The sequence below is a fragment of the Rhinichthys klamathensis genome, unplaced genomic scaffold (genome assembly GCF_029890125.1).
Source record: "Rhinichthys klamathensis goyatoka isolate OS25496 unplaced genomic scaffold, OSU_Roscu_1.1 h1tg000035l_1, whole genome shotgun sequence".
NCBI lineage: Eukaryota > Metazoa > Chordata > Actinopteri > Cypriniformes > Leuciscidae > Rhinichthys > Rhinichthys klamathensis.
This window is the reverse complement of record NW_026606583.1, coordinates 6082488-6154576: the sequence shown is the minus strand read 5'-3', so window position 1 is coordinate 6154576 and position 72089 is coordinate 6082488. Positions and strand designations below refer to the sequence as shown.

General features: G+C 37.5%; 4 protein-coding genes across 4 annotated transcripts in view; 1 reads left to right on the top strand and 3 right to left on the bottom strand.

Annotated features, from left to right (window-relative positions):
* The window catches only part of mmp25b (matrix metallopeptidase 25b), a 29471-nt gene extending 18864 nt beyond the window's left edge, over positions 1-10607 (top strand). The window contains exon 10 of the mRNA XM_056246019.1: positions 10238-10607. Within this exon, the coding sequence (XP_056101994.1) occupies positions 10238-10488 (251 nt within the window). The 3' untranslated portion in view covers positions 10489-10607. The remainder of the gene's footprint in view (positions 1-10237) is intronic.
* Positions 10608-18499: 7892 nt separating this feature from the next.
* Positions 18500-22190, bottom strand: LOC130080590 (carbonic anhydrase 4-like). Its single transcript, XM_056246018.1, has 9 exons — positions 22101-22190; positions 21872-21938; positions 21751-21777; positions 21424-21594; positions 20995-21146; positions 20844-20924; positions 20695-20767; positions 20445-20608; positions 18500-18923 (listed from the first exon to the last, which is right to left on the bottom strand). The coding sequence occupies exons 1-9, from the start codon at positions 22101-22103 to the stop codon at positions 18591-18593; spliced, it is 1071 nt and encodes a 356-aa protein (XP_056101993.1). The 5' UTR covers positions 22104-22190; the 3' UTR covers positions 18500-18590.
* Positions 22191-24790: 2600 nt separating this feature from the next.
* LOC130080432 (carbonic anhydrase 4-like) lies at positions 24791-27191 on the bottom strand. Its single transcript, XM_056245780.1, has 8 exons — positions 27101-27191; positions 26628-26654; positions 26350-26520; positions 26097-26248; positions 25954-26022; positions 25811-25883; positions 25526-25689; positions 24791-25033 (listed from the first exon to the last, which is right to left on the bottom strand). The coding sequence occupies exons 1-8, from the start codon at positions 27189-27191 to the stop codon at positions 24791-24793; spliced, it is 990 nt and encodes a 329-aa protein (XP_056101755.1).
* A 1351-nt stretch (positions 27192-28542) lies between these two features.
* LOC130080431 (uncharacterized) lies at positions 28543-69024 on the bottom strand. The gene is made up of 20 exons (XM_056245779.1): positions 68938-69024; positions 68679-68751; positions 68498-68524; positions 68201-68371; positions 66938-67089; positions 66739-66840; positions 66561-66633; positions 65557-65723; positions 65238-65425; positions 45008-46039; positions 43297-43474; positions 33557-33914; positions 33440-33446; positions 32908-33007; positions 32748-32823; positions 31339-31509; positions 29873-30024; positions 29652-29790; positions 28951-29108; positions 28543-28819 (listed from the first exon to the last, which is right to left on the bottom strand). The coding sequence occupies exons 1-20, from the start codon at positions 69007-69009 to the stop codon at positions 28634-28636; spliced, it is 3582 nt and encodes a 1193-aa protein (XP_056101754.1). The 5' UTR covers positions 69010-69024; the 3' UTR covers positions 28543-28633.
* Positions 69025-72089: the final 3065 nt, after the last annotated feature.

Here is a 72089-nt window from a genome sequence, read left to right as displayed (position 1 = left end):
GGTCATACAGATAAGATATAATCTTTTAAAACTGTAAAAGGTTAAAGTAGGCCTACACTCACAGGCTAAAGACAAAACGTTTTCTCGCTCATGTGAGAATCAAACGTTTGGTTATTTCTCAGTAACAAAATTCATAGCCGAGCGGTAGAACTGATGGTTCATCATCAAGATGACACAGGTTCAAATCCCGCACAAACATGGTCTGCTGTATATTTTATATTTATTATTGCAGAGAGATTTGTCTAGCTCTAAAACTCTGTTACACCATACAGTTTTGTTTTATATAGGCTATATATATTTTTTTATTTTTTTATTCCAGGCTCTCACGCCACCCCCCCGATTTCTCACGCTGAAGTGTCAACCCGGTCGGTCAAATTCCTGAAAGATATAGTTTATCTATAGATCTACCTGTTGAGCCACTCGTGATCGACTAGTTATACCGTAAATTAGTTAAAATATCCCGTAATCTATTTAGAGCGAGCGTGCATGCGAGACAGATATTGTGCTCCAAACCGTGCGCGCGCATGGCAGAGAGGTCTGTTCCCTACAACCTAGAGTTTTTAAAAACATGGTTTTAAGTAAAGTGTGATTTGCCAGGGGGGACTGGGATTTCCTTCTGGTCTAAACATCCCTACTTCTGCTGAATTATTTTAATCCCCACACCCCTCCCTCCACAGCTAATCAATGCTATAGGCTACTTCACCAATATCAAATATATAAAATAGAGATATGCAACAGGCACGTTTAAACGAAAAACAATAAAATCAAAACCAGCGTTTCAGTTGTTCATTAGTTCCAGTGGCCTTAATGCATGCACGGCTTTTCAAAATTTCACAAAGCGTGTTGAGATTATTTTGAATGAAATATTGAAGTTTATAATTAAGTGTTTTGGCACACCACGCCGAGTGACCCTATGCATTTTTCTAAAGTCGGGTTTTATTCTGGCATCGTGAGTTAGTGTTCGACAAACGCGGCGGCGCGTTCATTTAGATTAATTTATTTATCTCATTATTACAGCTAAAATAACTTAATAGGCGACTCCGTAATTTTTTGGTCATACAGATAAGAGTAGAGTAGCTTACATCGTTCAAAACTGTAAACTTGTATTCATATTAGGCTAACGACAAAAACAGTATATCTGTCCTCTCTGTCTCCGGGAACTGCGCGTCACAAAAATGAACCGAAAGCCACTTCAGCTCAGTCACGATAAGAAATCGGCTATGTCTAAAGCCTTTAAATGTCTAAATATTTAGGCTAATAAATGTTATCTGATTATGTAGGCTAATCCATATGAAAACGAGAGGTACAGAGGATCTACTCAAACATGCGCTTCCCAATGAGAAAATGACAAGACATGGGTGAAAATCTCGCTCTAATTAAATGTAGGCTAAATCGCCCTGAATTAAAATGTAAAAACATAATAATGTATTTGTCGAAATGTTGCGATATTGTTTCATTTAAGTTCATAATTATTCTATAAATGTTATTTAATTTAGCAGCATTACCACGAAGCACCGTGTTTCGATATTTATTTGAATAATACAAAATAAAATAAAAACTTAATTCACAAATTGCATGCCTGGTTGTAAGGATCCAAAGATCCCTGTAGACTTTAATATTAAGTGACAACAAATTCACAAGCGTTTTTTCAGATTATATTTAGTTTTGCTTGGAAAAAGCTGCCCCAAACCAGTTTTATTTCATCAATTATTGAAATAATGAAATATTTAGTAATAAACTTTTATGACAGAAATATCACTAGGCTACATGTAACTTAAATCATTTAATTCCTTCATTATCAACACTGTCTAGAATGGCGATTTAAGTGTGAATTGCGACTTCTCTTTGTGTTAAGTCAGCCTCAGACTCCGATAGCCTGTGGGGGGTTGGAGGGACAGTTGCTGGACAAAGGTGTTAAAGTCCCTGTAAAGGCAATTTCAAAAAAAATTTCTAAACACATTATAAATGTTAGAAATGTATTGCTAAAACATATTACAAAGACTGTGAACTGTGAAATACTGAATTGTGGAGTTAGACCGTTAAACAGTTTTTCACCATTGATATTTTACGGATTTTCTGGGCGGGGCTAAAACAGGGCTCGATGACGCACTGGAGCCCTTGAGCTCCTGGACACGCCCCTACTTGATGACGCTCTGAGGCCACTGAGGCTGGCCGCTCCTAACAATATTATAGAGCACATTCACATCAGTTTGCCGCTCAATCGCGAGTTACTGTCAGTACTATTATTAGTAACACAGCCTACAGATTGCTAGCTACTAGCTATGCCTTCGTCACGGAAATGCGTACTACCTGGATGCGATCACCGGATCACGTACAAAACAGATCGGTGTCCTTGTTTAAATTTCCGAAAAACGATTACATCAAGAAGAAGTGGATTAATTTTGTGAAGAGCCAACCTTGATGGAGAGCTGAGGATCACCGCCAAAACCCGCCTCTGTAAGTGATCATTTTACACTGGATAGTTTTATAAACTTTCGTCGGAGATAACTGTCTGGGATTCACTGATAATCCGCTGTTACTGGTGAATGGGGCCGAACCGACTCCCGCCTCAGCCTTCATCCTCCCGTCGCGCCGTTCGGCAGTGCGTGCATCCATTCCGGCTGTAGAGTTGAGTGAGGCGAGTCGACGACGGCAGCTTTCCCGCGAGTGGGCGTGGTTTCAGCGCAGCCAGTGGACACGCCCCCAGCGTTTGAGAGCAAGATTACTGCTCATTTTTTCTAGATTTTGATAGCTTATTTTATGTACTTGCTGGCTTTTTTTATCATTCAAATTTGGCTGGGTGACTAATAACACATTTTTCTGTGGTGTGACAAACTCAAAACACATACTTAATTTTGACTTTACAGGGACTGTTCCTCTTTCATATGGAGAGTGTCGGATAGCCAGCCTGATGAGCAGGCAAAATTATTGTAAGGATAAATCTGTGTCCAAATGTAGGCCCCATATCTTATTAAATTATAAATATTGTAGTTTATTTATTGTAGCCTATTTAAAGTTTTTTTTTCACACAAAATTTCAATTGAAGTTATTGTAAGGTGAATTCAACAAGGCATGCTGTGTCTTTGAAGCAACAATTAAAGGTTAAATAATTTTTTCGTGATTTGTATGGCTGACACGCAGCGACATATACAGTATTATCAGCTGTATGATGTGTTTTTACCCTGAAATGATTAATTTCGAGAGAGAGACCCGCGCGCGCAGCGAGGGAGACTAAATAAACTTGTTAAAAAGAGATCCAGCGCGAGAGAGGCAAAGAGAAACGCATGTTTTTAATTTAATTATGTTTCTTTGGACAATTTTCGTTTTGTAGGCCTACTGTTTTAATTGTTTAATTTAGCTGTAATTTCTTTGGCAATACAAATTTAAAATGTCGCAAGAATAAGATTAGCCTAGTGTTTCTTATTTTGCATCGCAAAAGAAATAAACTCTAAACAAGATGCAACCCTGTTTTAAATTAAACAATTTAAACCTTGAAATGTTCGAACTTGGTTTCAAACTTAAGTAATTTTAGTGTTCTTTTACATTACACAATAATTTAGCAGACTAAAGACGAGCTTCTTCATTTTCATTTTCTGATCGGCTGACAATCTTCATCAGTTTTTGTCGTTTGTGCAGCGGCTGCGGTTCTACAGGAATGTAGCAAATTTATGTTGTAATGATAATCAAACAAAACTCTTGACTTTAAATAAGTAAACAGATATAAACAGTTACCTATTTAAGCATCAAGGTGGGAAAATATAAACGTAGGACAACATCGGTTAACAACATCTATGCTACATTGAGATTCGATCTCGGGTCTGTTGAAGCTCCTCGAAGCTCGTGTCGTTGCGTTGATCACTGAGCTATCGTCTGTACGCTGTTAAAGTTGTAAAGCCTCGTTCATGTAGCCTAAATGTTTTTATTGCAATGTTTTATGTTGAAATGTTTTCATTATTTATTCAATTACATTTCAGTAGCCTAATTTCAGTATTGTGATTATGAATTATTTTAACTACGTTTCACTTGTTGAATTCTTCTGCTACCAGCTTTCAATCGCTCTGAATCAGCGCGGTGCGGCAGCAGATTACGCATTAGAGAGAATAAACCGGAATAAACGAACACTTTTCAGAGTCTATGATTGTAGCGCCTCTTAGCGGTAAAAGGCAGCAAATACACCACACATTTTACCGCCGCGGTGGAACAGCTGATGTGGGCGTTGTCATGGCTTGCCTCGACATTTGCGTTTGAATAGCGCGCGTCGTCCGTGGGCGTGTCAGATTAACGCGTAATGAAGTGTAATGAGCTGGGGGAAAAAATACTGACAGCACTCTCTTTTCATACAGATTGCATAAACTGAGAATATTTGTTTTTTATATAAATTACTTCATTTAAAAGAAGAGAATTCAAGCTTCATAAAGAAAAACCTCTCGTGCCTGTGTGACAAGTAATCGCGGAGTTACAGTTAATCTTAGGACGCGTTTCAGAATGGACTTCACTGACAGAGAGAACGCAAAACTCGCATCATGTTTGTTTTTCTTTATTTGGTGAAAAGCACAACACTTTGTTTTTATTGTGAGTATCCACAAAAAAAATAGAAACTTAACAGGATCTAATGATGTACAACACTTATATGTAAGATCAAAATTAACAGAGTAATTTGAGTCTCTTTTGCACTGATAAGGAAAAAAGTGAGCTGGTATCGCCGGCGAGACCGCCGACCCCAGAGAGTTAATGACACAATATCCTCAAAATCAGGAAATAATAGCACCCCAAACTAATACATACAAGACATAAAGTGCTGTCACCATCACACGCACTCATACTAGACACACATATGTTAACTGTTCATTTTCAATGTTCATTTTTCTTTATATTATTGCTAAAAGATTTAAATTTTAAATAAGATTTTAAACTTCCCATTTTCCTGTAGCTTCTACCTAATTTTACATGGTCTCCCAACCAGTTTCAAAGCATGTCTTGTTCATTATTCATTAGAATTTAATGAGGTCAGCTGGGTTGTTTTGTTTCATTATCATTGTTTTGCTTCAGCTTGCTCTAGCAGGCCGATGACAGAAAGACAGACACAGTTACCATCCCTTCCTCCGCTCAAGCAGTCTCTCTCACTATAAATAAATTTCTAAGACTGTAACTTATATAAAATGTAATATTAAATTCGTTACAATAATCTTTGACCATTCACCTTTGTTATCCAGACTTTTCTTAAATCAAAAGCTGTCTTCATCTTTAGCCACCACCATGTCTAACGACCTTCAAGAGTTAAAACTATGTTATAGACATATTAGGTCAAAATCAACACTATGATTTTCCTTGCCCATAAGGCAACCGACATCAAAAAGTTTTATTACTGTCTCCACAACAACTAATGGGAATCACTTCATGGCCCCGACTGAACCCCGAAGGCCCATTCCAGTTAGCTCTTTATCTATAACCTCCATCAGGGTGTTGTCCCCCCTGGCATATTTTCAGACGCTTGTCACAATGAAAAACAAGCCATACAACTAAGGCGGTTTCTGGTGAGTGGTATATGGAGGAGCTTTGTTTCTGGGGCAGACTGCAGTAACTCGTCACCGTTTCATCTCCCCTTAACGGTATAAGGACGCTGCTGGCCTCACAGCTCCTGCTCAACTCTCATACCTGTCTCACATAGCACACCTCCATTCAGGAGATGCCCAATGACTTTACGTGACCCCTCTGCCTTAGGTTGCCCCCTGTCTGGCCAAAGAAGGTCTTACCCGTCATAGAGATGGTCACTCGTGCCCACTGGTAACCGCTTTTTCCCATCACAGAATCTTTGACCGTTTTCTTCAACAAAATCTGTTGTTCTCTGGAGCTTAGGAAAGACACAATCAAGAGTCACCAGGGCCATTCGGACTGCCTAATAGTTGTAACACAGGGAGACAGATTAATAACAACAGTATTTAATCACTTAAACCCATTAACCATCTTAAAAGCAGCAACCTAGCTACTCAGTGGATTTAGATCACAACCGTACATTCAGTGTATATTTCCGTCGGCCCCGCCCCCGTTTCATGGTGGGGACTAAGATCAGACAAAGAAGTTACTGGTCCTAAAATAACCTAATCAAAGATGTCACTACAAACAGCTTATCACTTATGACACCGACTCAGGTAACAGCTTTTAGCTGACATTGACTGAGAGAGAGACATTGAATGAGAGAGGGACTGGTACACTGCACTCTCATGAACGTCTAACTTTATCTACCATCTTTTAACTCTATCCCAGCTTAAGGCATCTTTGCCAGATATTACATACGGTTTCAAATAAACATATTATTTATATTTGTCTTTTGCCCACACATCAGGAAATTTAGGCATTACAAATTTCCACTCAGATTGAGTCTGTTGCACTGGCAGTTTCAGCCACAGCACACATCAGATTCAGATAAGCAAACTGTTTCATTACAGCCAATAACAAACTTATCTTTTGAAAGCAAAATATAAGCTTCTAGTTCTTTCATGGTCAACTTTTAAAGCTGTTTGTTTAATCAGCATTTAGCAACTGTTAATCCAGTACTGCTTCTGCTTATTTGTTCTTACATAAAAATAATTATTCTAGTTCTCAATAACGTTTCACATTTCTCAATCTCAATTTTAATTGTCAAGTTCTCAACCATAGTTTAATATTTGACTTAAGTTTTCTCTTGGAGTTTATCAATCTCCAATTAGGATTCACACTAATTTTGACGAGTCAAGCACTCTCTGCTTGTGATACTTTTGCAGTTATGGTAAATCATCTGTGAGATTAGTCTCTCTATATCATCTAAAATCTTTTTAAAATGTTTAATTACAACACAATCATCCTTTTAGTTACTTTGATATATTTTGCAACTCACATTTGTTGGAGTCATTAATTTTACATCAACTTCAATCTTTTGACCTTGTTTTTATCTCTTATTTCTCAGACGAAAAATGTCACTGTCGTCATTTAAACACTGATCTACTTTCAAACCAATATTATTACCAGAAATGTGTTGTCATTTTATCACATTTTTAAACACCTTCTCGGTGGGCATTTACAGTTACGTATTAAATGGTCCTGAGGACCACCATTAAAACACTCTCTGTCATCTGATGAATTTGTTTCAGCCTCAACTACAGCATCACACCCTTGAAGCAGTGTGTGTCCCATTCAGGAATGCAAACAGCGCCACTGATAAGCAGTTCTCTGTATTCTTTTTACAGTCCACCAATGGTGGATTCACTCACAATAGCCCAATCATAATCTTCATCATTATTATTGGCAGAACATCAATTTTCATAAGCTGCATCGAAATGCTCAAAATATTCTAAGTTGTTTTCACAAAGTGCCTGTTTAACTTTAGTCGCTTGTCCAGGGAAATTATCCCAGACCCAGAATTTCTTTCACTTGCTTCTTGTAATCATCGTAAGCAATACGAGGCTAAACATTTTAATTTTTCAGTTTCTTTGTTTGTTTGTAGCCAGTCAAGTTGTTTAAATTTCCAATCAGAATCAAAATCCTGACTACCATTTACTTAATAATTTCTGCTAATTTCTGCAAATTTCTTTGAAGTGAGGGCTTTAGAGCACAGCTGCTTACAGCGTTTGCTTTCCTGTCTCACTATTTGTTTCAAGACTCTTCAGGTTACTGATTAAGTTATTACATTTTTCTGCCATATCTTAATCATGGTTCATACTCACCTAAAATTATTGCAGAAATGGAGGCGGCGATCTTTGAACAACACAGCTTGGCTTCTGCGTGATGAAACTGCAAAGTATACTCTAAAATCACAGTTCCATATACTGGTCCACGCCAATTTGGGTCACAACTTTTTAAATTTTTCTCTCGGAATTGTTCCTGATGCATCCCTGGCAAACAACCCTATTATTGTTAGTATCCCTAACTGCCTGATTCACTTCACTAAGTTCGGGGATCCCCTATCTGAAATGGAAGAGATTGAGCAGGTTTACGGTGCCACTGGACCTCTAGCCCAGGGACGTGCTCTGCTGGGGTGGTGCTACACCAGTAATGCCCAGCGGGGCCCCCACAGAGCACGCTTCGCTTGCGCTGTCTGCTGCCGTTACCCTTAACGACGCTCTCAGCGACTTCTTATACTGTCAGCAGTATAATTAACTTACTCCTTCACTCGCCTCATCGGAGTGAAGCTCTCCCGCTCTCCTTCAAAATCTCTTCCAGTCAGACAGCCCTAACAATTAATAAAAGCTTACTACCTTGTTTGTTGATTTGCCAGGGGTGTCACCGAGAATAATTGCCTGCGCATCCTCCACCATAACTGTAAGGGGTATACAGTCAAAGACCCAGAACCAGATATGAAGAATGAAGACCCGGAGTCAGAATTATAAAAAATTAAAGAAAAGTTTTACTGAAGATAGTTTGCATTTTCATCAGCAGAAGTCAGCTTCAAGACTCACCCAGGAGTTCGTAGGCCGCCTCGCTTACAGTTACAAAGATCACAGCAGTTATACCATTTCCAAGGTCTAAGCTACGTCATTGCTTACAGGTTGAATGATTCTCATTGGCTAAGAAACATTAAGAGCCTAAACAATTTAACACATGTGAGGAGATAGGGGTGCCTATCGCCATTAGTCACGATAGTTGTGGTCCACTCATTAGATTTAGGTCTGTGGTGGCCTCGCAGGTTAGAGAAGGGCGCCGGGGTGTCTGGTCCGAACGTCCAGAACCTATGTCATACGCACACACACAAATAACAGACACTAGCAAATAACAGCTCCCATCAAGGCTGAAGAGAGTCTGAGCTCCTTATTATCAGTTAAGTATACCAAAACATAATGCTAAAACATTCACTCGTTTGGGAGAAAAACAGATCACTGGCATTTACTCCGAAGGAAGGAAATACACTGGAAAGAATACATTTTAATACAACAATTAAAGTTTGATAGTAACGCTCAATATAGCTTGACCATATGTCCAGCGAAGAATCATATGTGCCCACGCTGCCTTTAGGACACTCTACTGATACCAGAGAAAGAGACAAACGGCCTTGTGGGTTACGTGGCCTTCGTGTCCTGCGTGTACTACGTGCAATCTCAAAGTAAGATTGGAATGCACCTAAAAGAAACTGGTTACTTACATCACATGCATTTAAGAAAATATAATTTCACAAGCACAAAGAATATAAAAATTATTATGTGATAATGAATATATTTGATTAATGATTTTTTATAAAGGAAGTATATAACCATTCAAAAGGATATATGATTATAGATGTATTTGAAGAGGCAAGGGATTTTGACCAACCCTTCACTTTAAAATGGTGGAGTAAAAGATATCGTTTTATTTTAAAGTGAAACTATAAAATGAGACCCTTGGAGTAAGCTGCCCTCTCAGAATTGGCACAGAATTTTTTACATTTTATATTAATTCACGGGGTTATTATTCAATAATTTATTGAGTTACATTTCAAACATCACTAATCATTTACATATATAGGCTAATTGAGTGAAATCATTCAAATTGAATTTATAATGTTGCTATTATGAAATATCTTCAATTAATAATATATGGGCAATTAAATATGTATTCATATGCCTGCATATAAATCATAGAATAAAATTACCTTTTAGATTAATAACTTTTACTGAGAAACTAAACTGGCAAAAAACACATTTTTAAATAGATTAGATGATGATTTGGTGTTTAACATTAATGACCATTTAAAATATACCAGTATATAAATATTAATAAAAATGATATCAAAAGTAATTTAAGCATTCCGTAAAAGATTACCCTCGTTAGGTGGCCATATTACCCCGGTAGTAATTTTACATTTGAGTAATGAGAAATAAATTAGCAAATGTTTCCTTTTATTTCCCGTAATAACATGATGCATGTGCTATATCTAAATGTAATAATTTAAAAGTAAATGCACCTTGTTCATCTTCCCCCATCTTTCCCTACCTACTACCAGAACTACAAAACTACTGTATTATATCCCACAATGCAATTGATCTTCCATGTCCAGTGTAACAAATGAACCAGAATTATTATCAACCATCAATTTTATCATTATCGTCTTCACTCATTATTTGATTGAAAAAAGCCACAATTGGATTAAAAAAAAATATTGTCCATAATCTTGGACACATTTTTATTTACTTTTACAATGTATTATGGGATTGTCCTCTCCCTGAATGTTTCATAGAAGGCAACTTTTTCCCATCATGCCTGTGATCCCTCTTCTTGCTTTGCCTCTCAGGAGATACCTATTTCTTCAAGAACAACTCGTACTGGGTGCTGAAGAGCGGAGAGTTGGACCAAGACAGTGTCAGTCTCGGATCGACCGCAGTTGATTGGATGAAGTGTCCAGAGCCAACTCCAACCAAACCTCCAGACAACCCACGGCAAAAAGGAGACTGTTACTGTGGCATCAACGGAGCCGTACAGATGAGTGCTTCATCGTGGTTACTGTCAGCCATAGTCCTGCTTTATCCAGGTGTCTTTGTATAGGCCTCGACTCGCAATAACTCATCAGCCTTATTTTACATGGACTGTCTCAAAGCACTTAAAGTGATATCAAATATCCAAATATTACTTAAAGGGATAGTTCACTTTGAAATTAATTTTTGGTATGTTTTAGCTTACCTTAACGGCATCCAAGATGTAGGTGTCTTTGTTTCCGCAGTAGTTTCAATTTTGATATTTTTAGGTCAAACCGTTCTTGTCTGTCAGTCATATAATGCAGGTCTAAAGAGCATGCACAGAGAAGTCCAAATTAAACATGATTTAATGACTCGTAAATGTAAGTACACATTGATGGCCTAAGACACGAAACGAGCGGTTTGTGTGAGAAAATGAACAGTATTTATATCGTTTTTACCTCTTGTAACGCACAGACCGAAGCGCCGGCGCCCTCAGATCACTTGGACGTGGCTGTGGTTACAAGAGGTAAAAACGATATAAATACTGTTCGTTTTCTCACACAAACCGCTCGTTTCGTGTCTTAGGCCATCAATGTATGGAGGGATTGTTGGGTCAGATTGAAAACTAAAAGTCTAAAACTAAAAGTCTTAAACGAAAACCAAAAGTCTAAGTTTGAAACTAAAAGTCTAAGTCGAAAACTAAAAGTCTAAGTCGAAAATGAATTTGGTATTTAGGATAGGGCATTTGGTATTTAGGATTGGGCATTTGGTATTTAGGATAGGGCATTTGGTATTTAGGATTGGGCATTTGGTATTTAGGATAGGGCATTTGGTATTTAGGATAGGGCACTTCCTAAATACCAACTTAGACTTTTAGTTTCAAACTTAGACTTTTGGTTTTCGTTTAAGACTTTTAGTTTTAGACTTTTAGTTTTCAATCTGACCCAACAATCCCTCCATATCAATGTGTACTTACATTTACGAGTCATTAAATCATGTTTAATTTGGACTTCTCTGTGCATGCTCTTTGAGGTGGTGACCATAGACCTGCATTATATGACTGACAGACAAGAACGGTTTGACCTAAAAATATCAAAATTGAAACTACTGCGGAAACAAAGACACCTACATCTTGGATGCCCTTGAGGTAAGCTAAAACATATCAAAAATAAATTTCAAAGTGAACTATCCCTTTAAGAGCAGATTCACATGGTAAAAGACATGGTTTGATCTATGCAGGTTTAACATACAAATATATTAAAATAGATTATTTTTAAGCTTTTTTTTTTGAAGGTTCAAAGTTGTAATGACATTATTTGAACTATATGAATTCATTATTTATAGCTTTTACTGTTACCCTTTTGCATTGTTCTGTGACTACAGGGTAAAAATATAGAGTACGAGGATTTATCTAAATGAATTCATTTTTATCATGAAGGCAGCGTGAGATATGATGTATGTAGTCCGTATGATCTCCAGCTGCAATGACACGTAGGATCCACTGGTGGGCATTAACACACATCGTGGCAGAGCTTCAATAGGTTAGCTGTGTCATCTAAGCAGGGGTGTCAAGTTCAGTTCCTGGGGCCGGTTGCATAAACCTCTAAGACTAGTCTTACAAGTTAGACGTCAATTTTTTTTCTTTAAGCTTTTTTAAATCAGTTACATAAAATTGTAAATTGGCCTAATTTGATACTGGAAAGTAAGACGGACTGCCCCAGACTAACTGCTAGTGGGTCATACTAGAGCTTAATAAACTGTCTTAACATAATGGCTGTGTTTATGCAACCAGCCCCTGGAGTGTCGCTGTCCTGCAGAGTTTAACTCCAACACTTGTTAAACACACCTGGACCAGCTAATCAAGGTCTTACGGATCACTAGAAACTCCCAGGCTGGGGTTTTGGAGCTAAACTCTGTCGGACAGTGTTGACACATGTGGGGCCTCATTTATAAGACGTATCACACATACACACATTTGAGAAATGATCATAAGATCAAATGTAGGATGGTTTCTACGCAACGTTTTATAAATGAGGCCCCTCATCTACGGCCTTGCTTAAATTCACAGGGCCTGGAGTTTTGCTGGGACATTTTGATAAAAGTATATGAGGCATGATGCTTTTTTTGTCTGGATCTAAATATTTATTAAAACATTCATACAAATGCAATTCGTAAAAGCAATGCAACTGTCCCGATATCACAATGAAAAGAAAAGGCTCATTGATTAAGAATAAAACTCATGAAAATAAGGTATTATTGTATTATTTCTACGAACAACAAAAAACGCATTCACTACTTATTTGAAAAACGTTTGTCTTGCGATGTGCAGAAACACAGAAAATGTGTCATGGTTAATTGAGTTTCTTAAAATATCAAATAATTTTACTTTTTTATGACAAGGAAAGATACTGTAAGTGTGTTTTAAACAAGATGTATCCTTTTTATTTTTTTATCTGGTAGCACAACCCACCTCAATATCTTTAGCAAATTTAAAGAGTCCAGATTTAATTATTGCTAATGACTTAAATGTATGTACTTAATAAAATCATTTTTCAATCCAATTTAGTATTATTGAGAGATAATATTATAGGTTACACTTTCTTTTGATGGTCCCCTTTAGACATTCGGTTGACTAACTAATATTCTAATGAGAGATGACATGCAGGAGTGACGTTACTTATAGTCCACAGAATGTCTAAAGTGAAACCATAGTTTAAATATTTTTTAATTAGTTTTTATTTCTGTATTATCTGCTTTAAATCGAAAGTTTTAGACATTTTATTGTGTGTATTTGTCATTTTTTTTTTTTTTTTTTTTTTTTTTATATAATTAAATCATATTTGTTGTGTGTAAAATATTTATTTCACTTAATGTTAATTTTCTTTCATGTAACAAAGATGTTATGTTTTAGTTTGAGTAAATAACCCTGCTCAGGGCTTGTTCTAAGTATGAAGTTTGACAGGTGAGGGTTTCAGTCATGACGTTCGTCAGCCATTAGTCAATAGAACTGGAATGTTATTGTTTGACTTACACCTTTAGGCAAAATTTAGTATAATTTTTGTCAAAATGTTTGCATGCACAAAATAATTGGGTTTCAAAATAATACCAAAGCATCTAAAAAAAAAAACAAGACATGGCAAAGACAAGGTGAAGCACTGACATGATGAGATTAAAAATGGCTGTTTACCATTCTAGACATGTTTTTATCATAAAGTCAGAAATACCAGCTGACTGAAACTGTGTGTGTGTGTCTGTTTTCACTTTAATTGTAGTCCTAGGTAATTAGTTGTGCATTTCATTTGTGTTACTTTTTTTTCAACTATGTCTAAACAGTTCTTATTCATTTTTATTTATTAGTTTTGATTTATTTAAATTGTTGCCATGGCAACTATCTGAAATTAAATTATATAGGCTAGTTAAGTAATGACAATGTTTTTATGGTTTTAATTAATTATAATAACCATGGTATTGTCATTATAATTATCAAAATGATTGTCATTATTATATAACAGTATTGAAACTTGTATAACTGCCGTGATAAGATTATTTTTCATTTGAAGGTTGATGGAATTGTAAGTGCCAATATCACATTACTGAATGGCACTCTCTGCTCACAAAGAAAGAGTGATTCGATTAAGTAGATGAAGGAATTCTTTTGAACAATAAACACGATCCACAAAGGACTTGCGACAAAAGGCCAAGTGTAAACTACCTATAGTATACACCCAAATGTATGACACCCTAAAGCATAACAGAACATTTTGTCCTTTTTTATCGCCTTTGAAATGGAACCGGATCCTTTAGTGGTCTGGGTTCAACAATCAGCAAACCTGAAATTCACGCCCCCTGGATTACATTTCAGATATGTTTGAGATAAAGATTGTGTAACAATACACTTCATTTATTGTTGTGAACACTCACTTCTTGAATAAAAGGTTTGATGAATTGAACATCTAATAAACACTTGAAGTAAATCCCATCTTTGTTCTACAATCGAGACCTTTACAGTTTAATTAATAGGCCTCAACTGAAAATTAGCTTAAATTTCAATCAAGGAAATATTGGGACGAAACTTCACACAAAGAAAACCTCTGGGAAACGTGTAAAACAAGCTGTATTGTAATGCAACAGCGTTGTACTGCTCCTGTAAAACCATTTCCAGAACATTTTTTCCTTACACAATCAGCCTTAATGTTTCAGACCTCATGCTGGGCAGAGTTATGTTCTGTGTGTGGAATTTATACTTATCTTATTAACAGTTGGAGTTCATATTCAGGTTTTAGATTATATTTAACAAGTATGTATTCATTTGGCCACACCGGATTAAATGAATCCTCACAAAGAAAGAGTTTGTTCAGAATCCTTGAAAATAGTGACTCAAAAGAATAACTTGTTGAGAGGAGTTGGAAATCATTGAACTCTCATGTGCAACTAGGGAACTAGTGCGCATGTCAGTTAATAAACATTTCAACTTTTTCCATGTCACTCACGAAAAGCAATCACTTAGCTCCTGTAGACTAGTGAAGAAATAATGGGCTACTTTTTCACATCCTTTTTGAAACTGTAAGCTTTGGACCCCATTCATAGTAATTGCATGTCAAAGAGCGACCTGCGCATTATTAAAAGTTCCTTTGCAGAGGTGGAAAATCATGCTTTAGAAGAATGTAGACCTACGAGACCTGTTACCACGGGAACAAATAGTCATAAAAAAGGTTTTGTTTCAGAAGCAGAATGTACAGTATTGGAAGAATGTGGAAAGTCTTAAAGGAAACTTTTTTTTTTTGTGTGGCATGGTCAAATTAATTCATGGGAATTTCGTAGAATGTTGAGACAATGACACAAACTCTTGGGATGAGAATGCATTGCATATTTGTATTGCACTTCTCCCATTCATAGTAATATGAGTCCACTGTCTTTGTAAATTGTGTTTTCTCTCCTCATCTCCCTCTCTCACACACACTATTTTACTTTCACTTTCTTAGTCCAACCAACATTTCATGGTGGGGCTAATGTCAACCCTATCTGAATTAGCCCCGGTGTGGGTCTTAAAGGGAAAGTTCTGCCATTAATTACTCGCCCCCATGTCATTCCAAACCCGTAAGACCTCCATTCACAGCTACTTAATTTACACTTTGAAGGCCCAGAAAGGTAGGAAATACATCGTTAAAATAGTTCATGTGACTACAGTGGTTCAACCTTAATTTTATGAAGTGACGAATACTTTTTGTGCACCAAAAACCCCAAAAATATCACTTCATTCAACATTTGTGAATGGAGCTCCCCCTGAGCTCTCAGATTTCATCAAAAATATCTTCATTTGTGTTCCGAAGATGAACAAAGCTCTTACGGGTTTGGAACGAGATGAGAGTGAGTAATTAATGACATCATTTTCATTTTTGGGTGAAATCTCTTTAAAAGGGGTTGTCCATGGGGTCCATGTCAGCCCTGTATTGGCTAATTCAGCAGACCTACCTCAAGCCCATATGTTGCCCATTGGCCACACAATGAAAAGTATATATTTTTAAATAATTCAAAAAATATATACATTGGAACTTCATGCTATCACGAGAAAGCAAGCAACCCTTACATAACATAAAAACTGCCTAAACATGAGGGTGAGTAATTGACAGAATTTACATTTTTGGGTGAACTAACCCTATAAATGCATTTGCATTTAATAATCCCAACTGACTGTCAATCCACTGGTTGCACATTCAGCATTCTTTGTGGACAGATACAGTATCAGTTGATATTGTGTAACTATGATCACCCTCAAAGGTGGCACTACTGTATTAATACAAATGCATACAAAAGACAATCCCAGGGAACATCACTGATGTCATTGTGTGGAATAAGCAAATTGCCCACATGCCTTTAGAAACGTTTTCCTCTCTTGTAATGAGTTTCGACCTGCAGTAATAATGTGGCCATATGAAACATCAGCTGGCAAAGAAAGTTCATGCAAAGTCCAACCCATTTGAGCCACATGGGAGGGAAATGTAATATTTCAAGTGACCTTTATGTTTAACACCCTCACATCTCATTCCAAATGTTATTTATCCTGACACGATTTGAAAATTGTGTACTAATGCACTATTCTACGCCATTTTTGTAGTATCAACAGTGTGAGAAGTGTATTAACACTAAAAATTCCAAAAAGAAAATGCACAAGGTGCATTTAATTTATGTTAAGATGTAGGACACATGCAAATTAACTTATAAAATTCATATACTAGACTAGAGTACATTGTTCATGTCATTTGGGACGCAGTCTTGAGACATTTTAGAAGATGGGCCATAGTTTTATTGCTCATTAGTTTAAAACATCTGTACAATATTTGAAAAAAAATCAGATAACTAGAAATGTCCTTAAAGGGGCTAAAACGTAAGAATCGCTTTTATTGCCAATGTGTGAACAGCTTGTAACAAAACTTAGAACATGAGACCTTCCCAGGTTGTCTTTAAAAGCCTGTAAACCGATTTTTATGTGAAGTCCTTTTTTTGCAGGGAAAATCAAAAGTATGTTACATTTATGAGCGCACCTTAGAGCCTTTCTTCCATGCAATGACACATGACATGAACGCCTTAATCGTTCGTTTCATGTCATAATTACCATAATTGTTTTTAATTTATTTTTGGTAATTACATGGTGTGAACACAGCATTATACAATATTCATTATGCCAAAAGAGCTAACCTGTAATTTGTCAGTGTCATGCAAAGAAGAGTGATTAATTCAAAATATCCAGATCTGTATAGTAGTTTTAAATATACTTTATCATTTTAATTAGCCTACCTCATCTGTGAACTGTGGGTGTCTTAAACAGTATAGCTGCAAAGAAGTCCCAGCTTTTCCCCTCAAGCAAAGAACTTCGACGCGAGTTAGTATAACAGGGCATTGAATCCCCTTCAGTCTGCTGTATGTAACTCATGTGTGAGTGAGAATGCAAGCAGTAAGTTGCTGGCTGCAATTCACTTAGCCACCAGTCATCAATAATGACTAGGGTTTCAGAAATCTACATACAGCCCCTTTAACAATGTTTTATAAATATACAGATTCACTCACCTTCTCTTAAAACCACCATAACACAACACTTTCTTTACATTTAAGACTGAGACAAGATCACATGTATGCTAGTCTAGTGCTATATCTCCCTTGCACTAATATTATTTTTGAAATGGTTCTAGACCATTATAACATTTACATTCAAAGACAAATCAAAACACAAGATTGATGTGGAATCTGCAGTTAAAATGAATTGACAAAGACAAAATGCACAAATGTAAGATAAATTTGATACAATTAGTAACTTTATTTTTTTTTTCTCCCTCAGTAATATGCATTTTAAAAAAGCAAGGAGTAAAAATCTCAAATGACTGGTTGAATACGGCACTGAAGCGTTTTTACAAACATTCACATATTTTAGGCAATGACACTTTTGTAGAAGGGATTGGGGAAAACAAACAAAAAAACCTTGTTTACTAACCCAATCTCATGAAAAGCATCTCTAAAGCACGCATTGTATAAATTGCACGATAAATACAATGTATGCTATAGAGACGCATTTAATGAGATCAGGCCGGTGTACTACAAACAAATCCAAACTTTATAGTGAAAACCTACAAAATAGCCATGAGTGAACGTCAAAAGAACCAGTTTTACTTTTCTGGGGAGAAAAGTATTAACAGGTTTTTTCCTCCTAAAGCCACGTTTAAATCAATGTAATGTCCTTCACCCTCAGCCTGTTGCCTACATTCACTGCTTTCTTTCCATTTCTAACTCCAAAAGCTGACACTGTAGTCAAATATTAAAATAAGTGCATTTAAAAGTCCAAACACATGCTCAAATGTTTTTCAAAACTGTGCACCAAATCAAACACTGTATAAAACACCACTACAACCAAACGTTCAAGACCTTCAGTGCACAACTTGGGAGAAATCCACATTTCCGTATGAAACCGGTGCAGGAAACAAGCTGAGAGTGAGGAAACTAGCATTTAGCTGAAAAACACTAATCTTTTCACAGCAATATTAAACCTTGACAATAAGAACTATGCATTAAAACAGACAAATTTTACATGGATAATATAAAATGTGCGGGTTTTTTTTTTACATATGTTAAGGAATATAATACCATCAGATCTATTCTAAAGACATCAGTTCAAAAGTACCTTCATTTCGTCGACCGGTTCTAGAACAAAGGTAGGATGCAGTACAGGAGTACGAGACTCAGAAGTGGACGCACCAGAGCCTGGGATGGGTTTGTTGCCGTTGATGTAATTGTTTTTGCAGTTGATGTTGGTTTAGTGGTTGATGTTGGTGTAGTTGGTTTAGTGGTTGATGGTGTAGTTGGTTTAGTGGTTGATGTTGATGTAGGTGGTTTGAGTAGGCCAGAATTTTTGGCGCCTGCTGCCTGTGACATCACAATCCTGCCATTGATGGGCTGAATACTCCGGAAAGTGTTGGTCATTAGAGAAGAATTGGTGGTCTTGTTGATGTAGACGGTCTTCGTGAAGAGATCAATCTAGAAAATACAAAAGCAGTTTAAAAGCTAAAGAAATATGTATCAGGAATTGAACTGAATTGTACGTTAAAAAATGATCCATTTGGACTACAGCTAAATAAACTTAATGTGATGCAGAGTCAGTTATACCAAAGACTATATAACAAGTCTTAAGGCACGCCATGTAAGTTCACCACTAGAGGTCGTTTATACATAAAGCAAGCTTGATGACGCCATGATTTCACGGAATGGGAGTTGTCATCTTCACCTCTACAGTCAGTGGAGAATACCTTTATGTCTATGGAGACTACGATGGGACTCAGGCAGAAATCATATTCATGAATGACCGGAAATATATTAAAGATTATTAATGTTACGAAAGTCGTTGGAGCGGAACAAGGCCGCTGGAGCAATTGCTAATGAGAGACGAGCGCGAGAGACCGCTCGAGAGCAGTGGAGCTTTTATTATCCCACAGACGCCGCTTCCGGTCATGCGTATGTGGGGTAACGCAGCACAGTTTATCGTGTTAGATACATTTGAGTGTGTTGAAAGTTGTCATGATGCTACTCTGTGCGTTCGCTCAGTGGCTATATGAGACACTTGTTGCACACTGCAGTAAGCTAGATCGATATTAGGCATGGTAAATATGGTACTCGCGTTAAATCAAGAAAACGAGATTTAAACATAGAATTGATATGGAAAAACCACACCATCGTTAATATTCGTATCACTGTATATCAAGTGCTGAGGAAGCCTCCGGAGCTGAAATTCAGATATGGTAATAGTTTTTGTTTACGAGACACACTGTAAAGCGGTAGACCAATCACAACAGACTGGGCCATCTGACCAATCAGAGCAGAGAAGTCTGAAAAGGAGGGGCTTAGAGAGACCGAATTTTGGGTGCATTTCCCGAAAGCATTGTTAGCCAATGGTCGCAAGTTCTGTCGTTATCAGTATAGTTCCACGAGTCTGTGTTTCCTGAAACCATAGTCCTAACGAACATTCGCAAACAGCATTGCAAAGTTGTGGTTGGAAATACAGGTCTCGCCCTGTGGTTAGAAGCAGAGTTTCTTGTTTGCATAACCTGTGGATTCAGTACAGTCTATCTTTCATTTAGAATACAATTATCATTTACGTCTAAATTTGTCAAGAGATTTAAAGCACCATTTTTGAAGTGTGCGCATGTGCGTACAGGCTCGTTCTTGCGCATTAGAGCACATGATTGAATCTGGAAATAAAGCAACATAACAGAAAAATGAGAAATAGCCCTCAGATGCCATGTCCTTAATTTATAGCACAACATCTAGCTTTAATTCGATCCCAAACAGATTCATTAGAAGTTATTACTCCATGTGCAGGAGATTAACCAACGGGGTTGAACGACCAATTTGCGAAACAGTCGTGGCTAGCTAGTTGAGTTCTTCGATGATGCATCATACAATGGTAGTTAAACAGAGTTATGTCGTTGTACAGGAAAGTCACCCCTGGATGGAAAATGCAAATCAAAAAGACAAGTCTAAATATTTTGTGTATAGACTTACCAAATCTTTGCTGACTTTGATGGGATCTTTAAAGATGGTCCACACAACACCTTCAGTGCAGTTTGGTGTAGTCATAGAGCCCATATAACGGTAATATTTCGTCCTGTCCACTCCAGGAAGCAGATCATTCATGGAGATATTGTGGGAAATGCGTTCTACATCACCTTAGATGAAATTAATAGGTTTATGAACATTACCAGCATATTTTATACAACCACTTCTTTCCTCATACTCTAGGATCATGCCAAACCTGCATTGGCAATTTTCTTAAGATAAGATGTTAAGTACTTCCAGCTCGTCGGTTTCCCAATGTCATTAGTGGCCTGTGGGTGACATTTCAATTAAACATTCTGTTGAAATAGTTTTTCTCCAAATATGAGAGAGAAAGAGGCAACGTACCTCAATAAAGACACCAAGAACTGCCATTTCTGGATCACCAGACACGCTGCCATTATGCACCGCCTTATTTACGATATGCAACTGAGACACAAGACCGTTCATAAGACCAATAATAAAAACAAAGCTTTATTGTATTACATTATATTCATACCTCCATAGGGTATCGTTTGTCATCCACAGTGTGTTCAGATCCAGGCATGGCGCTGCCGTTACCCCAGTGGAGATGAAAATGCTTGCTGGTAAACAAGCCTGGCAGATCACCTCCTTCCACATGCATTCTCTTGCGATCAAGTGGAACTTTAACTGAAGAGTAAAGCCACAACAAATTGACCAGTGAGATTCTGTTCCAAGCCAGTTTATCTTTTGCACGACACAGCCTTCTAAAAACATGGCGATAAAGTTAAGTTTAACTTTTTAAAAAAACACATCTCTAGAACTTTAGTTTGCCTCAAGTTTTGCTCAATTGTGTTGGAAACGACAAAGCTATAGTTGGCTTTGGGAAACTCACCCCTGAAAAAAAAAGCCTGTATTGCAGAAAACTAGAATAAAACAGTTTAAGACAATAAAGAGATCTACTCACTTGTCTTGCCAGTGTTTATAATCTCAGTCAAGGTCGCTTTGTCATCGTAGCCAGTGAAGTTGAAAGGGGTCAGATTAGCATTAGCTCGGACATTGGCGGATATGATGTTTATTGGAGACTGTTGAGTGCCATTACAGGCTTTACTTGCAATTTTGGACCAAGTGACATCTCCTGAAATGCAAAAATGTAATTTAAACATCCTCACCCTGTTAACAGAAGTATTTTGTTAACTTGCTCAGATTTCACAATCATTTTAAACTTATATCTTTGTTGTAGCTAGGCTTACCCTACATCTTTAAATTTAGGTTAAAGTATGGGGGAACTTACTGCAGGATGGCCTGTTATAACACCACGCTAAAAAAAAAAAGAAAAGCAAAATGGACATTAATGTTTAAAACATGACAATCTACGGTGACATTAATCAGAGGAATGACAAACAAACACTTACACACAGAGGATGATGCAGTGTGCACCATCAGCCACAGACAAGCAAGGCAGGCCATGAAAGCATTCATCTAAAAAACAACAGAAGTAACGCAAACACTCCATTTAATTTTCAGCTAAATGGATTCAAAGCGAAGTTCTTTCCCAGAACAAATCAACACTTAAGCATTACAGATTACACTTGTTATACGTGTTAATTTGTACAATACATTTTTATGAATGCTTTGTCTTACCATTTTAGTCAGTTAAAATAACTTCACCAGTCCTTAAATATTGCACTTGGCTACCTCTCTTCTGATTAAAGCCAATAGTTTCTGTACTGAAACTGCAAAACCCTGTTGGAAAACCACCGTGTATGAAAGCTTTATTCTCAAACACTTTTAAAGTCCTGAAATGTGCAAAGACACGACTATGGACGGGTATCAAAATGATTTAATTGAGACCAGGTGTGATTGAGGTCCATTTGGTTCAGGTGTTTTATGATGTCATCTATTACACTCCACCCCCTGAATGGTAAATTTATGTCCAGTTTCTTTCATCCATGTCAGATGTAGCCTAACAAACTTATGAGTATTCATTTTTATTATAGAAAGGAATGTTAAATGCGTTGTATTAAGTATCCGATCATCATATTTAAGCATAAGTAAATATACTTTTATGGATATTGACTCAAGTAAAGTTAAAGTAGCTTATTTGAAAAACACTAAGGGCACATTTACACAACAACAATGTATTTAAAACGTAACAAATTTTCCTTTGCGTTTTCCCGCGTACAGTTGACAAAAAACGATCCCTTCACATGGATCCACGAAAACGACTAAAAATGCCAGTAGTTGTTACTCCGTAAGGAAACACTACGCCATCGTGTAATCAGCCCCTAAAAGTAAAAGTAACTGATATTGAAACTACATAAGTATTAAAAGTTCAGGTACATTTTATAATGAATGGCACAGGTGATTGTATCAATGAAAGCTGAGTGGTGGGTTGCTGGAGTCTGTTTTATGAAATTAAATATTAACAAACATTAATTGGATTGTGCACAAAAATGAACAAAGTCAATCATTTACACATCATATTTACAAATCTGTTTGAATTCCCTAGAACAAATCTTGGTTATCTTGTTAAATATATTTTATAACATACTTTCGTTGTTAGATAATGCTTCTTAATGATGCTACATCACCCAGATTAATTCACTTTATATTTGAGTAATTTACCATACCAATATGTAATATCTGACAATGATGCCTGATTTGTTTGTTCAGTCAAACTCTGATTAATAAAAATCTGATAAAACCTTAACATGCTGTTTTTTTATTACAGTATTTAACAGGTTTAGAAACTTAATACTCAGCTAAACTTTTCATTAGGATAAAAATGAGTTCAAACACAAATATATACACTGACAAATCGTAACTGATGTTAAGTATTTATAAAAGAAGTGTTTAATATCCCTCACAAAAAAAATAGATGGTATTACCATGGTACTTATATCATGAAACTTTTTGAAAGACTGACACCTAGAACTTGTTTGAAATTAGTGCAAATTCAGCTTTCTTCCATTTTCAATGGAAAGCCTGGCATTTGGATTTAGGGTCTGGTTTGGATTCAGGTACCCTGTCAGCCCATTCTCATCCCAAGACGTCATATGTCTGACGCTTTTGACCATATGTCAACATCCGACGTTTTAGGGTACCCTTTAACGGCAGTATATGACGCTATCTAATCCTAACCCTACCCCAGACCTAAACCTACCCGCAACTGACGCTAAAGGTAAAGCGTCAGATATATGACGCCCCGGGATCGTCATCTAACTGACGTTAAAGGGTACCCTAAAACGTCGGATGTTGACGTATGGTCAAAAGCATCAATCATATGACGTTTTGGGATGAGAATGTGTTGACCCTGTAGGTCTTGAAGATCTAGTCTTGACTCCAAGTACTTACAGAATTAAAGTTAATGCACAAGTCCCAAACTATTACTTAACAGTTATTTACCAGCACAAAGAGACCATCTAATAGACAATATTTCCAGATTCTATAGGCCGTTTTGGCTTCACTCTCAGAAGAGAATCTTCCCACACCACAAAGCATTACAAGGATGAATTTCATAAATGGACCTTATGAGAAGAATGAAACTTGCTACCTGACTGAGAACATGACACACTTTTATTTATTTCTCAAAATAGAACATACATATAAAAAAAAAAAAGAATAAAAAGGTTTATAGATTAGTTGAATAGAATGAAAGGCAGTGTTTTGACAAGGCAGTCACATGTTGATGCAAAAATAAATTACCATTTAAAGATAATACCCAAGCCCTTGTGCATATACTGTACATAAAGGATAAACCAGAGTAAAACTCCAGACCAGTGATTCCTGCAGGAGGAGAACAACTCTGACAAGACAAGAATGTGACAGTCAAAACAAGCACCAGTTACATCTGCTAAATTGAGATCATTTTAAAATCTCACCAGTTCTTGAATTACTCAAACTAAGAACAGAAACTTATGACAAATTGAGAACCACATGTTTAAAAATCAAATTCAATATTAGCTCCGTACACTCAACTACATACATTTAAACTACATTACAACTCTAAAAGCTTAAATGGTTTCATTCTAAAGTGCAATCTTAACAAAATGTCTTAATGGCAATTGTGGAGTAAAATGATATGATGTACATTAGACATGTTTGCAGGAGTATAAAAAAAAAAAAACCCACCCAATTTACACCCATAAAACACTAGCTATTGAGCTTTAGTTGATAAGTAACTTGTTAAATATAGTGTTGGACAGAGACAAATGCATACATTAACTAGGACACCATTTAAATATCTCAAGTTAGTTACTTTTCTTTTTTTACAATTTGTTAAAATATTACTTGAAAATAATTTAAGACACTTCATAACACCCACTTGAATCCTACCAGAATTCATCACTTGAGAAATCAAATGCAGGATAAGGTTCAGGGGTATGACACTCATAAGAGAAGTCTAGAACGTCCACGTATGATGCCGCGTGGGATAGAGGATCAGTAGCTGTGGTACCGGCCACCTGTGACGTTATGATCCTGCCATTGACTGGCTGTACACCCCTGAACGTGTCCACCATTAGGGGAGAGTTGGTCGCCTTGTTGATGTAAACGCTGGTGCTAAATAGGTCAATCTAGAATGGGTGCGTGAGACCAGAAAAATCAAAACCAAGTTCCATAAATAAACTACCCAAAACAGACTTACCTATTTGCCACCAAACCAAAGATATTGAAATATCAAAACATAACTGATAAGAGTGGGAGTGACTTTGTTTGACTCCCCAAAGAACCTTTCTGTGAAGAGTTCTTATGACCCTTTTCTTTACACTCAAAAATAAATGCTTTTGATTGGCATCTGTGGATCCATGAAGAACCTTTTGAGCTTTTATTTTTAAGAGTGTAGATTAAATGTTCTTAATAGAACTGATCAATAAAAGGTTGTTTGGGGAACACAATGGTTATTCTATGACATCACTGTGAAAAACTTAAGGGTTTTGTGAAGAATTTTAATCTGAAGAACCTTTTTAACATTACAAATTAACCATGGATGTTAAAGGCTTTTCATGGACCCATGAACGCCAATAAAAAAAAAAAAAAAAAAAAATATGTTTTAGTCTCAGACTTACCAAATCCTGGCTGACCTTGACCGGGTCTTTAAAGATGGTCCACACAACACCTTCTTTGCAGTTTGGTGTAGTCAAAGACCCAAGATAACGGTAATATTTCATCCTGTCCACTCCAGGAAGCAGATCATCCATAGAGATATATTCAGTGATGCATGCTTTATCACCTGAGAAGCAGAAAGGGCATTAGAAAATATTGTTGTCAGATCTGACAACAGGACATAACTCAAAGAATTTTAGTCATGGAAAAAAAGCAACAAGCATGTACTTGAGAAGCCTGAGACTTGCCTGCATTGGCGATGTTTGCTAGGTAAGATGTCAAGGTCTTCCAGCTCTCTGGTTTACCAGTGTCATCAGTGGCCTGTTTAAAAACAAAAAAAACCCTCAACTAAAACATACAGTCTCAAACCATTTATTGGTAAGAAACATACCTCAATGAAGAAACCAAGAGCAGCCAATATAGTTGACCCATTATGTTCAAACTTATTCACTATGTGCAACTGAAACAGATGGGCAGGACAAATGATGAGTGATAAAGTACAAAAAGTTGTACTAGTCTGTACAATATTCATACCTCCATAGGGTATTGTTTGCCATCCACAGTGTGTTCAGATCCAAGCATGGCGCTGCCGTTACCCCAGTGGAGATGAAAATGCTTACTGGCAAACAAGCCTGGCAGATCACCTCCTTCCACATGCATTCTCTTGCGATCAAGTGTAACTTTAACTGAAGAGTAAAGCCAAATTACCACATGCATATGTTATTTTTATGTCATCTTGACTTGCAGCTCGTTTTATTGTCATCTATGCATTTGAACATGCGCTCACTTGTCTTGCCAGTGTTTTTAATCTCAGTCAAGGTCGCTTTGTCATCGTAGCCAGTGAAGTTGAAAGGGGTCAGATTAGCATTAGCTCGGACATTGGCGGATATGATGTTTATTGGAGACTGTTGAGTGCCATTACAGTCTTTTTCTGCAATTATGGGCCATGCGACGTCACCTGAGATGCAGAAAGCACATTAAAGCAAAACTCACTGACTTATTCTGTGCCAAAAGGAGGAGTTATAGAACAATAACCTATTAAAAAGGATGCAAGAAAAAACTCACTACATGAAGGCTTGTGATAACACCAAGCTGAGAAGAGCCCAAATACAGCAAGATTAACACATTGAATGAGAATTTTTTTTGACAGTAGAAACATAATCGAATGACATGTTTGGAAACCAAGTCACATGACCACATCTTACCCACAGACACTGGTGCGCTGTATGATACAGACAACAAACAAGCTGCAAGGCAGGTCATAAACCAAGCATTCATCTTGAAGGAGAGGAAACGCAAAAGGATAGTGTTACAAACTCTAACTAATTTAAATGTTTTAGATTATTTAGCCAAATATCAAAGATTCAATCATTTGGAAGTTATCCCACACGTATCTTACCATTTTAGAAAATTACATCAAAACCAAGTCCTCTACGTATATTGAACCTGCAAGACCCTACTCCAAAACCCATTATTACACTCAAAGGCTTTAAAAGCAGCAAACAAGCTTAGGGTGACCTCAAATACCAAACACTGACAGCTGTTGCCCTTTACGGTGTCAGGTAGTTCATTAAGGTCAGTTTGGTTCAGGTGAAGCATGTGAATCAGGTCTCCACCCCCAGGAGACATGCAGCTTTGATGAATAGCATGAGTTCCAAAAGCAATTAATGTCAATTCCATGAGTTTTTGATGATTTATATATATATTAAGCAGCAATATATATATATATATATATATATATATATTAGAATGTATTGGATTATTAGACAGGTTTCTGAAGGATCATGTGATACTGAAGACTGGAGTAATGATGCTAAATTTTAGCTTTGCATCACAGAAATAAAAATTACATATGTTCACATAGAAAACATTTTTACAATTATTTTACAATATTACTATTTTTACTGTATTATTGATTATATAAAGGCAGCCTTGGCGAGCAGAAGATTCTTCTTTCAAAAACATTTTAAAAATCATAAATGTTCCAAACTTTTGAACGTGAACACACAAGCATTTTGACTGGTCTTACAGTAATTAATGTTTTAATTTTAATGAGGTCTATCATGCTTTAGAAACTTAAAACATAAATCCTCTTAAATACCACAGAATCAGCTAATGTTGAATATAATTACAGATACTATGCACTTCATATAAAACATTAGCAGTCTATATGATTTCATCTGTTTTAAACTGTTTTGGATAGAAACATAATTGATTACAGCAAACTTCAACCAAGATCAATAAAGATGACACAATGTACAAAAGATATAAATTAATAAAATAAGCTCATACAGTCAAGTTAAGATATATTTATTAAAGCACTGTATACAATACAGATTGTTTCAAAGGAGCATTACAGAGATAAACAGGAAAATACGATCAATGATGCAATCAATACAATTCTGTGTAATTATTCAGCTGAAGCCAGTTCAGTGTTGATTCAGTTTAGTTCAATAACTGTATAATGCTCATTAATTATGATATTAGTTGTAAATTCTGTAAGGAGCACTACAGAAGATAATAGTGTCATTATTCACTTCATCACTTCAATGATTCAGTTCCGTGTCAAATGTTGCAAAATTCATCAATTGTGACCCTGGACCACAAAACCAGTCACAAGTCGCACGGGTATGTTTGTGGCAATAGCCAAAGATACATTGTATGGGTCAAAATTATCGATATGCCAAAAATCATTAGGATTTTAAGTAAAGATCATGTTCCATGAAGATATTTTGTAAATTTCCTAAAACAAATGATTTTTGTGAGTGGATGCAGCAAAATCGCGAACATAAATGGACAACTTTAAAGGAGATTTTCTCAATGTTTAGATTTTTTTGCACCCTCAGATTCCAGATTTTAAAATAGTTGTATCTCGGACAAATATTGTCCTATCCTAACAAACCATACATCAATGATCATCAACCATACAAAGCTTATTTGTTCAGCTTTCAGATGATGTATAAGTCTCAATTAAAAATAAAAAAGACACTTATGACTGGTTTTGTGGTCCAGGGTATCAATTATGAAAAAGTGTAATCAGCTAAAAAGCAGCTCTGCAGAAAACAGTGGTGTTAGAACAAACGTGACAAGAGAAGAACTGTGATGATAGATATAGTGGATGTGGCCGCAGAAGAAGGTGCTGTGGAGCGCTGTGATGTCACAACTCTGCCATTCAAGGGCTGAACTCCTCTGAAGTTGTTGGTCATCAGAACTGGAGGGCTTGCTTTGAAAAAGGTAGTTGTGCTGAAGCGGTTGATCTGTTTGGAGGAATAAATTCAACTGAGTGACTTTTAGGTTTTAACTCAGAATATGTAGAATGTTGCCATCCAATAATAGACGACTACGATTTTTTTATGAATTACTCTACTATAGAGTTGCCTTGACTTACCAAGTCCTGACTGACTTTGATGGGATCCTTGAACACAGTCCAAATCACAACTTCATTGCAGTTGGGTGTGGTAAGAGAGCCTCGGTACCGGTAATATTTAGTCCTGTTCACCCCTTCAAGCAGACTGTCCAGTGGCATGATTGCTGAGGTTGTATTACCTATATACACAAAAACGTCAAGGTGTAAAGAAACTACTTGTCCGTCTTCAGTTTGTTGTTAAATCATATTGAAGATGAAGAGAGAATAACTAAATATAACATGTTTTTAATGGTATGAGGTGCTTTAAAGATAAAGATATTTACAATGTTTAAAGATTCACTCAAAAAAGAAAAACCTGTCATCACTGTCTTTTTGTCCATACAATATACGTCATTGTTGTTTTGGACCTCACTGACTTTCAATGTATGGACAAAAACAGTTGAAACATTCTTCAAAAATATATTATTTTGTGTTCCAATGGGGATGGATAGATTTGGAATGACATGAGGGTCATGAGTAAATTATGACAAAATGTTTGTTTTTCTGTAAGCAATCAATAACACACTATTTCTTTACCTGAATAAGGGATTTTTTTCAACAAGTCTGTTAGGTTACTCCATATATCTGTTTGGTTTTTTGCTGTTCCCTGTTGGTTAAATACAAATATAATACAGTCATTAGCACACAACCAAGCCATACAGTAAATATACTTTAAGGTTTGCGCTTCCCTTTGGATATAATAAATGTGGTCTTGCTCACCTCAATAAAGAAACTGAGAACAGCCAATCCTGTGCTGTCATTAGCAGCTAGAGCAGCTGTCAAATTCCCGTTGTATTTTGAATGGATATTCAGAATTTGCAGCTGAGAAACAGAATTATACATTTAAAGATAATGCATTTGGGATAATTCGGTGCATTTGCACGGAAAATTCATTAATTCATACCTCCATTGGGTATTGTTTGCCATTCACAGTGTGTTCAGAGCCATTCGAGGAGCTGCCGTTACCCCAGTGGAACGTTAATTGTGTGGAATTGTACACACCTGGAAGATCACCTCCTTGCACTGTCATTTTAGCATTGGTCAGGGTGACCACCACTGTGAAGACAATGGACATATTGGGCCCTGTTTACACCTGGTATCAAGATGCGTTTTGGTCAATCGGATCACAAGTGGACCACTCTAAATACAGCGGTAAACGGGGTATAAAGGTTTTGAACTTGTCCACTTTCGATCACTTCTAGAGGTAGTTGAAAACACATTCGAACGGATTGCTTTCGTAGTGTAAACACTCATTTAGTCGAATGCGTTCGAGCAGCCACAAAAGTCCACCTACTCTCCGCCTACCGACCTAATGCGTAAACATTATGGGAAGCGCTCTGGCCAGACGGGATTTAAACTTTGTCGGCTGAACACCCAAGTTGGTTTGAAGATGAAAAACGTACCAAGTTCAATGTTCTCTCATCGTTCCTGATTTCTAACACACACTCACAGCGTTCGGCTGGTCTTGCGGCTGTCAGAGCAGAAATTAAATCTGCTGCTCTCTTTATGGTTTTCAGTCGTCCTCGGGCACGTTCATATGTTAATTGCGTGAGCTTATTTTGTCCATTAGATTGAAAGATCTGAAAAAAATCCTTACATTTACCCGCCCATAGACCCTCTCCTCGAAGAAATCAGGACAGAAGTGGTTGAAATTGGACAAAAGAGACAGATTAAAACACCAGGTGTAAACAGAAATGTGTCTCCCTCGTCTACTTGTGATCTGATCGACCAAAACACATCTTAATACTGACACTTGATCTGCACACTACTACCTATTTTGCAAATTTAAGTTCCCTATGTAGTTTGTAAGTCTCATCGTACAAACAAAAAGAGGAATCAAACTTGTATCCTTCTGTTGTCTAACAATTTATCACAATAGATCTGTGTGCTTGCACATACTTTTGAACTTTTTAAAGTGATACTTCTCATATTATATTCTTCTAAGGACTGTTAACTTTTGTTAGTAGGAGTTCCTCATTTGGAAGCCACTTTGAATAAATCTACTAAATATATGATTTTAGCAACTACAGTATAATTTGTAAAGACAAAAAAATCCTGCGAAAAACAAAATCAAGGTTTTTCTGCACTATGTGCATTGAACAAAAGCAGATAATATCAGCTGCATACCAGGGGCCAGTTGCATAAACTGCTTAGACTAGTCTAACAAGTTAGTAATCTCATCTTTTTTTTCTTTAAGACTTGTTCATAACCTTTTAAAGTCAGTTACATAAAAAAAATGTTTAATACAGAAAAGAAAGACTAACCCTCCCTTGACTAACTGCTGGTGGGTCATGCTAGATCTTAAGACACTGTCTTAACATAATGGCTGTGTTTATGCAACTGGCCACAAGAACTCCCAGTGCTCCTTACCAGAGTCTCCTGTGTTAACCATTGACATTAAGGTGGAGTTGTCATCAAAACCAGTGAAGTTGAATGAGGTCAGGTTAGCATTTTCCAGAACACTTGTAGTATTGATATCAATGGGAGATTGGATGGATCCATTGCAGGATTGTGGAGCAGATTTGGGCCAGGTTGTAACATCTATTACAAATCAGGGGTTTAAAAAACAAGTTTTAAATATAGAAATGTTTACAATAAGATTTATATGAAGTTTTATGCAGATATTAAGTTAGTGGCAAATTTGATAATATAATAAATAAATCACACTTACTGCATGTTGCCTCGTGATAGCACCATGCTGTTTAGGATGAAATGACAGCATTGATAAATATAACAAATGAAACGGCAGAATTTCCGATCAAAAGGTTTCAAGAGCCTTTAGTGCCTACTTTAAGAGGAGTCATAAAAAAGAATACTAGAAATTCATTGAGTAAATGAAGTTGAACTTGAGTTACACTAACCCGCTGAAGACTCGGTGTGGATGGAGGGACACAGAAGAGCAGCAAGGAAAGTTACCAGGAGGACAATCATCTAAATCAAACAAGAAATCATTACAATGGAAATCAATGCTGCAAACAGATTTGAACCTTATTATAAGTGATTTGAATTTGATATGAGAAATTAAATCATTTAGAATAAGGTAGTTAAGGTCTTACTGTACCTCTTCGATTTGGTTCACCAGTCAGTATTCAGAAAACTGATGAATGACTTCATTCTCACCTTAAATACTCTTCGCAGCTCACCTTTAATCCACTCACCTACATTCCGATCAAAAGCATGTGATCACATTGCTAAGTGTTATTCATGCTACTTTCCAGTACATAGCTGTCAGTACTTGAATTATTACATTCTTACCTCTCAGCATCACTCCTCTCAGGTCATGTTTTTGAACCCTCTCATGATTGTGGTTTCCTTTCCAACCTTTAAAATGAGTAAAGCTGTCGACTTCCAAAAGTTGGCAAAATGACCTAAATAAAATGGTTGTAAATAGCACTAGTTTAAGTTGATTTTGATTATATCAACATGTAAACACTTCTGGGTGTCGAATAGCCTTTCATATAAGGTTTTATAAAAACAAGAGTTCATTAGTACTGGAGCAATAACTTCAAACGATAACAGATTTATTGGCACCCCTGGTAAATAAAATCAAAGATGGCTGTAAAAATAAATCTGCAATGTTTATCCTTTTGATCCGCAAAAATCTAACCTTTCATTGAAGTGTAAGGGGTAAACAGTTAAAGACCCAGAACCAGATATGCTGGATGAAGACCCGGAGTCAGAATTATATTAAATGAAAGAAAAGTTTTACTGAAGATAGTTTGCAGTTTCATCAGCAGAAGTCAAGATTCACACGGGAGTTCGTAGGCCGCCCCGCTTACAGTTACAAAGATAGCAGTTATACCCTTCACTAAGGTCTAAGCTACGTCCTTGCTTAAAGTTGCAGTTTCTGATTGCCTAAGAACACATATAGTCTAAGCAAATTTCCACACATGGATAGATAGGAGAGTATATCACCATTAGTCAAGGTAGTTGTCACACGATTCCTAGATTTAGGTCTCCGGTGACCTCGGAGGTCGGAGAAAGGCGTCTTCGGGTCTGTTGTTGCATGCCGAAGTGTCCCATAGCTCCTATACAAGACCTGCAGAACATCCAACACACACACAAAAGCACTAGGGAATCGCAGTTTCTCCAAAGTTGAAGAGCGCCTGACCTAACTATCATCAGGACAAACTAGGTTCAAGGTTCAAGGTTCAAAATTTATTTAGCCATTTCAACAATACAGTTGATAGGAATTTGTCTTGGTAAGCTCTCCCAAACAATTAATTAACAATAGTACACTGACACAACAACACCAGTAATGCACAACAACACAACACATTCCACATATATACCTCACATATACCCCCCAATTACATTAGATACCCAGACTAGAACAGTCCAACTAGTTCATGAAACATGAAACTTAATTCAGACATTCAGCAATCAACGTTATGCCATGTTTAAAAAACGTATGGCTTGGAGATAGGTGCTATCTCTGAAGCGTGATTTCCTGCTGATAATGCTTCTGTACCTCTTCCCTGATGGCAAAAGAGTGAACAGATAGTGTGCTGAATGATAGGGGTCGGAGGTGATGTATCTTGCCTTCCTAATAATTCTGGTGTTGTAGTGTGATGCTAGGTAGGCAGACTGCAGCCAGTGATCTTAGAGGCCCTAAGCACTACTTTCTCAAGCTGTTGCTTATCCTGACTGGTCGAGTTACCGTACCAGGACAGGATAGAGAAGGTCAGCACGCTCTCTATGACGGCTCGGTAGAAATGAGTCATGCCTTCCTGACTAACCCCAAATTTCCTCAACTGACGGAGGAAATAAAGTCTCTGATGGGCTTTATTCACAATGAGACTGATGTTCAGGTCCCATGAGAGGGACTGATGTATGGTGGTACCCAAGAAACAGAAGGAGGGGACCCTCTCAACAACCTGATCATTGATAGAGAGGGGGAGGTACCGAACTGCCTTCTTTCTAAAGTCCACGATCATCTCTTTGGTCTTAAATGTATTGAGGATTAAGTTATTGTCCACGCACCACCGGAGACCTAAATCTAGGAAACTACCAACACATACAGATAATACATTCCCTCCTCAGGAAGAAGTGCAGATACTATTCACTTTAGTTTCTAGAGAAAAGAGGTACAATTCTGTAAATCAGGTGAAGTCACGTATAGTTGGACCCCTGTAACCTTAACTCGTCAGCTAGAAACAGATATATAGACAACACATGTTGAGGGTCACATCAGAATGTACCTAAAAGCAGCTGGTTAACACTCACAGCAAACATGATTAAAAGTTTATTTGAATCACTCAATGAATATAGAAATGATTTATGTAGAAATGCTTATCATTGATTATTAATCACTCATTACATATATACATTGAAGCAGCAGTGGATCCCAATCCACCCCCTTCAGAAGTAAAATAATTGAAAGTAGGGTGTTAATCAAATGATGAAATACATGTTTTTTTCCAAAACACGTTAGCCATAATTATTGGCACCTTTTTATTAAGTACTTTTTGCAACCTCATTTTGCCAAGATTACAGCTCTGAGTCTTCTCCTATAATGCCTGATGAGTTTGGAGAACAACTGACAAGAGATCAGAGACCATTCCTCCATACAGAAGCTCTCCAGATCCTGCAGATTCCCAGATCCATGTTGGCGCTTCTCCTCTTCAGTTCAGCCCACTCATCTTCTATAGGGTTCAGGTCAGGGACTGGGGTGGTCATGGCAGAAGCTTCATTTTGTGCTCATTGACGCATTTTTGCACAGTTTCAAAGTGAAATGTGGTGCTAAAAGCGTGTTTCGTTTTTTGCGGAACAGATGAACGTGAACATGGCAACGTTTTATTACGTTGGAGTTTGTACATATCTCCGCAGTTCTAAATTGAAATGTCCGGTGAGTGGCACTAAAAGCTTAATGCTCCATTTTAAAATAACGTACACCTAGTCTACACTAAACCCTAAACCTACCCGAGAGTGTTAACAAAAGCAAATGTGACATAACAACATAATTTTAACCATGGCATTTTAGCTTGTTTTTGAACTTGTCTTTGAGCTCATTTATCGTGACTCGTCGAACATATGGAGCTGGTTAAGTGATAATTGAAAACTCCAAAATATATTAGTTAACAAATAATGCACTATGGTAAAAAGTGTTTTGAGGTATTAGCCTGATTGTACAGGGAGCCGCGTGAAAACAAGTCTTTATTAATCCATAATCTGCCCCTGTAATCATAATTGTGTATGAAAACCATTAAAAGTGCTTGCTGTTTTCACTGAAAAAAATTTGGAGTAGGATTTACTTGAAAAAAGCTTGCTAACTTTTTTCACTCAGAAAATGCTAGTAAATTTACAACGATTTGCCAAGTAAAAACCTAAACATATGTATCAGTAGCTTTAATTAGAAATATTTAAGTTAAATTTACTTGGAATATGGAATTAGGTAAACTTTACTTAACCTAGTCAAGTGAAAGTAACAAAGTAAATAAGAAATCTTAACTTGGCTAGTAAAAGGTTGAGTAATATCAATTTAGTAGAAAATTCCTTTGCATTACATTTCACTCAAACAATAATAATATTGAAATACCAGTATGTGCTTTCCTTAGAACTTCTAAGTAATTTATACTACATCATGTCAGATGTTAAACATCATGTGAATGCAAAGACCTCAATACTTGGTAGAAAATACACAATGACGGTAACATTTGATGGATCGTTTTTTTTTTAGCAGAAAATGTACTCGAAATGTCATAAAATGGCAACTTACTATAATCCTAACAACAAAAGCAATGATAAAACAGTGTAAATACAGCTGGAAACCAGTGAAAAATCAACCTCATTAATTATTCAAGGTCCAGTGCATGATGGGAACCCCAGTATCAGAAAAGTTGAGTAATTTTTACTTAATTTTATTAAGTTGATATTTACGCTTTCATTTCTACTCGCGTGAATTAAGTACTGATATGGAATTTACTTAGTTTTTTTAATTATTGCCTGAACTAACTTTTTCATGTAAATTACATTTTTTCAGTAGTATTTACTTCACCACAAAATCATTTTTTACAGTGTGCCTATAGTGTTCATTTCTGTTGGAAACAGTTGCAGTGATTTGTATGTATTGTTAAAATGCACAGATACGTTTTCCAATGACCCAATGTTGAAAAAAAAATAGGCCCACAACATTAAAGATCCAGCATTATATTTAACCGCATGGGGTACTTTTTATCCCTGTTTGCACCAAACCCATCTGGTTTGCTGCCAAAAAGCTGGCTTTTATCTGACCATAGAACCCGGTCCCCTCTGAAGTTCCAGTCGTGTCTGACAGCTGAATATGCTGGAGTTTGTTTTTGGATGAGCGAGGAGGATTTTTCTTGAAACCCTCCCAAACAAAATGTGGTGATAGGGTTTGTTAGAATTTTTGGTTTCACTTTATTTGGATGGTCCCTTTAACACATTCAGTTGACTATAAGTAACGTTGCACCTACATCTCTACTAACTTTCACTAGAGTGTTAGTAGAGTATTAGTAGACTGCTAGGGTTAGGGATAGAATAAGTTGACATGTAGTTGCAAAGTTACTTATAGTCAGTAGATTGTCTGTTGGAGGAGCATCACAATAAAGAGTTGGCAGATATTAAGCAGACAGTCTACTGATACTCTAATGACAGTTAGTTGACATGTAGTTGCAAAGTTACTTATAGTCAACAGAATGCTCAAAAGGCACCATCAAAATAAAGTTTTACCGATTTTTTTTTTTTTAGGCTTTGACCCCAAGATTCAACTAATCTCTGCAATTCTCCATCTGTGATCCACAGTCTTTGTGGAGTCTACAGACACACGATGCAGACACACGTCCTCTTCCAGGCAGATTCGTAACATCTTTAACTGATTGTAACTTCTTAATTATTGCCCTGATGGTGGAAATGGGAATTCAATGCTTTAGCTATATTCTTACAGCCATTTTCCATTTGTGAAGATCAAACATATTTTGTTGCACATCAGAACTACATTCTTTGGTTTTACAAGTTGTGATGGATGATTAAGGGAACTTGGCCTGTGTGTTTCCTCATATTTATACAGTCATAGCTAGACAATTTCATGCTCCTAGTCACCCTGGTGTGCTTTTTTAAAATATATATATATTAATGGCAATACATTTCAGATATATTTTACTCATCATTTTTTTGGGGGGTGCCAATAATTGTGGGCAACGTGCTTTGGAGAAAAACATTTCATGATGTGCTTTTCCCCCCACTTTCAATTCTTGTTCTTCAAAAGAGAGAGAGAGAGAGAGAGAGAGAGAGAGAGAGAGAGAGAGAGAGAGAGAGAGAGAGAGAGAGAGAGAGAGAGAGAGAGAGAGAGAGAGAGAGAGAGAGAGAGAGAGAGAGAGAGAGAGAGAGAGCTCAATAGCCTGTTTTGCCACTGTATCCTCATTCTTCTTTAGAGGTTACTGTAAAGAGTGTTTCACATTCTTTCGAAATGTCATACTTGATTTACATCCTTCTTGTCTGTTTACTTTTCAATTAACCTCTTTAATTTTCATCTTTTGATGGTTCATTCCTTTTTGTTAAGGCCCATCAAAGAAGTCAATATTCAACTCAAACTCATGAGAAAACGTCATAATTTTACTGGGTGGCGATTTTACAAGAATTTGTATGCTGTGATTCCCACGAAAACATCGAATTTTTAGAAAGATGACAATGGTTAAAGCTCCTATACATTATATACAGCCAGCATATATTAATCTACAGTAGCCTCCAAAGATCACTTATGACTTTTGTATGAGCTGTACGAGAGATCTGAGATACAAAAGTGGTATAGTATGTATTACGACATATGAAAGTATAAAAGGAGGTTTAATTCCTCAAGAAAGGAACCACGTTGTCATTATTACACACATCCTTTAGCAGTAATTGCAGCTGCTCATTTTAAGGATAGCACAAAATTCCACAACGCAAATACATTCAGACAAATTAGATGCATATCACCATAATTTCAATTCGATTCATGCAGTTATGCTGCATGTTCCATGAAACTAACCTTCGGCAAACTTAATCATGAAGAGGCTCACCCAAGTCATCATTTATCAGCCTCTATCCTACCCTTACAACACATTATTCCCACTTTTAAATACCCATTAGGAACTTTTCCACTTTTGTAATATTTTCTTAATTTTTATTTAACCCTTGTAATGCAATAAAAAAAAAAACGGTATACACCTTTTGCATTTGCGGGTCCGTTCTGTGTGAACAGCCCCTTAATCTCCTCTCCTAACCACTGCTTCTGTTATCAGCAGGATTTCTGTTGTCATTTTGTCAGTGGTGGGTGGAGTTAGTGTTATTAGCCTCTGCCAACAAGGCAACCATCTGCACTTGGGGCATTAATAAAATATAAATGAATATGATCAACAACATGAATGTAACATAACTTCATGACAAATCTTAATTTTCTACTGCTGGGACCTCATAATGACAGCATAGGTGTTATATGCGGCCGTAAAAATATGCACAGAATCTTGTAAGATGAGATAGCTGACAAGTCACTTTAGTGACAGTTTCGAAAGAAGCGGAAAGTCTTAAGATTTACTGTAAGAACTTCAGGGCTTCAGGCAAGTGATATTGGCAGGATGCCACTACAAACAGGTGTTAAAATGCCTGTTGTCATGTGTTATTGTGTGTGCGACAGTAGTGTGCAGTTCCAGTGCACTACGTGCTCTAGTGATCCCTGGACTTCAGGGGTGCGTTTCCCGAAAGCATCGTTAGCCAACTATGGTCGCAAGTTCTGTCGTTAGCAGCATAGTTCAACCAGTCGGTGTTTCCCGAAACCATCGTTCCAACGAACATTCGCAAACAGCATCGCAGAGTTGTGTGTTTGTAATGACAGACCTCGAGCTGTGGTTAAAAGCATAGTTTCTTAATTGCATGACATGTGGACTTAATAAATCCTTATCTTGAGCAAAATAAGCAAGCTGACAACCTTATTTAGAATACATACAAATGTCAATTATGTCTTTGAGTTTGTCAAGAGATTTAAAGCACCCTTTTTGAAGACTGCGCATGTGCGAACGTGCTCTACTATGTAAGAACGAGCCTATGATTAAATCTAGAAATAAAGCGAAATAACTGAGAAAAATAAGAAATATTCCTCAGATGCCATGTCTGTAATTTATTTCAAAGCATCTAGCATTACTTCGATCTCAAACAGTTTAATTAAAATAAGTTATTGTTGTCATTGCTGCCTGATTGTGAAAGATACACGAATAGTTAGTGAAATGCCTTATGCTAGATAACACCACAAATGTAACGTCATCATGGTACGAGCATGGAGCATTAGTTCAACGTCAAGCTGATAAAAGTAGCCTATTATTGTAACGTTGCAGTGGGAGTTTACATGAGTTTCCAGCATGTTGTGTGATGCTTTCTCCGGTGTGTTGAAAGTCTCAGTGTGGCCGGTACCATGAGTGCTCGCTCTTGTGTTCGAGCACGAGCGCTCTTGTAAAAAATTGGTTTCTTTCCAACATACCTTAATCAACTATTTTACAAATAGGCTACATATCTGTAAGTTTCAGCCAAAGCATATCTAAACTAGGATCTGAAATTCTAAGAATGGGGAAACCTGTTATATCATGATGCCATGAGGGGCTTTTGGACTGGCAAAGAAGTATGGTTGGACTTGAATATGCCCAGAACATAAACTTTCATAATGATAAAATTGTTATGCCCTTCATGTCAGTTTTTTCATGTCAGATTTTGCATTTAGAGCAATTGAATTGCTGCTAAATAAGAGATAGTAATTGGCACCTGCACCTTGTGGTGCACTAGTGCCAGAGTAAGACGCTTTGGGAGTGAGAATGTGTTTAAACATATAGGATGAAAAAGTTAAATAAAACACAGAATATTCTGTACATTAGCACCAAGTGCAAATAGGCTTGTGATTCCATGGCCCATTAATACAGACAGCCACTTGATTTTTATTCCTGAATGAATCATGTTTTGGTCATGACTTAATGACACATTCATCAAAACAATGACTTGCTGCCACCTACTGGTTACTTTCATAATCCAAGTATTGTTTCCTGTAGTTACTTATTTTATATTTCTGAATACAACTTCATATGCAGCTTCTGTGCCACTTCTGCAGTGCAAAGATGACTTTGGTTGATACTAATTTAATTGGTAACAGTATTTTATTCTAATTTGATTGACTTAATTTAAGAATTTTACATTAAAGATGGGATACATATTTAAAAAGGACCCGTGAAAATCAATTAGAGGGGCCCCTTATGGGGAAATTCATATAAAAATACTATTTTTATCTCTGGCTTTATTTTTCAAAGTGGTATTTCAGGGTTTTGATATCTTCTCTCTCTCTTTTTTTATGTGTGATGGAGCAAACTGGCATGTCAAACGAGTTCGCATTCTTCATCAAATCAGGAAGTCACATTTCAAAGTCAATAACTGAAACAACAGTGCCACTTTGAGGATCAAATAGCAACGAACAAACTAGCGACAAACGATCATTCTATTATCTATTGAATCCCACAATAATATTTAAAATATATAACATCATCATGAGTACTTTCAATTGGGAGGTGGCTGTCCCGAACCATAACCCCTACATTTCAACCTGTGACAATGAAGTTGAAATAATGTTTGCTATTTATTTCCATTGTTGTTTTTAAAAAGTTCAGAAGAAAATATTTATTTAATATTTTCTTTGTAAATCATGAAACTTTATGTAAAAAAAAAAAGTGTCCCTCAATTTCATGTCACTCCCGAAACAGTACGTTTTAGGCCATTGGCTGAGACTGATTTTAACTATAACCCTACATTTTTTGTCAGTAAAAAATATTCATGTGTCCCTCTCTCTCATTATAGCTACATGGTGAGTAGATAGGTCCAATCATTTTGAGGTAAATGTGTTCAAAAGTCTGAAAATCTGTGTGTAACTTTAAGGAACGTCACTACCAAACACCTTTTTACTCGAATATTTGGGTGTTATTTTGATGAAATTTTGTTTTTATGTGTGTACAACTGTTCAAAACTGTGCTAGGTAACCATGTACTAATTAGCATATTTGAGCTAGGCTCAAAAGTATCTAAAATTGTCACGACCAAAACATGTGGTGAAGTTCGGTTGTGACATCATTGTTTGTTGGGTGTTGTCCAATAAAATTTAGTTTTTGTGTGTGTACAAATGTTCAGAACTGTGCTAGCTAACCACATGCTGATTAGCATCAATGTATATTCAAACTAATAAATCCTTAACTTTGAAATCAGAATGATAATCTTTATGTGTTTATGCGATTGGATTCAAAATACTTCAAATACTGTTAAAATTGCAATTGTTATTGATTTACCTGTGAAAACCTTTTAATAAAATAGTAAAAAATATATTTACATGGTATATGTAAACAAAATCTTAATATGTCAATATAAGCGTACTTATTAAATTATTTATTATTGTGTTTCGACAGTGACTAGAAATGATTACCTTATTATACAATTTGCATACATACACAATTTGTGGTAAAAAAAAAAAAAAAAAAAAAAAAAAAATCACAATGTTTCCAACTCTGACTTTGAACCAATTCAGAAAGGAAAATTTATAAAATAAAAAAGAAGTAGAATCCATGGATTATGAATAATTTTCTGCCATTGTAAGAATAACATGTAAGCATATAATCAATACAAAAGTAACTGAATCTAATTTCAAGTATTTTAAATTGCAATATAATTTAATTACAAGTAGCCTATTTCATTTTTGGAATCTGATTACCTAATCTAGATTACATGTAATCAATGACCACCCAGCACTGCAAGCCATTCTTAAGTCTGATTGTTTGGTGAGAAGCAATAAATAATCCCAAACAGTAGCCTATGTGAGATTAAAATAAGTGTGTCCCAAAGCACAGTAGGCTATGTTGAAAAGAGTAGGCCTATGCCAGAAGTTTCCGGTAGATTTTCGAAGTGTGGATCGGTGCTCAGTATAAAGGCTAATACCGACAACCCATGCGCTTTGGAGGAGGAAATACAAACACAAGTAAAAAGTGTTAAAAAAAACCCCTACAAAACATAGTGGATATGCGCGACCGACGGTGACAGGTTTAGATACAGGTTTGAGTGACTAATCAAAGTTTAACCTGTTAAAAAAGTAGCCTATTTAATGTTATCCGTGTTATATTTCATTTGCAATAACAATGTGGACTTTTAATGGCCCGTTTGGCCATTAAAGGAGAACTCCGGCGCAAAATGAACCTTTGGTCTAATTACACATTGTTACCTAGTCAACCGTTATCTGAGATTTGTTTTCATGATTATCGAATGTAAATAGTTTTATCTCTAAAAACAGTTTAGCCTATAACGCTAGTATAACGCTAGTATATGGGGCATAGAGTAATGACAAATAAAAATCGCTTGTTAATACCACTAACAAGGCTCAAAATAGCCCCACACTAACACGGTAGCATAATGAGGGTCCCTACCTTCAAACCGAAGCATTGAGAACTTTGTCAGTGTCCAGACAGTTTAATAAGAAGATATTTTATACATACAGTCAACTTCGCGTATACAGGCAGAAGCCATCTTTGAAAAACAGTCTCTACCAGTTGATCTACGAACGCCGATCCAAGTGCGCTGGTGATGTGAACGAGCTATAAAGTTGTGATAAGGTGAGCGCGAACAGTAGGCTTGGATCGGCGTTCGTAGATCGACTGGTAGAGACTGTTCTTACTACTTAATTCACAATGCATTAGTATGAAGAGAGTTATCCGCATCAACATGCTTTTGCATTTCTCTCTGATAAGATAGGAAATTACATCAAATGAAATGTGGAGGATTTTAACTGTAACAAGAAGATTGATTGACAGGTCAGTTTACTGTGACAGGATGCGACCGCTAGAGAGCAACCGTTGAAGACGCAATTGTATGACGTTATAGTATGTCTCAAAGCTTGTCTACTCTTCAGCTACACACTCAAAAGTATGCAATTTTTCTTCACAAAAAGAGTACTTTTAGGGCGTAGTATAAGTAAGCGAATTGAGACACAGCATTGCATTCTGTTTCGCAGAACTGAGGAAGAAGAACTGATGACGGCATGGTTTTATCTCTGGATGACCAATCAGCGCAAAGGGGCGTTTTATTCCCGCCCACATAATAGAAATCGAATATTTAAGCTGTTTATCAATTTTCTACCCCTAAACGTAAAAAACAAAACAAAAAGAAGCTGAATACTTGTTTCGTTTTTTAGGGTTTTTGAATGCATCGTAATTCTCAATAATATTGTGCATGTGATCCGTATCAATATTAGCCTACCTATGGTATAAGATTTTGTTTTCTTCAGCTCATACAGGATTACCAGACTCACATGTAGGCTACTCACATAGCTGTGTCTCTTGCCGGCCCCAGCAAACTCCAGCTCTCCATAGGCGTCTGTGGGCTGTACGGAGGAGTGCTGTGTGCTGTCCCAGTGACTGACCATGGCTGTGCTGAAGTTATCGCCCAGGGCCACTGAGGGGTGTGTGTCTCGCGTGGACCCACACTGACACAGACCACCATTGCTACAAAACAACAGACGGATCAGAAGGAATCTAACAAGACATACTGAATACTCACCAAGTCAGACATCTTACCTGAAAGAGTCCTCCACACATGTTGTGCACACTCCCTTTTACAGAAATTTGAAACCTTTAAAATCAAGAACACATAGGCTTACTTTAAATGAATGATAGCTACTGTAGAACAGTGGTCTTGGACATATGGTGACAGTCACCAAGATACAAGATAAAGTCACTATATTAATGCAATTTCTGATTTGCGCAAAGGAAGGTTAGAATGAGAATCAATCACAAAGCTAAGGTAAATGGCTCACTTTACCCCAACTCCTCTTGTAATTCCATCATTACTTTAAGATGCCTCATCAATTATTTAGATCATAAACTTCTGGGCTTTGTGTTTAGTTTTTCCCCGTTACAGTGTACACTGTAAGACCAAAGCAAAGTTATATTGTAGAACATCTTTAAATTACTTACATATTTATTTATGCATTTACCATACACCCATGAAGATGTATAATACTCAACAGATTTGGTACTATGCTGGAATTAGTAAATTACCAAAAACCAATGTTGTGCATTATTGACTGAGATTACTATTTATTATAACTATTAATATTTAGATGTATTAACACTGCAATTAGAGTTGTATGAATAAGGTTTTTAAAAGTGTTTTAAATAAGTTCATATAGAAATATGAATGGTTTGAAATGTAATGATGATACCTCCATTAGGTGGCGGCAAGTCTTAATAAGAGAATCGTTCATTCAGTGATTCATTCAAACCGGCTGATTCATTCATGAACGAAACACCACTGCTCTGCTTGGTTTGGAACTGTTTTCGTAGGTGAAATAGAGCAAAAACGTGACATTATGTTTAAATATTTTATATATTCTTATTCTTAATTGACCTGTTGTATTAAAATGAATAGCTATTACATTTGAAATCAAGTTGGTAATCGGGAAAGTAGCACTTATAGCTTGTTAACTATATGATATATAAAAAAAAAAAAATTAACTTTCAGACCATTCATATCTTGAATTTTGCTATAATTTTATTAATTTTGGTGCTGTTTGCTATTTTACACCAGCGCAGACTTGCTTGCTTGTTGTTAAGCTTGATGGAGAGGCTGGCTCTATATATTTTATTAGTGGTTAATTTAACAGCATGACAAAGCAGTGAATGCTGCTCTGCTAGTTTTGCATGCTGGCACTTAACTTGGCAACTTTATGATCTTTGTACACAAAAGGTTGATCCAGGGTGACTGTAAACCACTAAAAGCATCAGGCTGACGAGGGCGTGGCCCACCCGGAGCAGGAAGCCTCCAGGGCGGAGCTGGCAGTTCAGGTGGCCAGGATGGAGAGGAGGCTGAGCAGGTGGCCAGGGCGGAGCCTTCCCTTCGGGTGGCCAGGGCGGTGAGGACCCTTCGGATGGCCAGGGCGGTGAGGACCCTTCCGGCGGCCATGGCGGAGGAAACTTTTCAGGCGGCCATGGCTGGGACGAGTAGCCCCCTCCCAAAATTTTCTTGGGGGGAATGACCGGCTTTGGGACCGAAGGCTCTGGGGCAGGGACTGGGACATGCTTTGGAACAGGCTGGGCAGACAGGACGTGAACAGTCTCTGTTTCATGAGCGGCTCTGTGCTAGACGGGACCAGCGGTGAAGGCTCTGGACCCTGGGCGGTCTCGGCTGGACGAGGCTCTGGACCCTGGGCGGTCTCGGGTGGACGAGGCTCTGGACCCTGGGCGGTCTCGGCTGGACGAGGCTCTGGACCCTGGGCGGTCTCGGCTGGACGAGGCTCTGGACCCTGGGCGGTCTCGGCTGGACGAGGCTCTGGACCCTGGGCGGTCTCGGCTGGACGAGGCTCTGGACCCTGGGCGGTCTCGGCTGGACGAGGCTCTGGACCCTGGGCGGTCTCGGCTGGACGAGGCTCTGGACCCTGGGCGGTCTCGGCTGGACGAGGCTCTGGACCCTGGGCGGTCTCGGCTGGACGAGGCTCTGGACCCTGGGCGGTCTCGGCTGGACGAGGCTCTGGACCCTGGGCGGTCTCGGCGGGACGAGGCTCTGGACCCTGGGCGGTCTCGGCGGGACGAGGCTCTGGACCCTGGGCGGTCTCGGCGGGACGAGGCTCTGGACCCTGGGCGGTCTCGGCTGGACGAGGCTCTGGACCCTGGGCGGTCTTGGCTGGACGAGGCTCTGGACCCTGGGCGGTCTCGGCGGGACGAGGCTCTGGACCCTGGGCGGTCTCGGCTGGACGAGGCTCTGGACCCTGGGCGGTCTCGGCGGGACGAGGCTCTGGACCCTGGGCGGTCTTCTTGGTGGCTCGTGCGGCCTTTAGCAGTGGATCTGCCTGGCTGGACATCAGCACTTGACGCCCATAGACTGACCTGATGGCAGGCTTGATGGCTTGAAGATCTGGTTGGGATACGGCGTGCCAAGGGATGAAGCTTTCGAGACAGGTGGAGAGCGCCTTTCTCCAGTCCAGACCGGAAAGATCTGGAAGTTCCCTCGGATCGACTGCATTCGCCCCCAACCGATAACAAGCCTTGATCCTCTCGTCGTCCAAGCCGCTGCTGGCGGCGAGATGAAAAAAGGCCTCAGTGTACTCAAACAGATCGAGGCTACCCAGCACCGTCGCCGCGATCTGTTCAATGAATTTAAACTAATTTTTTTAGGTTCATTCTTCTGTCAGGGATCGTGTAGTGGCAGGAAGCACGAGGAAACGAGGAATCACAGGAAACAGGCATATGTAATGAAGACACTCAGGAACCACATCACACACAGTACAACAACGAGAACGAACCCTGAATAAGGGAGAACACAGGGTATAAATGCTTGGGATAACAAAGGAACATAATGGGGACACAGGTGAGAGACATAATGAACATTGGGAACAGGTGTATTAACTGAGGGATGACGAGGAGCGGGAAAACTGAGAACAGGACTGTACCAAACACACTAGGAAGGGGGAAACTAAGGAAAACAGACTTGAGACAAAACATAATCCTGACAGTGTGACGCCACCTGAGATGCAGAAAGCACTTTAAAGCAACTTTGTGGAGATGGAGGACTTTTGTTTTAAGGATGAAACAAAAACGTATACGATGGCACATGATAACACAAGCTGAATACTGAATGAGATTTTTTTTTTTGTAGCAAACTTAATACAATGGCATAAGTTTGGGGAAATTTGGGGGAAAGCAAGGGCATGGCAACGAGGGTGGCAGCTTAAAATGACCATTGCCACCCCAAAACTGATCTTAATGTCACAGCACGCATATTGATGTAGCTAATGTAGGCCTAAACAATTCTCAGTTTTGGTTTATGGAGGGACATCAACTTATAGTCAACATTCCGACCGGCTGATAATAAAAGATTAGGCTATTCCTCGATTTGGTCACTTTAAAAGCTCATATCCAAATTGTAATTCACCACAGCATTCATTTTATGTCTATTCTTTCATATTAAGGCGCATTTCTCCTGCAGTAGCCAAGAGTAGCAGATCGACTGGAGTGCCGCTATAACTGGAGTGACGGAATTACGTTTTTTTCCTGAGAGGAGAAATAAGTGAGAATCTCCACGAAAGCATTAACTAAACATTTGAGTTGCGTATTCTGGCAGATGTATAGAATGGTATAGAATAAATTGTCATTCACGTCACAGTGATTTCAAGAGACAAAACTTGCAAAACTTACAATTTAAGATCTAATATGTTTAAACGTTTTTTTTTATTTATTTATTTTTTATTAATGTTAACAAATTTGTAAAAATGTTGGCTAGTAGAAGCTGATTTTTCCGGTTGATAACAGACCCACTACAGAGCGTCCGGTGAGAGACTTATAGCAGAGATGATCGGGTAGGCTATTCGGGAATAACCCATTTATTGTCACCACAACTCAGTACACTGAATAAATTCGACTTTGCGTGTGGTTTTCTAAAAATAAAGATATAAGAAAAAAAGTAGTGGAGAGCCAGGACAGTTGAAACACTTTTCAGATAAACGTCGTTTTCTAAGATAAGGTTACAGATTGATTTTTTTTTTGTGTGTGTGATCAACAACTCACATATGCGTTCTCTTAGCATCATGTGTTATTCGGTAGAAATATAGAATGAAAGTAAAAATTGACCTCCAGAGCGGGGCGATTGAAACACAGGGGTGGGACGGATGAAACATAACAGTTTAAAAGGTAACTATTCATCTAATGCTTGTTTTTATTAACAATACCTGACAAGTAAATTATGTACATATTGTTACAAACATATTTTGAATTTTTTTTTATTTTAAGGTTCATATTAACATTTCTGTTAGTCGCCCAATAAACAATAGGGGATAAGCCTTTGCGCATTTTGCGTAATCTTTCTAATAGGCTACCGTATTTTGAAGACAGACAGACAAATCCGTTTACAATTACTTTTCTTACATTTATTCCTTGAGTCATATTGAGTGATTGAGTCATATTGAGTATTTTCCTATGACCAGGTTTAACTGGCAGGACAAACTGTTTCAACCGTCCCGACAGCGCCTATTGCCAATTAAACCTGTTTTGTCCTTAAACTAAAAAAACTCTGATATTACACCCTTAAGGGTGTGTTGCAGTACTAATACATCTGCCGTATTATCATTACAATGGCACATGAAACAATAATACAACTTGACAGTCAAGAAAAAGTACCGCATGAAAGAATTCACAAACCACACTCAAAAACAGCTTTCCGGCTCTAACTTTAAAACGGCATGACGTAAAGAAGAAATGTTTTCGCAGGTCTGGTAGGCATTGCTTGTACGTGCTGACGAAATTTGACGTACATGACGTGAGTGGTTTTCAAGGAAATCTCAATGTTTTATGATCCGTCCCGCGTTTCAATCGTCCCGGTGTTTTGCCTAATTTCGACCCCCTGCCAAATTATTACCCCCCTCGTTGAAGTCAGGTACCTGATTGCCTAATCCCAACCCCGACCCTAATCCTACCCCCTCCCCCACAACTAATCCTAAACCTACCAATGCTAGGGGGGTTATAATTTGGCGGGGGTCGAAATTCGGCACAACACCGGCTCTCCCCTACAAATAACAATAACAAATGTAGTCACAATAATTAAAAGTCCCCGTGAACCGGAAGTTGCAAACGACTTTTCTCCAGTGTTGTGACGTATTTCAGAGAGAAACGGAATACTAAATAAGGGAAAAATAGTGGGCGTGGCTTTTTTCCAACTAGCACCTGATCGGATCTAGAAAAGTAGGTGTTTTCATTCAGCCTGTCTACTGTCAGTAGGCTTTATGCTGAGCGTCATGTGACCAAGCCGGAAAACAGATCACATCGCTTCCGATTCAGGTCTTTTGTATGTGCTTCATTAACTTTTTGGCGGTTTTACTCAAGATAACTTAAAGTAACACCAGGTTACTTTTGCTCTCGGGGTGGGGTCCCCCTACAGTTGGGAAACAGTATTGTCCTCTAGACCTCTACTACTGTCGTAAACTCTGTCATCCTACATGCACGTGCATTTGTTGACAACCATGATAGCCCTGAACACTGTAGGAGGAGGTCACATGCAGGTGTTCTGCTTGCGTCGCGTGTGAAATGTCTTCATCCCAGGTACAGTGGCATATATTTCAGCATGTCATATGAATATAATTTCATGGGTTTTATTTTTTTTCTAACGACAAATGATCGCGATGATCACGTTTAAAAGCCAGCGTCATTATAGTAGCCTAGTCTATTGGTTACCGTTTTACTGAATCTATATGATACTTCAATGCAATGTTTGAGTGGTTGATAATAACCATATATCGTCAATATTATAATATCAAGCTACCATAAATGAATCTGCAAATTTTACAAATCGATTTGCATTATAGCTTGAGGCAAGACAAATAAACAAATATCACAGACATGTTAGGTATCCTAAAATATGATTTAGTACATCTTATATATTTACTTGCAAGAATGTAGCCCCTAGCAAACTTGTGCACGCCGTTTAGACACAGGCTTTCATTTGATTTTTTTTTTTTTTTTTGCCAAGTCCGCATCGGTCGGGCACCCCTCCTCCTCCTTCAGCTCACGCCAGCGAGAAAATGCTGGCCCAATGTTGATCCTCGTTCTGCCTTTAAAGCGATCACTTGCTCTTTTTCTCTTTTTGCTTTGCTCCGATAAAACCTTTGCTTTCTTGTTTTTCTGTGCTGCTTCGGCCATGACTATAAAATTTGGCTCACACGTCCGATTTTAAGGAAGTGGGGGTGGTGGTGGAAGTGACGTATATGCCGTAAAGCAGTCGAATTTTGTAGTTCCTTTGTTCGCCGGTTACTACCCGAAACCCGAAGTTTAAAAGTACGATTAAAAACGCTACAGCCCCCGTCAGGCTATGGCAGACGTGTCATTCAACCTATTGTAAGTCGATGTACCATCACAAGAGATATTGTGAAGGTTGAAAAGTAACCTAGTGCTGCTTTAAAAGGAGCAAGCAAAAATGAGCATAACCAATGTCCCTCACATGTGCAGATTGATATTTAAAAGTATTTTAATTTTTCTTCTTCACACTAACGTTTAGATATTTAAATAGCATAAAACACCAATAACAAAGTGAACTTAGTAGGTTAGCTGATTACCTTAAAAATCCATAGATATCGTAGTTAGTTCTTACAGCCGTTAACACTTTCTCTGACAAGCGGATGCAATGAGACCCGTTTTCCGGTTTGGTCACGTGACGCTCGGCATAAAGCCTATTAGAGGGGCGTGATTACGGATGTTAAGCAGACACCCAAACCGTCAAACCTACGTCATCAGGAAGGTCCTCCAATGCAGAGGGGAGGGGAAATTTCAGATTTTGATTAAAGATTACGAAGCCAAAACATGTTTTTGTGTGGATTGACTTGCATGGATGAATTGTTTACCACAAAACGATCAATTTAGGCAAACAAAGTAAGTATGGTCAATTTTGAATTCATGGGGACTTTAACAGTAGGCTAATCTCCACCATGAATGTTAAATTACAATGATTAAAGGGGTCATATAATGGTACATGCACTTTTTCAAGTTGATTGTACTGAAATGTGTGTTGGAAGTGCCTGCACACAACCATCATTATAATGATAAAAATCCATTCCAACATTGTTCCAACATTGAACCCCATTCATTTTCAGTGCTTCTGAAGTACGCTCGCTGGTAAATTAATGAAATTACTGTATTTTTTTACTTTTACACACATTAGCCGACCTCTCGTGGATCTAGTCTGTAGTTATATTTTATGCAGATTTAGTAAATGTTTATTGGAAGATAATAGGTTAATTGCAGCGATAGCTTACGTGACCAACACTTCACTAACGTTAGCAAACTTACGGTAACTTGATGTATATAATATGTAATATTTTTAATAATATTTTATATGTATGTATGTATATATATATATATATATATATATATAGCCTATAATATTATTGTATAAAGAATTTATAAAACACAGAACAAAAGAAGCTGAGAATAAATACAAAAGATATAAAAATAAATTGACCAGTATCATGAGGATAAGTAAGAAAGATTATTATAATAAAATATTAAATGATAATAAAAATGATATCAAGGGTATATGGAAAGTGCTAAATAATATTATAAGGAATGGACCAATGAATAAAAAATACCCTCAGCATTATATAGAAAATGAGAGGACTTTAAGCAACATGGAAGAAGTGGTCAATGGGTTTAACAATTTCTTTGTAAGTGTGGGAGCAAAGCTGGCTGATGTTATTACAAATCCACAGATTGAAAGTGAGGTGAAGGCAGTTGATTATTTGTATAGTAACCCCAACTCTATGTTTTTGAAACCAGCTGAGGAAATTGAGATTATTGAAATTGTTAATAATTGTAAGAATAAAAAGTCAACAGACGTGAATGATATTGATATGGTCTTAATTAAGGATGTCATTGGTGCAATCGTTAAACCGTTAACTCATATTTATAATTTGTCTTTCAAAACAGGTGTATTCCCAAGCAAAATGAAAATTGCAAAAATCATTCCACTATATTAATCTGGAGAGAGAAATCAATTCACGAATTATAGGCCATTGTCTTTACTCTCGCAGTTCTCTAAAATATTAGAAAAATTGTATGTAATTAGATTGGATAATTTTATTGAGAAGCATGAATTATTGGTTGATAGTCATTATGGATTTAGGACAAAAAGATCTACATCAATGGCACTAATGGAGTTAATTGAAGACATTACCAGTGCTATAGATAACAAACAATATGCAGTGGGAGTATTTATTGATTTAAAAAAAGCTTTCGATACAATCGATCATCGTTTGTTAATCAATAAACTGGAAAAGTATGGTATCAGAGGAGTTGCATTAGATTGGATGAAAAGTTACATAAGTAACAGACTACAATTTGTGCAAATGGGTGAGTACAGATCGGAGTGCTTGGGTATCACCTGTGGAGTACCACAGGGGTCAATATTGGGACCAAAATTATTTATTATGTACATAAATGACATATGTAGGGTGACTGACCTCTTAAAATTTGTGATTTTTGCGGATGATACCAATATTTTTTGTTCAGGGGAAAATCTGAAGCAGCTTTTGGAGGTGGTCACATCAGAAATTAATAAGTTAAAAATATGGTTTGACTTAAATAAATTATCGTTAAATTTAGATAAAACCAAATTTATGCTGTTTGGTAATCGTAAAACCGACACACAAGTAAAAGTTATGATTAATAATGTTAAAATAGAAAGAGTGTATGAAAATAAATTTTTGGGTGTGATTCTTGACCATAAAATTTGTTGGAAACCCCATATCAAATATGTTAGAACAAAAGTAGCGCAGAGTATTGGAGTAATGGGGAAAGCAAGGCATGTATTGAGTAAAAAAGCACTTTTTATCTTGTATTGTTCCCTTGTGTTGCCTTATTTAAATTATTGTGTTGAAGTATGGGGCAACACCTACAAAACCACCTTACAAACATTAAGCACAATACAAAAAAGAACAATTAGGATAGTAAATAAGGTAGGATATCATGAGCATACTAATTTGCTATATTTAAAATTGCACACTCTAAAGTTTAATGATCTCGTTAAATTTAAGACCGCTCAATTAATTTATAAAGCAATAAATAAACAGTTGCCTGGAAACATACAACAGTTTTGTACAGATAGGGTTGGGGGTTATAACTTGAGAGGGGATTTAAACTTGAGTCAACATACACTGTAATGAATTGCTGTAAAAATTACAGCAATATTTTACAGCAGCTGGCTGTTTTCTAATAATACAGCATATTGCTGTAAACTGCAATGCATTCTGGGGTCACGTGACGGTTTGATTCAAAATACAGAATATTGCTGTAAATTTCAAATCTACAGAGGCATTGTGATCTTCAACGGTCGTGTCGTCGACTTTCGGGTAGCGGCAAGAGGAGTGATTCTCAGCTCTGTGGTAAGTCACTTATTATTTCAGTTTCTTATTTTTATGTTGTGTTACTCGTAGACTATGAAGGTAACGTTATATTCGCGGTTCATATTGGTAACCGAGGATCACGCATCCTCCGTACGGGGTTACGAGGGAGACTTGCGCGGGGCTTCAGCATCGCGGACGCGGTAGTATTTCACACATTCCTCGGGATCTATGGGCTCCTATGTTAACCCTCTGGTGTTCTTCGGTCGTTTCCGACCGGAATTTTTTTAATAAAAAAATGTTAAAAATCGTAGCTTCATCGGAATGGTACGAAACTTGGTGACTTTTATGGTACTTAGTATATGAACACACAAAAAAATTGGGGACATGATTTGAAAAGTCTAAGTGGTCGTAAAAAAAATAGTCACACTCATGGCCTTCGGTCAAAAATGACCGGCCATAGGATATGAATGGGAAAATGGCAAAAATATGAAAATACAGAGGTTTTTTGTGCGTACAATCTACAAATCAGCCACGATGCAGAAAAAAATCATAACACAGTGAAGGGGTGAATCTCTAAAACATCAAGAGTGCAAAACAGACAAATACACTCACACACACACACACTTATACACACAAAAACACACGCACACACAAATGAACGTGTGTCATTGCAAAAGCTAATTTTGGGAAATGTGTGAAATAAAAGCAATTATTCATCAATGTAAGGAATAAAAAGCACACAGATATGAAAGCATGAGACTGTAAGCCATCAAGGTTGCAAAATAGACATGCTCACACACACACACACACACACACACACACACACACACACACACACACACACACACATAGGGAAATATGAGACTGGTGAAACTGTAACAGAGAAATGTGAGAATATGTGAAATCAAATCAATGAATCAAATAAAGGGGAGACATTGGGTCCAAAATGCAAAGGTCACACACTATGTCTCTCTCTCTTGAACACACGCACACACACACACACAGTGTAAGACCAAACGATGGAATTCTTCCCTAGTAACCTCCAGGCCTATTGCAGCACATATGTGCTCTTTTGATGTGTTTATTAGAGGTTGAATTCAAATCAAATACTGTCAAACTACCCATACTACTTCTGAATAGGATGTCTACTTCATAAATTGTATGAAAATTATGGAAATACATGGTTCAGATCACTCAAAACATATATGAAAATGGAGGCGCCCTTATATGGTCAGTAAGGAAGCTTGGCGTTCCATGCATCTAGTGAAAAAGTTTGGTATGCGCCAAAATAAAATCTTGACTGAAAGCTTATTTTTTGAGATATCAACCTAAAATTTGGAACACAACTTCTTAAGATTTTTGGCTTTCATTTTCTTGCAGTTTTAGAGTAAAATATATTTTATAATATATATATTTTATATAAAATATAAATAATAAAAATTTTACATTGTTCATTTTTATTAACTCAAACTTTCATAACTTTTTTTCTGTTTCACTTTCATAATTTCTTTCACTTCTACAATAATCTGGCAATGTCTTCTTTAAAACAAGACCAACCATAGGTCTATATTCCAAAGCATTCTTGAATTACAACCATTTAAGTTTGGATAGTGATTTTCATGTCTATGCGAAAATTTTTAAAAATTTTATTTTTTAAAAAATAAAATAAAACAACCAAACAAACAAAAAACTTGACAAAAATAGTCTTTGAGAATCACTTATTATAAATTAAAATCCACAACCTGAAAAAAATAGGCAAATATGTGCAAAAACAACTAGAATTCACAAGCCTTTCTACAGAGGCTGTAAATCCATCTAGTGGTTAAAATATGATATTGCATGATAATTATGCTCACTACATCCACCAGATGGCTCCAATGTGATTTAAAAAAAATGTTTTCTATAGGCCAAGGATCCACTTTAACCTGAAATACAGCATTAATTAAAAAATAATAAAAATAATATATATATATACATTTTCTATTATATTCAATGGGAAAAAATTGATCATAATTATTGCATAAATATGAATTATTTTCATAAAATTCTCTCAAAACACAAAAAAAGAAAAAGAAAAAATATTATTGAACAAAAAAAATTTCATTGATTTTACTGAAAAAAAATAAAAATTGATTTCAGGGGTCCGGTCACTTTTGACCGCGAAGGTCTTGAGTGTGACTGGAAAACGAAGAACTCCAGAGGGTTAAGAAGAATTACATGCTTTAATGACAACAGGCGGTATTCACACGAGCTTCGTGTTGATCTGCACACTTCGTCGGGATTATTTTATGGTGTAAATCAAATCAAAATCAAGTCATCTGTTAAAATGGGGGCCGAAATGAAAACGCCGTTGCTAAAACCTTGCGTCAGAATCTGAATGTTGCTGTGTCGCATGTTTAATATGCCTATGTAAAAATCCCTTACATTTCATTACGAATATAGGCTAGCCTATATCCTATATATTTTAGCTATAGCCTACTCTCTGTGTGTAATTTGCTTATTGTTTTCATAATTCCTTTGTTAATTTTATTTAAAAGAAAGAGTTCCTGCACTCTGAATAAAATATAGTTTAAATTTAAAAAGCTGAAAAATAAAAATAAACTATTGTCACATGTGGTATTGTTTTAGGAGACACTTTGACAAGTGGACACTGGAAGACCAAGTTGTGTGTGAGGAGAGCATTCAGCCCAGCTTCCTGTCTGGCCTTGACATAGGCCTACTGTTCACTGCATATTACATAAATCAGGAGGAGGCAGCCTGCACCTTGGAGTTCATTTAAAGGTAATGATTGAATTCTTAACAACCTCAGTACATTTTACACATTTATTCAATATCAGAACTTGCCTTTAGATATATTATCTAATGGGGAGGTCTTCCTGAGAGGTCCTCATGACTGGAGTTGAGAAACACTGCTCTAACAGATTTCAAAAACATGATTACAAGCATCAAAACTTAAAACCAATCCTAATTACATATTGTCTGTTTCCTGACCCATTAGGTGCTTTGTAAGAGAGGAACAAATTGGCACTAAGGGGCCTAAAGTGTGCCAAGAAAACATCCCCCACACCATTACACCACCACCACCAGCCTGCACAGTGGTAACAAGGCATGATGGATCCATGTTCTCATTCTGTTTACGCCAAATTCTGACTCTACCATCTGAATGTCTCAACAGAAATCAAGACTCATCAGACCAGGCAACATTTTTCCAGTCTTCAACTGTCCAATTTCGGTGAGCTCTTGCAAATTGTAGCCTCTCGTTCCTATTTGTAGAGGAGATGCGTGGTACCCGGTGGGGTCTTCTGCTGTTGTAGCCCATCCGCCTCAAGGTTGTGCGTGTTGTGGCTTCACAAATGCTTTGCTGCATACCTCGGTTGTAATGAGTGGTTATTTCAGTCAAAGTTGCTCTTCTATCAGCTTGAATCAGTCGGCCCATTCTCCTCTGACCTCTAGCATCAACAAGGCATTTTCGCCCACAGGACTGCCGCATACTGGATGTTTTTCCCTTTTCACATCATTCTTTGTAAACCCTAGAAATGGTTGTGTGTGAAAATCCCAGTAACTGAGCAGATTGTGAAATACTCAGACCGGCCCGTCTGGCACCAACAACCACGCCACGCTCAAAATTGCTTAAATCACCTTTCTTTCCCATTCTGACATTCAGTTTGGAGTTCAGGAGATTGTCTTGACCAGGACCACAACCCTAAATGCATTGAAGCAACTGCCATGTGATTGGTTGATTAGATAATTGCATTAATGAGAAATTGAACAGGTGTTCCTAATAATCCTTTAGGTGAGTGTATGTGCTTATATGTATTTAGGAACATAGTTAATTCACTCATTAACTATCTCTCCGGTTTAATTTTATGAAGAATATTTTTAGGTTGAATATTTACCGAACATTGCTGTATATAGTTGTTGCTTTCTACGTTATGGGAGCAGTCTATTTCCCTCCTAAATCATTCATTTGTACATACACAGCGTAATTATTTATATTTTATGTTGGTTGGAGTTCTAAACGCACTGCAGACCTCTTTGCGTGATCACGAAGGCTAATTGCTGAATCGGAATTTATAAGCAAGATCACGGGAATCAATAGCCTAATACAGCCCAGTTGTGCTAAAATAAAGGTCATGAGACGTCCATCATCAGATGAATGACATGGAAAAGTTAAGTTAGAGCCGCTAAAGCCAGTGCTACTACCCATGCGAACATGAACACTAAGCTTTTCCCTCCAAAATTATAGCCTAAAACTTATCTAAGTTGTCACGCTGCCTCTCCAAATGCAAAACTGACATTAACAAAATGCAATGACAGCTTAAAAAGACATGTCTTATGTCTTAAAAAGTACTTGGGTGTGTGTTTTACTTTATATCTACTGTTTAATAATGCAATCGGTGCTGTCTGTCCATAGAAGAACATGACAGCCCGCGTATGTTTTGGAACTATTGGGGCTTACATGAACCACGTGACAGCCGTCGCGGCGACATCAAAGCGTGTCGCAACTCTTTCCTCTGTCTCAAATCGAGCCGTTCGACCGTGTAACGTCACACGGTCGGACGACCCTCCCACGATTGTTGATTGACAGCAGCGTTTCAACACAGACCCGCACTGAGCGAACTGTCATCAAAGTCCGCCATTGTTGATACGCTGGAGCAGAATGGCGTCTAAGCGATTGTGGTGTTCTGTTCTGGGCTGTAATAACGAACACAGCAGTCATTTTAATGTTCCTAAATCCGAACCGCTGAAGACGCAGTTTTGTTTTTGAAGGGAATATTCCCCACGATCAACGTCAATGCTTTCATTGCTTTCATGTTCATCCTGTTCGAGCCTTAATTGTCGAACTTCTTTGCGGCCGTCATCTTGTTCCGGGTCCGACTCCGGTTCAAACTGATACGGTTGGACAGATCATGTGTCCTCAGAGACTCCCGCTGCCATTCTTAGGGCTGGGAATCGATTCCAAAAAGAATCGATTCCACGATTCCGAGGCGTTAGGAATTGAGAGTCGATTTCAAAGGTTGGAATCGATTCCATTAAGGGGAATCGACTCCTCCTTTAAGATTTTTTATCCTGTTACCGATTTCATTTGTCAACACAATCACGTCACCTGTAAATAACTAAAGTTCAGACTAAATAAATGGATCCAGTCGTGACACGTATGGTTTAGGCCGGGTAGGATGATTATTTCAGCATTGTGTAGGCAATCAGTGCATTGACCCAATGAAATCTTTGGTTTGATCTTACTCGTTGTAATTTAGGACAAGTAATAAATCTGATTTATGAAATCAATCGACAAAAATCAATCACACTCACGCGACAAAGAATGCCTCCAGGGTCAAGTCTGGCGCTCCGTTAAGTGAGATTCGATAAAAAAATGTAAATGCCAAATTTGCGATAGATTTAGCAAAACAACATCCCCAATGATAAAACATCTTAGGGCCGTTCACAAAAATAATGTATGAAGCCATACTATAGTATAATGTGAGATAGAAATGAATATTTAAGTCATTAAATTCAAGTTCAAGTAAACTTTTCCCTGTCAGTCATTCTCCAGCGTTCAAACAGCGCATCGCGTTCGGTTACGACAGTCAACGATAAAAGTATCTCCAAGATGATTCAATGTTACTATTATTATAGGCCTACTTGATGATCTGTAGATAAAGCTCTATGGTTTCGCATAAAATGAAAAATAAAATGTTGCACTGTATTGGAGTCTTTCATAATCATATCATTATAGGCTACTTTTTTGTGCAATGAAAGACTATTAATAGCCTTTTTTGTTCTGTTCTGTTCTGTCCTCTCTATCATATGTTGCTGCCTCATTAAACAGCTGTGCTATACATTTAAAAAATGTCTTAACTCTCTCTATATATATATATATATATATATAGAAAAACAATAATTGTATAAAATCTGAACATTTAGTGAAAAAAAAAACTCATTTAGTGGGGAACAAATAAGAGAGACAATATGTGTAGCACTAAATCTGGTAAACCGTTACACATTGCATTGTTGTAAAATATACATTCATGAAAAACAAGATAAAAATCAATTTTATATAGGCTATATATATATATATATATATACATATAGCATGCCCGAGCATGCCCCCGGACCCCCCTAGTAATATCCTTCTAACCTATTTCACCCCAGACCCCTTTTCATGCATGGAAGTTCATCCTGGATTTGCAACGGTCGCTTTGTCACGCCCGATGTAGTCTCGCGTAGCCAGGTCTGGAATTCATAGCAGCTTTCTTTGGCCAAGGCCCGCCCATAAGGCCATTTGACCGACATGTCAAACAACCAATTACAGTTCGTTTCGTTCAGCGTCACGTTTCGGGGGGTGGAAATGTCCCCACAACAACAGACCGGCATGCAACAAGTCAGTCAGCATAGAAAATCAAAGAAGGAGAAGTAAACTTCAAGAGTCTATGTCATGAACCTCGCATACTTTTGAGAATCCTACGTTTAGCTGATCTTGATAAATGCTCATTGTCACTCATGTAAACACAACAGTTTTTTTTCTGCAATCACACGTCTCCCGATCACTTTGTTTCCCGGCGGACCGAAAATAAACACGACACTCGCGCCCCCCGGAAATCCGATAAAATTCAACCAATCAGATGACGACTTCGACATTCCTGAAGTGTTTCCAGTTAAGTGTACCATATGCATCAGACGTTTAGCCAACGTTCCGTAGGCGTGACGTCTGAGGCTGAGACTACGCCCGATGTAGAGAGTTTCTCGCTGTGTGGAACGGTAAGACGCGACAATGTTAGACACGGTGTTGGTATAAAAAAACAGTCTTTTGACAGTTTATTGACAATCTTTTCGATTCCAGAAACAGGAATCGGAATCGGAATCGATTCCAAAATATCCGGAATCGAACAGCCCTAATTCTTACTCCAAAATATACCCTCAACTGTTGTCAAGGAAACACTCCACGTAGTTGTGCCTAGAACAGAGGGGCGGAGTCAGCGAAGCTCATTATCATTTAAAGGCATATGCACTGAAACGGCGTGCTGAAAACAGAGCTGTTTTTGACCAGGTAAAATTTAAAAAATATATTATATATAGTATATTTCTTAAAATACTAATGAGAATTTTTAATAAAAGTGTATTACAAAGTTTTCATTTAGACCCTAAACATTCATATTAACTTGTACAAAAATAGATATGACCTAGGGGTGTAACGGTTCACAAAATTCACGGTTCGGTTCGATACGATACAGTGGTGTCGCGGTTCCCTAGATTTTCGATACAGCAAAAAGAAAGAAATGCCAGATAAATTTCCTATTTATTAATAGAAAAAATATTTATAAATAAGTTTGAGTTTTCCTACATCTTTTAAAACTTTCAGGTTTATAAATGGGGTAATCTTTGAAGGATGAACAAATATTGTTTTGGTCATCACATTAAAAATAACATTCAAATATAGGCCTATATTTATATATATATTTAATATTTAGATCATATTTGAGTTTTGAAGTGCTGCAAAAAGATGTGTGAAGTACTTGAAAGCATTTCACTATTCTAGCCAAACTTCCATGGTTACAGTTAGTGTTACTATATTAAATCCATGGTGAATGTTGCTGATCTGTGGACTTAAAGCCTATAACTAGATCATTCACGGCACAATGTTTCTTCTGGTTTCCACGTCAGCGCTGTTTGATCTAAAAGAGATCTACGGTTAATAACAGAGAAATTTGAATGCTTCTCACTAGATCTCGCAGCGATGTTATTACTTCAGTGGCGAATAATTTTTTTTTCTTCACTAGATCTCTTAGCGCTGTGTAGTTACAGTGTCGCTTGATCGAGATCGGCTCACGCTGCACAGATGTTGCTGGTCCGAACTGATAAACGGTCCGTTAAGCACAATATAATGAGTAGCGCAGTTTTGTTCTGCTTTCATTACGTTTGCCATTTGATGTTGCACAACGTTGAGGTGGTCGCGCCGTCGCGCCAGCGCGGATTTTGTCGGCAGGAAAAATGGTCCAAGGAATCGTCCGGTTTGTATGCATACCGAACTGGAAGCCTCGTACCGAAACGGTTCAATACGAATACATGTACCGTTACACCCCTAATATGACCCCTTTAAAAAAAGTGTCTTTTCAAAACATTTCGCGGTACAGATATGTCTATAACAAATTAAACAACTCTAGTTGAATAACCGAGTATTAATTTCGTTCGTTTGTGTTAAATTAAAGGCGAACTGTGCTGAAATGTGTTGCTTTTGAAATCATGCTTTGCTCGCTGTTGCTGCTGTCAGTTTATTGACAAGCAGTTTCTCTAAATAAAGCTAGCTAGCATTGTTATTTAGTCTCTCCCGATAGAACCCCTTTCATTTCTCTTCCTTCTCCATATCTTCCAAAGAAACTGCGGCGTATCGCTAAAATGTAAACAAATACTAAGCTGCGCTGTCTCTCTTTCACTATTTCTGGAATGTTTAGTCGCGCCTCTGTGAAGTTCTGAAGGCGTTGCCCCTGGCAACCGATAGCGTCTCCTACCATCATGGCCGACCGGCTCAGACCCCGCCCAAATCGGACCCAGCCTCAGCCTCCCCCACCCCCCATTCAGTTTTATTTATTTATTTTCCTCTCATTGTTAATGTCTGTAACCTTTCATTGAATAAAAAGACCTGAGCAGAGATTTGTTCATTGCCTGAGTATAAAATAAAATATGTATCATTCTCTGTCTGAATTTACTTGTGCAGAGACAACTGTCACACACACAGTTAAAGGGTTAGTTCACCCAAAAATGAAAATTCTGTCAGTAATTACTCACCCTCATGCTGTTCCAACCCCGTAAGACTTTCGTTCATCTTCGAGAAAGTATTCTCGTCGATTGATAAATTTAAGATTGAGCCACTGTAGTCACTCGGACTATTTTAACGATGTCTTTCATAACTTTTGGGCCGGCCAGTTTCAATCCCTTAAGAAGCCTATGGAGGAGTGATCCAGCTCTCAGATTTAATCAAAAATATCTTCATTTGTGTTCCGAAGATGAACGAAAGTCTTACGGGGTTGGAACAACATGAGGGCGAGTAATTACTGACAGAATTTTCATTTTTGGGTGAACTAACCCTTTAATTATTTATCATATATTACACTGTGTTGAGTGCAGTAGTGCTTATGCTGGAGGGAGTGTAATAAAGTAAACTGCAACAGAATAGTCTAGGGAGGGAAAAGTTAATAATTGTTTCTGTGGGTTTTGTGCAGTGAACTGTTACTATAGTTTAGTCCAGTGTTGTGCTTATGGGACTGGGGATATAGAGGAGCAAACTGCAACACTGCAGTTTGGGGTGGGTGAAGGAAGGATTACAATAGATTTTTATTGAGAAACAAAAAATGTTTCAAGTGTGTTGGAGTTTAGACGATTCCTCTTTTTGGACAAAACCTCTCCAGCCTTGGAAAAGATCCTTTCACAAGGAACAGAGGATGCAGGGGAACATAAAAATGCCAGTGCCAGTTGGTATAAATGAGGATACTGATGCTTCGGTTGAGCCCAGACGGGGGAGGATCTCCTCTTTCTTGCTGGCTCCATTACCAGGAAAAAGGAAGAGTCGCAAAAAGCAAACAAATCCAAAAGGGCAATCCAAAACAAAAAGCAGTCCAGTCCAGATCCAAAAATCCAAAGCAATGTTTCTGATGAAATAGAACGGTTAAGATTGAAATTTGGACACATGCTGCTGGCCCGAGAATGTTCGGTTTCTGTGGTAGCACCCCCCCCCAAACCCCCCCCCCCCCCCCCCCCCCCCCCAACCTCCCCGCCCCGGAAAAATTTAAATCTTAACCGTTCTATTTCTTAAGAAACGATCTTAAAACAGGGCTTTAAATGTGTAAAATACCGAACTTGTCCTTTAATTTCTTTTACCTGCTGGAATTCAACTGTACAAACTGAGAAAGCTTCAACTCTCACTCCTAACTTTTTTTTTTTAGTTTTTGAAATGTTATCCTGCTTGTCCCACCCTTAAAGTTCCACCCTGTTAGGCTATGTTATGGAGAATGTTTGTCCTATCAAAAAAAATTAAAAACAAATCTGACATAGTTATAAAAGTTCTGTTCATCTGTAGAAGGCTAGCTAGCTAAATGTTGATCACTCAAAGAGCTATGGCTAACTTAGCTCAGAATTTGCCACCCTGTTAGATTCCACCCTGTTAGGTCTATAAACCAATATGTATTCCTTATAGTTAAACATGTCACTATTTTGGTAAAATGCTAAAAACATGAAAATCATGTCCTTTTTTTCCCAACACTTATGAAGCCAAAATGTCACCCAGGAATGACCCACACCCATTTTTTCTCGACACAAGCTCCAACGCCTCGGTTCAAATGTCACATCACATCACTACCTGGAGTCTTGTCGTCATCTACCTTCACCACACCCGTGACAGCACCATTACAGATTCTGGGAGTGTGCTGTGCAGTTTCGCGTGTTTTGCATCCTTTCAATCAGAATGAAACTGCCTCGTGGCGCTCATGCAGGCTGTGTGAATGCACTGCAGAGCATCAGCCTTGCACTTTCACGTTGTACTGCAGAATTTGCAGAAAGAGGCAGTGTATACGAGTGAGTTTAAAATTGTTATTTTCAGTTCAAAACCTCAAAAAACCATACAGCTATACAGATGTTATTGCCAGACCAGTCTAAAATCTTGGCATGTTTGCATTTCATTTTTCAATTGTCTAGATGTTGCCAAAAATAATATTTTGCAGCATGCTTTGTTCAAAGAAATGTATACCGTATCTTGAAGTGAAACAGATATTTATTATATTATGCCTGTCACAGTTGGGTTCACTAGTTCACTCTAGGTGTAGGTGCCAAAAGTTGGGTCAGAACTCTAGGTGTCAGTGCCCAGGGGCACCAAAGAGTCTTAATCCGCCACTGTCTGGATTGTATAAAGCGCGCCGCTTTAACAATAAAGGTGACTTACACTCTGCAGGACATTGGCCGTCAAGGAGTGGAGTTTGACACGTGCTTTAGGCTGTCGCAGATTTGATGAATAGCCTTCCAAAAGCAATTAATGTCAATTCATATTTTTCAGGCGTGGAGCCCTCTGGGGCCAGTGGCATAAACGTAGTCACTATGTTAAGAACGTGTCTTAAGAACTAGTTTGACCAACTAGCAGTTAGACAAGAGATTATCTTACTCACAGCTCCCTGTTCATAACCAATGATCTCATTCACAGGTGTCTTCCTCCCTTTCTTTTTTGGCTCATCTTAAAACTCTCACCATAATTATTTCAATAACTTCTTGGCGTTGCTATCTTCTTCTCACTATCAGATTATTACTTCACTTTATATGATTTACTTCAAACAGTTTTCTAAAATTGATAAAGAATACATATTAAAAGGAATACATTGCCTACAGGATGTAGGCATAATACCCCTGGTACAATCGAGAGGCTGGTGCTTGTTAATGATAATAACTAAACACTGAACTCACATGGACTTAACAGTGTCTTATTTCTGCTCATATTGCCCAAATCATACCACCAAAATATACTGCATTTCTAATTAAAAATATATATACAGGCCTGTCAATTTTCAATCTCAGCAGAAGAAAAACAAAAATGTGAACAAAATGCAAGTTTTGTTTCTAAAAAAATGCTTAATGTGAAATGTGTTTATGTAAATAAAAGCCTAAATTAAATCTGTTAATATAAAGTGAAAATTCTGACTAAACCTCTCAATTCATATGGATTAGTTTTATAATTTCTTGATTAACTTTTTGAAGCAACAAAATGTTGTTTCATAGGCTTTCAATGGAGGGACAGAAAGCTCTCAGATCTCATCAAAAAGATCTTCATTTGTGTTCCGAAGATGAACGAAAGTCTTAGGCTACAGGTTTGGAACAACTTGAAGGTGAGTAAATGATGACAGAATTTTCATGTTTGGGTGAACTACCCCTTTAAATGGTAGTATGCACGCGCACACACACACAAGCATTTTGACTGGGAGACATTTTGTTATTAAACAGCAAGCATTTATTGATTTCATTTTAATAACTGAGATCTGTCATGCTTTAGACATTTAAAACATAAATCCTCTTAAATACTACAGAATCATCTAATGTTGAATATAATTACAAATACCATAAGTTTCATATAAAACATTAGCAGTCTATTTTGCATTTAAAACAAAATTATATCCTAACTATAAGCCTCATGTTATTGTGACAGATAGCAAATTGTGCGTTTAAAAATACAATGGGTAGAATTACGAACAGTCAAGTATCATCAAGATAAGATGATACAAGTGACAAACTTAAAATATTACAGAAAACATCAACCTTTATCAAACATGATCAATAAAGCTGACAGATAATGTACAAGAGAAATCAATTAAACAAGCTCATATTGGTGTGCAAAAAAACACAAATGTATGTTTTACAGCCAACACAAACGTGACAAGAGAAGAACTGTGATGATAGATATAGTGGATGTGGCCGCAGAAGAAGGTGCTGTGGAGCGCTGTGATGTCACAACTCTGCCATTCAAGGGCTGAACTCCTCTGAAGTTGTTGGTCGTCAGAACTGGAGGGCTTGCTTTGAAAAAGGTAGTTGTGCTGAAGCGGTTGATCTGTTTGGAGGAATAAATTCAACTGAGTGACTTTTAGGTTTTAACTCAGAATATGAAGAATGTTGCCATCCAATAATAGACGACTACGATTTTTTTATGAATTACTCTACTATAGAGTTGCCTTGACATACCAAGTCCTGACTGACTTTGATGGGATCCTTGAACACAGTCCAAATCACAACTTCATTGCAGTTGGGTGTGGTAAGAGAGCCTTGGTACCGGTAATATTCAGTCATGTTCACCCCTTCAAGCAGACTGTCCATTGTGATTTGATTCATGATGTCTACTGTTGTATCACCTAAATACACAAAAACGTCAAGAGGGTGTAAGGAAACTACTTGGCCGTCTTCAGTTTTGTGCTAATTTGTTGTTAAATCAAATCGGTTAAGAGAAATTAACACAATATACCAAGTTTTTTTAATGGTATGAATTGCAAGACTCTTCATACTAATAAAAAGATTCTGTTACGTGCTTGATATTAGAGGTATAATTGCATAACATTTAATTGAGACGTGCAATAAACAGAAACAACCGATAAAATAGAATAACGTACAGGTCAATTTATCAGAAATAACGCAGTGTGAACAAATTGAAGAGGAGATAAAAAAATTTTTTAAAACGATTTCTGTAACTGATAACCCAAAACCCCCAAACCGAACTAGAAATTGTAGAAACAAAACCGAAATCTTCAGTGTATTCGACGCTTTACATTAACTACGCTAACTAAAACCAAAAATACAAAAAGTGGTGATCACTCTTAACTAACAATGAAGATATAACTGTAGACTGTTCGAAGTTCAAGATCACATGGCAAACATCGCTTTCACAGAATTGAGTGAAGTCTGACGCTGATCTGGTTCACTACGCAAAAAAGAAAAATCGGTCAACATTGTTGTTCCAAAACCTTTATGACTTTCTTTTTTTTCTGTGGAAAACAAAAGTAGGTATTTCTCTATGATTTGTGCCTGAATGTCATTGTTGTTTTGTACCCCAATGACACTCAATGTATGGACAAAAACAGTTGAAACATTCTTCAAAAATATCTTACATTGCGTTTCAATGGGGAACGACATGAAGGTGAGGAGTGACAATTTTCATTTCTGGGTAAACTATCAACAACCAACTATTTCTTTACCTGAAGAAGGGATCTGTTTCAAAAAGGATGTTAGGATATCCCAACTTTTTGTTTTGTTTTGTTCATTGGTTCCCTGTTGGTTAAATAAAAATACATACACATGAGCATACAACTAAACCATGAATATACTTTAAGGTTTGCGCTTCCCTCTGGATATAATAAATGTCGTCTTGCTCACCTCAATAAAGAAACCAAGAACAGCCAATCCTGTGCTGTCTTTAGCAGCCAGAGCAGCTGCCAAACTCCCGTTGTATTTTGAATGGACATTCACAATGTGCAGCTGAGAAACAGAATCAGACGTATAAAGATAATGCATTTGGGATAATGCTATGTGGAATAATGCAATGAATTTGCAGGGAAAATTAATGAATTCATACCTCCATTGGGTATTGTTTGCCATCCACAGTGTGTTCGGAGCCAGGCGAGGAGCTGCCGTTACCCCAGTGGAGATGGAATTGTTTAGTGTTGTACAGACCTGGAAGATCACCTCCTTGCACTGTCATTTTATCATCATCCAGGTTGACCACCACTGTGAAGACAATGGACATATTAGAAACAAGGTCCAGGACATGGAATACAGTGACGTTGTGCATCACTGATGCTTCATCTGCTCCCAATCTACCTTATTTTTCAGTTAAGAACAGACGCGGGCATTTGTAATTTGAATGTGTCCAAGGCTTCCGGTATCATTCGCTTCTGGCTATTTTTAGCTGTACAAAACGTTATGCTGCTTGATATCGCAAAAAAACAACAAAAATAACGACTTCATTCCTTCATTCATTTCCTTCTCTGTGGGCCTCTGAGTTAGTTCACGTAGTGTTACAGCGCAGCGCTTCCGTGTTGCACGTCACACGCATCACACACATGACCAGCGTCGGCCAATGGTGAGCCTACATTCTGATGTACACCACACAAGCGCTGTTCCGAAGATGAACGAAGTCTTACGGGGTTGGAACAACATGATGGGGAGTAATTACTGACAGAATTTTCATTTTTGGGTGAACTAACCCTTTAACTTTAGTTAGTGTGTAATGTTGCTGTTTGAGCATTTAAAACATCTGCAAAGTTAGACGCTCTAAGTTCAAGGCTATCACCAGTTAACCGATCACAGCACATTTCGTGTTTTGGAAGGAGGGGGCTTCATCGAAATCAACGCGTTCAACCAGGGGAGAGAGGAGCTGTAATAATTTAAAATATGTGAAAAATAATGGGGGGTTTTTAACAATCAAGCATGAAAACATATTCTAGTAGCCTACACCCTAAAAACAAAATCAAGACTTCGTAAAAAGGCATAAAAGGACCCCTTTAAGTTGCCTCTATGTAGTCAGTGAGTCTCATGGTATGAACAAAAAGAGGAATCAAATAACTTTATCCTTCTGTTGTCTAACAGTTTATCACCTAGATCTCAGTTTTGTAAACTTTTCTGGAGCTTTTTAATGTGAAACTTATCATGTTACCGTCTCTTAAGGATTGATCGCTTTTGTTAGGTACAGTAGCTTATATTCCTCATTCGGAAGCCCATTTGAATAAATCTGCTAAATAAATGTAGCAACTATATTTTGTAAAGACGAACAAATCCTATAATAATACTTTTTTTCTTTTTTTTTAAATCAAGGTTCCCAGTGCTCCGTGCTCCTTACCAGAGTCGCCTGAGTTAGCGATTGACATGAAGGTGGAGTTGTCATCAAAACCAGTGAAGTTGAATGAGGTCAGGTTAGCATTTCCCTTAACAATTCTAGTTTTGATATCAATGGGAGATTGCCTGGATCCACTGCAGGATTGTGGAGCAATTTGGGGCCAGGTGGCAAAATCTATTACAAATTAGGGATAACAAAAATCTACTTCAGAACAAGTTTTAAATATATAACATTTTATAATAAGATTTATATTAACTTTTATACAGTGGAATATTTTATAATATAATAAATCACACTTACTGCATGTTGGCTTGTGATAGCACCATGCTGTTTAGGTTTAAAGGAAAGCATTAATAAATATAACCAATGAAACAGCAGAATTTCCATCAAAAAAAGTTTCAAGCGCCTTTAATACCTTTAATTTTAATAGGAGTAGCCTAGTCCTTTAAGGAGTAAATGAAGTTGAACTCGAGTTACTCACCCACTGCAGAGTCCGCGCTGTGGACGGAGGGACACAGAAGAGCAGCAAGGAGAGTTACCAGCAAGACAGCCATCTAAATCAAACAAGAAATCATTACAATGGAAATCAATACAGAATTTAACCTTAAGTTAATTGAATTTGATATGAGAAACGAAATAAATCAAGAATAGGTAGTTAGTCTTACATCTTCTACTTGATTCTGTAGGCATGCTGAAAATGAATGGCTTCTTCCCCTCCTTTAATACTCTTTTCAGCTCACCTGCTGTGGGTGTGTCACTTTCATGGGTTTCATCCACTCGGCGACATTCCGATTAAACGCATGTGATCCCATTATCACTTATCTTTTACTTTTGAACAGCAGTCAATAGGCCACTTGATTTATCTGGTCGCGTTCCTTTCTTTCAGCATCACTTCGGTCACGTTCTCCAACCCTCTCGTGATGAAGGGAGAAGCACGGTTATGCAATCTCGGGAATGATCAGATGAATGATATCAGTTGATTTATATAGCATAGCTACTTGTCTGTTTAAACGTTTTTTTTACTTAATCTCTTTAATGTTCAGCTTTTGATGCTTCTCATTTTTAACACATTGGTCATTAGTTTTTGCCCATATCAAAGCAGTCAATATCCAACTCGGTAGATCTTATGAGAAAACGTCATTTTACGATGCGATTTCGAATTTGTGCAACGGTTTGTGCAAAATATCGGTAGCTAAAAAAAATAACTAAACATTTGCAATTCCTATGTTCCTTGCAAAAATCTGAATATGATGATAATATAATATAAATATCATCATATTTATTTGTTCTGATAAAATATCATCAAAATAAACAAATAGCCTACTTTTGAATGGATGGCAATGGTGAAAGATGCTTCCAGAACTGGTGGGAGTCATGACATCCGGGGTTAATGGGACCATGCAAACCAGAAAAACGTTAAGAGGTAACAATAAAATAAAAGTCAGGTAAGAGAGAAGGCAGTGCCAGTGCAGGAGATCTTACAAAGATCTTATGTAAGACTTTTAGAACAAAATGAATGCAAATCCGTAAGTGGTGCGTAAGCAGATCGTACGAAAACGTATGAATGAGATCATACGAATTCATATAGGCTTAATCCAATTCGCCAAAACGTAGGGATACAATGTCTAATTGTACAACAATGATCACTTTTGACTTTTGTATGAGCTGTATGAGATGCCTGAGATACAAAGGTGCTCTAACGAGTATATGCGCTTTCATTTCTCAAGAAAGCAACCACATTGTCATTACTGTGATCACAATCATTCAGCAGCAAGTACAGCTGCTCATTTTAAGGATAGGCACAACATTCCATAATGCAAATGCACCTCTGACAAATCCGATGGGTGTCATCATTTCATTTAAATTCATGACTGAGGCTGGGATGGTCCATGAAACTGAACTCCTAAAAAAAAAAAAAAATAAAGCCAAAAATGTAGGCTCACCCAAGTCACCAGCCTCTGCATGTCATTATTGTCATTATAACACCAGCCAGTCAGTCAAAGCTGTGTATTCTGATGAGTTTTTTTTTTGTATCAGTTAGCTAAGGTAAAAAAGAAAAGAAAAAAAAAAGTATTCATTATCCAAATCTGAATACATTTCTCTTATTTTGCCAGTTTTAGTCATGCAGATATACAGAACAGAAAATGGCAGGATGAAAAGGGGGACAGAAAATATTCTTACCTTCATTGTCACAAGCTTAACACATGATTTTAGCTATGCCGCTCTGAGTCACCGTATCTAACAGTTTGATCTGTTTGAGTCTCTTGACTTATCGACTACAGGTTCTTATGAAATGCATGACTGACTATTTCAAATCTTACATACGATCTCTGTTACCTATCTTGCACGGCACTGCCGCCTCTTACCTGATTTTGTTACCTAAAGTTTTTCTGCTTAGCATGGTCCCATTAACTCCTGCTGATATACGTCGTAACTCCCACCATTTAGTCCTGAAAGCATCTTTCACAACCATTAAAAAGTACGATAACACTTTAGTTTAGGGTCCAATTCCAGTGTTGTGTGTAACGCGTTACAAAGTAACGCGTTACAGTAACGTAACTACTTTTTCGGGTAAAAAGTAGTGTAACGCGCTACTACTGAAAATTTGGTAACGAAACGTAGTTCCTTTTTCAATTCGGCGCAACGTTACTTTCGATCTCCGTCATTTGATAGATTTGACCGCGATCGCCATCTCCGTAGTGAACCCCCCAGAGAGAAATGCACATAATGGATTACATAATCAGAGAGTAGCCTATTTCTTTTCGTTTTGAATTGTTTCGTTTAAAGACATTTCAAGCTTAAATTCTATACGTTGAGTTTCGGTTAATTTATGATGAGATGCTCCAGTTCACGTGCAATGCAAGTGACCACGCCGGCGCTTCCATGATTATATTGTCTCCTATATTTGCTTCTTACTTGCAGGCATTTGGTTGATAATAAATTGATTCAAATTAAGATACAATTTATACAAAACGAAATTCGCTTTAAAGAAAGGCTTTCTTCAAAACAAAACTTAATGAAGTGGTCAAAATCATGTCTGATTGACTCAATGTCTCCCGATATATTGCGCATCCATCTTACTCGCGCTGTTCACTTTTCATAATCAGCATAGATGGAAAAAAATGACATTATACTATTTTAACAAATATGAAACTAAATGCGCTTATTTAATGGCTACAACACGTAGGCTAGTAGGCCTACAGACTCTCTATTTGTATATATTGCTGCACATTCATTTAATTCTGAATTTTGCACACATAAGTTGAAAGGCATTTGTTTACGTGCATAGTAAAACATATCTGCAACATTTATCAAGTTCACGGATAATTGTGCGTGCATTTATTAATCATTATGATACTAAAATCATAATAAAGTCTATACTATGTATGTACAAAAAAATCAGATGAGCCCAGAATATGAACGCAACGTGTTTACTCACACGTTAAGCATTTTCCTCCCATAGAAAACCATTATAAGAACGCTTAATTTGGCTTAATGCAGATTAGAATGTCCCCTTATTATGTCTAAATAACAAGATAAGTTTTCTTTTTTTTCTTCTTCACCATACGGTTCAGGACTTCCATAGAATACAGCCTGAATATAATTACTTCCAGAAATGATTTTTGGGGGTGCTAACGTGGTGCTTTGGTCTTTCTTGGGGGCTTTCTTTCTAGCCCCTCCCTAGCGCCGCCCATGCATATGCCTATCCATTAACCGGCATTTCTTCATAAATATTAAAATTTTTGATAAATCCATTATGCATTTATGGCATTATATATGGCATTATGCATAGTAGAACTTTATGTAGGCCTATACATTTAGGAACAGATATTGGGTTCTGCCCAAAGTCAAGCAACATAAAAGTAACGTAAAAGTAACGAGTAACGTAAAA

Bases quoted from the DNA above. Each gene is read 5' to 3' on its own strand.
- LOC130080590 (XM_056246018.1), bottom strand. The intron at 20,925-20,994 runs GTATGAATATAA...CTTGTGTCTCAG, and splicing joins ACAAACGATACCCTATGGAG to TTGCATATCGTAAATAAGGC. The intron at 20,609-20,694 runs GTTTGGCATGAT...ATTTCATCTAAG, and splicing joins TAAGAAAATTGCCAATGCAG to GTGATGTAGAACGCATTTCC.
- LOC130080432 (XM_056245780.1), bottom strand. From the start codon at position 27,191: ATGTCTCCTGGGGGTGGAGACCTGATTCACATGCTTCACCTGAACCAA. The intron at 26,655-27,100 runs GTCAGTGTTTGG...GGCTCTTCTCAG, and splicing joins CACCGTAAAGGGCAACAGCT to CTTGGTGTTATCACAAGCCT. The intron at 26,023-26,096 runs GTATGAATATTG...CATCTGTTTCAG, and splicing joins GCAAACAATACCCTATGGAG to TTGCACATAGTGAATAAGTT.
- LOC130080431 (XM_056245779.1), bottom strand. From the start codon at position 69,009: ATGGGATCACATGCGTTTAATCGGAATGTCGCCGAGTGGATGAAACCC. The intron at 68,372-68,497 runs GTAAGTGTGATT...AATTTGTAATAG, and splicing joins CTATCACAAGCCAACATGCA to ATTTTGCCACCTGGCCCCAA. The intron at 65,426-65,556 runs GTATGTCAAGGC...TCCTCCAAACAG, and splicing joins TCAAAGTCAGTCAGGACTTG to ATCAACCGCTTCAGCACAAC.